The following is a 71222-nucleotide window of genomic DNA, read 5'->3' on the forward strand; positions in this document are numbered from 1 at the left end:
TCTTGACTCTGCTGCCCTGGCCATCTGCCTTCTGAGCCTCAGTTTATTCACCTGAAAAACCATCATATGAACACCAACGTCACAGAGTCACGAGGAGCATTCGAATATAGTAGAGGCTCCATAACTAGCAGTTCTTATGACGGGGATAATTTTGGTATATTTGCATATGGATATAATTAGATAGTGCTTGTAGTGTGTGGATATTTAAGAGGCATGTTAACAATCCTTACTCCGCAAGGTTGAGGGAAGGTTGGCACATTCTCCTGTGCCATAAAACTTTCTGTGGTACCTATTCCAAAGCACACTGGAGAGACCACTCGCTGTGCATATGCAACAGATTATCATGGATAATGAAGAGTAGAGCACTCAACTAGACGTAGGGAGACCTGTGATTTAGTCCCGACTCCATCTTGGAAGAAGCCCTTAGGCCAGTTGCCTCCTCTCTCTAGGCCTCAGTTTCCTAGTTTTAAGATGAGGAAGTTATCTGGAAATCTTCTGGCCCTAAAACTATATTAGGCACTCAGATCTCTGATTTTCTGACTTAGGCAGAGGTTCAAAGGGAAGAAAACCTGTAGAAATGACTAAGATGCTGGGAGAGAGATTGACCATTCAGCTATGTCTGAAAAAGTATGATTGTAACTTGATTTTTACATGTTCTCTTAAAAGCTAAAATTAAAGTAGGTCAGATCAAGTTCCTCTCCCTGTGATGAAGGATGACAGGGAAATGTCGAAAATGTTTCTCTAGTCTTAGCAATAGATGTATCCTATATGCAGTGTACAATTTTGTCTGTTCAGTCCTAACCGAGGCCTTACATATGGGTTGGGGTTTGGGATATAGTCTGTCCTCATGGATCCAGGAAGGTCACCAATCACATATGGCCCCAAATATCTTTGGTAAGTGCATTCTTGCCATGGTGAATCCCTTCCTATAACTGAACAAGTAAATAAATCCAAGTTTATACCATCCTACTTTTCAAGTTAACCAACCATGGAATTGATCACCTTAGGAGTCAGAGAGCTTGCAGCCTGGAGCTATTGAATAAGGAGTTCAATGGACACTTTGTTAGGTGTGTTATGTTAGACTCAGGAATGGAGTGATCTCTAAAGACATGAGCCCCAAACTTTTATGATTCTTCCAGTTCTATTCACTCTTATCAGGCTGATTCTGAGCTGCTTCTTGGCTTTCCCTTTATATCAAAAAAGAGAGAGAAGTGAGTTGTTCAACCCTGTTGAGGAAGAGCAGAAAGCCAACTCTGCACATGGGCTAGCTGAGCCTTTTAACGGTAAAGACACCAGTGTTCCAAGATTCTGAGCGACAGGGTTCTGGGTAATAAAGTTCAACCACATATGGATGGCAGTATTGTGGAAAACAAAGTTCAGCTGAGGTGACCGACATGCCCAAACCTGGACCTGGCAAACAGGAGGGGGCAAGATCACCTTGCCTGTATTTGTTATGGTACCTGACAATTACCTGCCTGCTTACTTCTCACTGGATCCTCTGAGAATTCAGAGACCCAATTTGTACCTACCTCAGTGCCCATGACTCAAAGGATTGTTCTATCACTTAATTTGGTCTTTCTCATTTTTGGCATACTGCCTGCTCCAACTCAGAAGTTAAAAGGTTGCACTTCCTTAAAATGTAGTATTTCCCAACTGAACCTGCATCAATCAACCGGTTAGTATAATTACACATGCACTGCTCAAGGCTAAACACCAGGTAATGATCGCTGGCTTTGTCTTACACCAGGCTGGTCTTTCTTGATCCAGCTGACAACTGACCACTTGAAAGGTGGTACATGGGAAGATCTGAAATGCAACTGGCAGAACACGGTGTCAAGCTGTCATAGTTGTTCGAGGGGCAGCCCTAGCAGTATCTGGACAGATCTGGTAAGTTGAAGAGATTTCGATTTGAACTGCGGGGCGTGCACAGTGACTCAGGATTTAAAGAACGACATAGTAAAGGAGCTACTGAAGAGATTTCCTACCTTTCCTTTCTTGTTGGGCTTTTTAGAAGGCTCTAGGTCCCCTGCCCTCTCACTTCTCTGATTCCCACAACTCACCGGAGGTCTGTGTTGATTTGCTGGCTGGGTTAGTGAGTAGTGCTGTCCAACACTGGTAGGCTAGCAGCTTGGTCTGTGTGGATCCGAAGGGTTCAGAATGTTTTCAGGACTTGTCCTGGCTTCAAGGAGTAGAACCCAAGGCCAGAGAGATAGACCCATCCCTAGAAGGATTGTACCTGAATGCCTGGTCCATGCTTTTGTTATTGCAGGTCAGGATGTTAAGGCCTGACTCATTCCAGCATTCTCTCTAAAGAACCACAAATGGGTGGTAACACCATTCATTGGAAAGCAGGGCTCATGTTTCTTCTCCTGTCTGAGACTGTTGTGACCTTCATTTCTGAAGAAAACTATTGGCTCTACACTAAAACATAAGTCTCATTAACCATGCTCCTTCCAAAGACTACAGTCCTAGCCTTCTCTTTCTGCCCTCTCTCCTCTTCCTTTGCCTCTGTCTTCCTTTTGGTTGTTCAGGTACATGGTACATGTTTAAGCAGGGAATTCAGTGGTCACCAGAGAGGCCCACACATAAGGGTTTTGAATCTGTTAGTGAAAAAAGGGAAGTGATACTGGCCATTGGGTGAGTGGTGACATCAAAGAGAAGTCTGTGCTGGTCCCTACAGTGGGGCTGGGATTTTCACTCCAAGAAGAGGATTAAACAATAGAGCTTTCCAGGAAAAGAGTGACGCTTCTATTTTTGCTTCTTCTACCTTCTTTTCCAAATCCATTCAGAAATATAAGCGTTTGATATCCAGAAACATATATCATTTTATAGAGAGGCCTAATGCCATTGACAGCTAACACTAAAACTACAGTTAATGAAAATAGTGATATCCAAACAGGTTTTAATGTGTGTATTTTTATTTGTTCAGAGCATGCATGTACACAAGGTGGGGACAGGCTGAGAGAGAAAGAAAGAGTCTCAAGCAGGCTCCTTGGTGTCAGCACAGAGCCCAACTTGGAGCTCAATCCCATGAAACCATGAGATCATGGCCTGAGCTGAAATCAAGAGTCAGATGCTTAACTGACAGCCCCCAGGAGCCCCCAAATCCAAACATTTTTATACCTATTATATTGATCTTATTAACAACACAGTAGGGCTCAAGAGGACAAGTATGGACAATATCCCAGTTTTTCATGGAGAAAATCAGGGCCAGAAAGGGAAATGCCTTCCTTGCCCCGGGTCATACACCTGATAGATAGAAGCATTCAAACAGAATCATTTTTCTGACTTTAGGCTCATCATTCTTTTCCCTATACCTTGCTGCCTCTTCCCACACAAGAATCTTTTCAGATTAAGTCCTTAGACTCAAGAGCTGGGTTTATGGAGTTACTCAAAGGACTTTGAAAATAAATTTTGAGAAGATTATAGTCTCATCTTTCTTTCTCTGCACCGTGTCTGAATATCAAGGAAAAGGATTATTTGTTAAGGCTGTTTTGAAAATTTGCTGGCCTGCGATTATTTGACTAATTCCAGTAGTAAAATCCTGTCTATCAAAATCACACTCTCTTTTTGGTGTTTCTTGGCTCAATACTTGTCTTAGCTAAATTACCAGCTATGTATGAGTTGACTGGTAGGAAGGTTTTCTGGGAGCAGTGACGGGCTAGGAGGTTGCTGTTGGGATCCAGGTAGCAACTTTAGGCAAGTACCTATCTGTTATTAGTGAGAAGGTGAGATATAGAGCACACATTAAGCCTATTGGTTCTGCCCATAAGCTTTGTCCAGCAGAGTCTAGACTCATCACCGCCTGGGTCTCCTTTGGAATCCTGGGAGAAGAAATAGTGACTACTGATCAGAGAAGCTGGGTCTACTGCTGAGGGAAGTCCAGGAACTTAAAGAAAACTAACCAATTTATTGTTTTCTAGTTCCTACCAAAAGATTGAGATTTAAGGACCCGCTCCTCCCCTGTGTCCTCCTCTCTCACTCATTATTAGCATCATAAAATCAAATATGGGTGAGATCTTAGCAAGGTCAAGGTATGGCAGAAGACACACTTGGCTGGGATTCTGAAGTCCCTGCTTCTCTCCAGGCTCTGTGTGGTCTCAGAAAAGCGATTTGACCTTGTGGATGTCGGCATCTCCATTTCCAAGCCTAATAGTCTATGATTCTCTCTAGAATATCAGATTCTGGTCCAAACCTTCATAACCAAGAAAGCCGAAGGCCGCCCAAGCTTCTCGTCTTTGATTTGCCTCTCTCTTGCCAGAATGATGTGGGCAGGGGAGCCTCCCCATGGTATTTAGAGGTCTCACTGTGACACCTAACATCCCCCAACCCCAACCCAGTCCTTCTCTCTGCCAATGGCCTTAAGCAATGGCAAATGAAATACACAGACATATTTTAGAAAGGAGAAAAGAGAGACGAGGAGTATAAGACCCAGTCAGTCCCTGAGATGGGCCTAGACTCTAGCCCAGATGCCCCAGTACCCCAGCTGAGTGCCTGTCCCATAGCACTGCCGTGCTGGAGATGTATATATTATAATATATAACATTATATGGTTGTGCTATGGGATAATATAATATATATAAACTCTCACTTGAATAACAACTTTTGTTCATGACTCTCAGAGTCCAGAGTCCAGAAGATTGAGTTTACTAACTTATATCCAGTGATTATCTACACTGTGTTCTTATTCTATATCCATCCTAACTCCATCCATCTTGTTTTTTTTGGGGGGGGGGGAGAGTAAGCTATTAGGTTAAGTAAGAAACTAAGAAAGTAATGAGCAATAGACATTAACAAATAATTTCTGATTTGAATATCAGGGTAGTGTATAAAATCAGAAAGAGAATAAATGAAAGTGAAAATAAAACCTCTCATGATCCCATCATTCAGCAATATCCACAGTGAACATTTTAGAGAGTTTCCTTCCAGCCCTTTTTTGTAAACACACACATGCATATTCACTCTCAATATTTTTTCATTGGTATTTCAAACTTGTTTTAGGACTTACTACTTGACACCTTTGGTCTTTTATCAGTTGTATAAGATCTCATTCCTATAATTCCATATCACTGTGGTGTTTCTCCTTCCGAGTTGAACCCTGATTGATACAGAGTATGTTCCTGAAAATCTTAAGTCATATCAGGTCCGAATTCCGGAATGGGCTTCCCCATCTGGACATACTCCAAAAAAGAATTTTGAAGCATTTGACAGTATGTTCCAAAACAGCTCCAGAGTTTTTTAAAAGTCATCCATTGACTATTACATTTAACATTTATTGAACATCTGCTATGCATGTCATGTATACGTGTACACACATTACATCACTTAATCCTAACTCCCTGGTGATAAGTATACCATTGTTTCCATTTTATAGATGAGGAAACTGGGGCTTAGGGAAGACACGTCGCTCAGAGTTGCAGAGCTAATAAGTGGTAAGTCATGCTTCAAATCCAGGCACCTGGTCCCAGAGTCCACACTGTGGGCTCAAAGTTAAATTACTCACTGACACACCAAGCTGGAAGACCTCACCTGTTGGCAGGGGGTCAGGATCTTGAGGCAGCCACTTGTATTGTACGTAAACATAACCTTGTGAGATGAGCTCTGCTGAGGAAGGCCGCAGATGTGCTGGAGTGAGCACTGGACTCAGAGTCAAACAGACACAGGCTCCAATCCTACTCTTCCAGCATGCCAGCTATGTGACCCTGCGCATGTCACTGTCCTGTCTGAGTCTCAGTGTTCTCCTCTATAAAAGGGAGATCGTAGAATCAGTCTTAAAGGTCGGGGTGAGGATTAAGAATGACAACATCGGGGTGCCTGGGTGGCTCAGTTGGCTGGACGGCCGACTTCGGCTCAGGTCAGGATCTCACAGTTGGTGGGTTCGAGCCCCACATCGGGCTCTGTGCTGAAAGCTCAGAGCCTCGAGCCTGCTTCAGATTCTGTGTTTCCCTCTCTCTCTGCCCCTCCCCTACTCATGCTCTGTTTCTCTCTATCTCAATTAAAAAAACTTTTTTTTAATTTAAAAAAAATGAATGACATGTAAAAGCACCTGGCAGGTTTCCAGGCATACAGAAAATGCTAATAGAATTTGGTAGAATCTGAATCTGAATGGAGAGTTTCAAGTTGAGACCTGACAGTCTCAGAGCAAACACACTTGCTGTGTGATTTTGAGCAAAGATCCTGGGGCCTTTCTAGGCCCAAGTTCCTCATCTAAGAGATGACTGGACTAGATGATTTCTATGACTCTGTCTGGGAGCTGGGCCTTTGGTTGGTGTTTAGAAGAAGGAATGTGGCCTATGGTGTCTTCCCTGCTCATTATCAGTCGGAAGTGAGGCCAAGGTTCTCTGAGTACAATGTGTTTCTCCCTGGTCCCTCTGCCCTGTGGATGTTCATGACCAGAGCCAGGCACTTGGAGCTTTCTGAAATGTCTAGGACCTGATGAAAATCACAAATATTTCTTAGGAAGAAGGGGTGAGGTTGTGACTTCTGGGTGATGTTGCTTTTATTAGCCCTTCTAGGGAAGGAGGGTCACAGCTTTACAATTTTCTCAATGATGAGAAAAAAATAGCTCCTTAACTTGCTCCAAAGAATACAGTTGGGAAATCACAAAGCCAGATGATGCCTTGGGTCTCTTACACTGAATCATTTTATGATTCAGCTGTAAGACAACCACTTGAGTTTTCACTGATGGGCTCCTTGGAGCTAAGCCTGTGAGCAGTGGAGAACTGACAGAGAGTCTCACTCTAAAGATGCTTCTCGTCCTGCCTCCATCAAGGAAACAGAAATCAAGAGCTGAAGAGCATAGACAAGTCTTGTTAGGATCCCACAGAAAGGATAATGAAGGTTTTTTCCCTGTTTCCCTGACCATGCCTCATTTACCTTGGCAGGTGCCTCCCGCTCTCCCAAACCTCTAATTGAGGAGGCTCCCAAAGCTCAGCTATTGGACTTCTTCTTGCTCTGCGCTCACTTCCTGGGGATCTTATTCAGTTCCACAGTTTTAATAAAATCTTACCACTGACAACTCCTGGATTACTACCTCTAGCTTAGATTTCTCTCTGGGACGTCAGACTCAGAAAGCCACCTCCTGCTCAGGCACTCTCTTACGACTGTCTATTTGGCTGCTCTAACTGAACCATCCAAATTAGAGTTCCTGATGTGCCCTGAACCCCTTCAATTCTGCTCCACCTGCGGTCTTTCCCTTTTTGGTAAATAACAATTCCATCTGTTATAGTTGTTCAGAGCAAAGAAAATGAAGCCGGCTTGATTCCTGTGTCTCCACAACCCACAAACAAACTACCAGAAAATTATATAGGGAATGTTATATACAGAATACTCCTCACCATTCCCTAGTCCAAGCCACCATCACCTCCCTCCAAGATTATTATAATAGCTCCCTAAATGGTCTCTGCGCTCCTACCTCGCCCACCTGAAGAGAGAGGCTACAAGGATTCTGGGATGATAAACTTGGGACCCTGCCCAAGCCATCAATGGTTTTCCTTCTCATCTGGAGGAATACAAAGTACTTCCAATGTCCAATGGGGCATATATAACATACTCCCCTTTCCTCTCTGTCCTCTGTCGGTTCTCTGCCCTCCTTCACTCTGCTCTAGTGGCACCTGCAGGACTGCTTGCCTCCAGGTGTACGGACGCCTTGCTGCTCCTCACACGCGTGTGTGCACTGGCTTGTGGCCTTGGTGCCTACAGTTCCATCTGGATGGTACCTCTTAGCCCAGGTATCCAAATAGGTGTCTCTCTTTAACCTCTTGTCAGTCTTCCATGCAAGCTGTCTCGTTGCACCTTCCCCAACACCCCATTTCACACTGCACCTGCCACAACAATAACCTGCCTCTCTCCCCTTTTTTCCACTTTGTAGCATTTATTATCATCACAACCATTGCTTATTTACTATCAAGTATATTGTCTGTTTCTCCCTGCTAGAAGGAAACTCCAAAGGACAGTGGAACACAGTGCCTGGCGTTCAGTAAATATTAGTTGCAGAAGCAGATGGGGTGGTTGGCCAAAGGCTTTATGGAGAAGCCCGAGGTCGAGTGATCCTCTGAATCACAGGAGGATCTGAGTGACCAGAGACTGAGAAAGGAATGCTCAGGGTAGAAGGACACTGGGAAGAGGCCAAGTGGGGCCCCCTGGGGTGGCTAGGGTCAGACTGACTTACTCTTCATCAGCCTTACCTACCTGGTTCTGTTTCTTCCAGAGTACCGAGTGTCTCTCTTTAAGTATGTAGCAAAAATCCCATGGCTGCTTGGTATAATAGAAAGCTCATAGATGGAATTCAGAGTCACAGACCTAAATCTCAAAGTGTGACCTTGGACTAGGTGCTTGACCTCTCTACCCCTCTGCTTGTTCATCTGTCAAAGAAAGAAAACAACATGGACTTGTGTTCTCATGGGGCTGTTGTAAAGATCAAATGAGGTAACGGATGAGAAAGTGCTTTGCACTTTGAAAGCTGGACCATGTAGTGGGGATTAGTGAAATGCATGAGTGTGTCACAGAAATAGTCACTCAGACTCTGATATAGATTATCTACCTCAGTGGCAAGGAAAGGAGGGGAGGGAGTTCCAAACTGGTGACTAATTCAAGATACAGTTCATCTGGGCTTTTGAATATAGGAGGGGCATGGGAGGCAGGGTTGGAAGATGTGCCTTCCTGAGGACATGGCTAGTATCCAAATGAGGTGTTACTTGTTCCCCGTGCATCAAGTTCTGAAGAGTACTTCTCCTTTCATCCTTACATACATTTGTGAGTTGGGTATTATCACCGCCCTCTTTAGACATAAGAAAGCCGAGGCTCAGAGAGGTTAAGTGACTTGCCCAGGGTCACCCAGGTATTTGTGTTAGGGTCCAAAGAAACCAGCTTTGTTGTAGGAGTCTTTGTCCATAAACTGCCTTTGTTTTAAGAGCCTTTCTGTCCATAAACTGCCTTTTCAGAGACCTTGATGCAATGACTTAAGCCACTGGCAGTGCTGCCTGAGTGGCCTGAATTGGGGCAGGTAAATAATAAACGAGTCTAAAAGATTCGGGGGCCCACACAGATTAACAGGCTCGAAGCTACTAAACATAATTCAAAAGGTGAAAAGGAGGGTCCATGTGCCAAGCAAGTGTGAATTCAAACCCTTTTCTAGGCCACTGCCCTGTGCTGTGAGTTGTTTCTCATGGCAGTGCACAGAAACAATTTGGAAGAAACCAGGATTTTGAGCTAAACTTCCAGTAGGAGCATAAGAATAATATAGCTGGGAACAAAGCCTACGGGTCTTCCTAAGCATCGGAATTTATTTTTTTAAGCGGTGGTGGGTGTCTCGGTGGCCCAGCCCCTTAGGCATCCAATTTCTGCTTGGGTCGTGAGCTCTCAGCTCATGAGTTCAAGCCCCCCACATCGGGTTCTGTGCTGACAGCTCAAAGCCTTGAGCCTGATTCTGATTCTGTCTCCATCTCCCTTGGTCCCTCACCCACTTATGCCCTGTCTGTCTGTCTGACTCTCTCTCTCTCTCAAAAAAAGTTACATTAAAAAAATAAAAATAAATTAAACACACACACACACACACACACAACCACAGCAGCATAAGAAATGACACGACTTTTCGGATGATTAGCATTCCAGTCTAGGTTTTATTCATGTGTTGGCTTATTTGTTTGTTAGAGTAGAGCCGACACACAAGGTTATGTTAGTTTCAGGTGTAGGACAGAGTGATTGGACTGGTCTACATGTTATGCTTTGCTCATGACACGTGTAGCTGTCATCTCTCACCAGACAATGTTCTTATAGTACCCCTGTCTATATTCCCTACGCTGCACTTTTCGTCCCCATGACTTCCTTCATAACTGGAAGGCTGTATCTCCACTCCCCTTCACCCACCTTGCCCATCCCCCTACGCCCTCCCATCCGGCAACCATCAGTTTCTTTTCTGTATTTATGGGTCTGTTTCTGCTTTTTGTTTGCTTATTCATTTGCTTTGGATTTAGATTTCACATATAAGTGAAATCATATGGTACTTGATTTTTCTTTCTGACTTAGCATTAATACCCTCTGGATCTATATCCATGTTTTTTTGCAAATAGCAAGATCTCACACTTTTATGGCTGAGTGTTATTCCATTGTGTGTGTGTGTATGTGTGTGTGTGTATATATATATATATACATACATATGTATATGCGACATCTTCTTTACCATTCAGTGGATACTTGGGCTGCTTCTGTATCTTGATTATTGTAAATAATGCTGCAATAAACTTGGGGGTGCTCATATCTTTTCAAATTAGTATTTTCATTTTCTTTGGGTAAATACCCAGTGGTGGAATTACTGTAGCACATTATTTTTTCATTTTTAAACATTCAACATAATTAACATACAGTGTTATATATTAGCTTCAGGTGTATAAAAGAATGATTCAACAATTCTGTACATTACCCAGTGCTCAACATGGTAAGTGTCTTGTTAATCCCCTTCTCCTGTTTTACCCACCCCCCACCCACCTACCCTCTGGTAACCATCAGTTTGTTCCCTAGAGGTGAAAGTCTGTTTTTTTCTTTGTCTTTTTTTTCTTTATTTATTTTTTTAAATTACTTTAATGTTTATTTATTTATGAGAGACAGAGAGAGACAGATCATGAGCAGGGGAGGGGCAGAGAGAGGGGGACACACAGAATCAGAAACAGGCTCCAGGCTCTGAGCTGTCAGCACAGAGTCCGATGCTGGGCTCAAACCCACAAACCATGAGATCATGACCTGGGCCAAAGCCAGACACTCAACTGACTGAGCCACGCAGGCACCCCTCTTTTTTTCTTTGTTTATTTGTTTTGTTTCTTAAATTCCACATGTGAGTGAAATCATATGGTATTTGTCTTTCTCTCACTGACCTATTTCACTTAGCATTATATCCTCTAGATCCACCCATGTTGTTGCAAATGGCAAGATGTCATTATTTTTATGACTGAATAATATCCCATTATCTATGTGTGTATATATATATTATATATATATGTATCTTTATAATTAAGTGTTTGAGGAATGTCCATACTGTTTTCCATAGTGGCTGCACCACTGTGTTCTCACCAATGGTGCATGAGTGTTCCTTTTTTTCCACATCCTCGCCAACACCTATTATTTTTTGTCTTTTTGACTCTAGCCATTCTGACAGATGCAATTTTATTATAGTTTTGATATACATTTCCCTGATTATGAATGATGTTGAGCATCTTTTCATGCATCTGTGGCCACCTGTATGTCTTCTTTGGAAAGTTGTCTATTCAAATCCTCTGCCCACTTTTCAATTGGATTGTTTAGGTTTGGGATTGTTGAATTGCATAGGTTCTTCACATATTTGGGATATTGATCCCATATTAGGTATACAGTTTGCAAATATCTTCTCTCATTCAGGAGTTTGTATTTCTATTTTGTTGATGGTTTCCTTTGCTGTTCAAAAGCTTTTTATTTTACTGTAATCCCAATAGTTTATTTTTGCTTTTGTTCCTCCTGCCTGAGGAGGAGAAACATCTAGAAAACATCTAGAAAAATATTGTTAAAAACAGATGCCAAAGTGATTACTACCTTTTTATTTTCTAGGAGTTTTGCAGGTTCCTTCTCACATAGATCTCTAATCCCTTTTGAGTTTATTTTGGTTATGGTGTAAGAAAGTGGTCTATCTTCAGTTTTTTGCCATGTAGCTGTTCAGTTTTCCCAACACCATTTATTGAAGAGACTCTTCTCCATTGTGTATTCCTGCCTCCTTTGTTGTAGATTAATTGATCAGATAAGCACAGATTGACTTCTCCCAGGCTAGATTCTAACTGATGACAATTTTGCAGCAACTCACCTGTTGTCTGCCACATAATGGGGTTTAATCAATGTTCCCTGAAGATATGCAGGTCTTTCTCTCTCTATATATGTATAACATGTATGGTAACAGGTATGTTTTTGGTAATTATGTATGTAAATTTATTTGGATCAATGCTGATATATAAACGGATGGATTCTGGGCCAATAGGTTGGAGTAATGCAAAAGAAAACAAAGCAGCCTGTAACAGTGTGTAGGATGCTGACAGAATACTAGGTTTAAAAATTTATGTACCAGAAGGGCGCCTGTGTGGCTCAGTCGGTTAAGCATCCATTCTTGGTTTTGACCCAGATCATAGCCTCACAGTTCTTGAGTTCCAGCCCCATGTCAGATTCTGTACCGACAGCCGTGGAGCCTGCTTGAGATTCTTTGTCTCCTTCTCTCTCTTCCCCTCCCCCTCTGTCTGTCTCTCTCTCTCTCTCAAAAATAAATAAATAAACATTAAAAAAAAACCTTATGTACCAGAAAGTTTATTGAGCACCTACTGGGTATTGGTGGAAGGAAATGGGAGGCATACCTCTCTGTATTGGCCTCAGACAGCCATTAGAAAAAGAAAAAAAAAAAAGAAAAATATACAGACTATTTTAAATCAGTGATTTTTGTGGGCAAGAACTACTTGGATTTGGAGGCAAAGAAGAGCCATTTCACCTTGGATAAGAACACCAATTTCGGTTAGGGCCGAAAGGGGCCTAGGTCATCCAGTGCGCTTAGCTGTTTTAGCCTGCAAGATGGAGCTGTACAAAGGAGGCTTCCACAGTGCTTCACAGACCTACTTTAAAAATAATAATAATAAAAGCATCCCTTTCCCTAGCCACCACTGTTCTCTGTAGGTGCTATGGAAACCCTGAAAAGGAGTCTTTGCAAGGAAGCAGAAAACTCGGTGGGATGGTGTAAGGTCAAGAGCATGGGCTTTGGATTTAACTCAACCAGGACTTGCATCCCCTTCATCTACTTATTAGCTCTACCATCTAAGGGAGACTATTTCCATTTGAACCTTTGGCTCTTGACTGAGGAGATGAAGTCATCTGACCATGTCTCCTGTCAGTAGGAAACAAAAGTACGTTGTTGGGGTCCCAGGGGAGTAGCTGGCTCAGAGCGGTTGTCAGAATCTCCCTCGAACTTGGACACCCTTGGGCAAAGGCACTTACTGCCTTCTCCCTTCCTGTCCTCTACCATTCAGTTGTTGGGCCAGATAATCTCTAAGGTTCTGTTAAAGAATAGTAACTGTCTAGTTCTATTTTTTACCGCACAGCTGGGATAGCGGGACAGTGCATCATACAGCCTACTTTCTACCCATTTTATATTAATGAGCCACTCACTGAGCTTTATTGCATTTAATGCCAAAACAACCTGGAGGGAGCGTTTCCCCTACCTTTTTAAAATAAGCAAACCAAGGCAAGAGGCAGAGAGAGAAATCCTACTAAGACTCTGGTAGCAGCTTGCAGAGAAGACTCTTTTGAAAGGCTTGACAAAAGCATTTAAAAAACAAAGCCCTTTATCATAACCCCGGCCTTGAAAATGAAAACTTCCCAATTTTCACTTCATCCATTCTCCTCCTTCTCATACTGAAAGCTTTAGTCATCTTCTCTCTCTTTGCTGTCGCTCTTAAATGTTGCTATTCTAGGCCCTCCTAAAAGCCGTAATCAAATCTGGGAAGGCCGGGGCACCTGGGTGGCTCAGTGGGTTGAGCATGTGGCTTTGGCTCAGGTCATGATCTCACGGTTCGTGGGTTCGAGCCCCACATCGACTCTGTGCTAACAGCTAGCTCACAGCCTGGAGCCTGCTTCGGATTCTGTATCCCCCTCTCTCTCTGACCCTCTCCTGCTCGCACTGTCGCTCTCTGTCTCTTAAAAAAAAAAAAAATCCCAGAAGGCAGCGGGGCTGCACACAGAGTCTTCCATATCTGGCTCTGGAACTGCACATGCACAAACAAAGCTGATGCCTGGGAATCCAGCCTTTGCTGCCCGAGGCTGTGGCGCTGGCTGCGAATTCTTACTGGTTCTCACCTAATTGTCTTTCCTTGGCATTTGACATACTTGTCAATGGATGCCTGGTAAAGCCGGCCTCTTTCTCTAGCCACTGATTCATATTCCCCCCAGAGGGGCTAGATTATGCCCTCTATGGTGGGCACACACTGAGCTGGAGACGGCCAGGCCAGTCCCAGATTATGTGGAGCCTTTCAGTAACTGCACTGGAACGCCGGCCAGCCTGAGGTGTCCGGTCAGCCTTGTTCCCAGCCTTTCCCCTCCTAGACGCACAAAGCCCAGTTTCAACTGATTCTTAATAATGCAATTAAAGTTTTGGAAACCGAAGCTGAGTTTCATATTCAAATGTTGACTTTCAGCACACAGGAAAGGTTGGCCAAATGCAGGAGTGACTGGAAGATTTTGGCAAAGAGATTAATTGGGATTTTCCATTCTCAGCAAAGCTGCATGTGTTAAGGCACAGGTAATGCTCTATCCTAAGGGGTTCCCAGGAACCAAAGAGTAGGCAAAGCATGAAACTGAAAACTAGCATGCCTCACAGGGAATCACTAGTTTCTCAAAAAAAAAAAAAAAGAAAAAAAAGTCAAGTAGAGGCAGCATTGAACTGTTTCCTCTTTTGAAATGTAACAAATATACGTCTCAGGGCTGTTGTGGTAATGAAATTAGAACATATATGAACAGGCTAGCACAGGGCCTTGCTCAGAGTGGGAGCAATGAACGTATTTACTAGCTAATACTTCATCCCCAGAAAAGGCACTTCTCTGAGGTGAAATGACCAGGTTTTGAACCTCAAGCTACAGCTAACTAGCCCAGCTGGTGGCTTCCCATTCTGGGTTCCAATTCACTCATCTCGCTAATTGGAATAATAATCATGGCTTCACAGGGGCGTGAGGAAAAGCACATTAAGGAATGGCTGAAAAAGTTCTTTGCAAACTAGACAGCTTTCTAGAATCTCAACTCTGTTGTGTGTAAGCTGTTTGATCTGAGGTAAGTTACTTAACTTACCTGCTGCAGCGTCCCGTCCATAAAGTGAGATGAAAATACCACTCATTTTATATGGTTGTGGTAAGGATTAAATATGGTCACAAGAGTAAAGTACTTTAAATAGTACATACTAAGTATCATATATATGTTAGTTGTTAGTATTTCAAAGCTATGCTTATTATTGTGATGTTTATCTCAAGAATATGTTCATTCATTTACATTCTTTTATTATTATGTTCAAATTCTACCCCCCCAAGAAATGTTCCTAGATCTCTTGGTTTGAAGCAATTAGGTTCCCATATTCACCCAAAATATATCAGTTGTAGCTCGGTGATAGCCTTTGTCTTTGCATATAGGTTTGTTGATATCTCTCTCCTGCACTGGCCTCAGAGCCCTGAGTGACAAGAGGCTTGCTCTTGTACCTCTGTATGTATGGTCAGTGCACATTAAATATTTACTGAATGGGATGGAAGGAATGCAAATACATACACATAAATGAACCTAAATATACTGGACAATAGCTAATATCAACCTCTGCATAACTGTATTTTTAAATTTTTTTTAAATTTATTTTTGAGTGAGAGAGAGAGAGAGACAGCACGAGCAGGGGAGGGTCAGAGAGAGAGGGAGACACAGAATCTAAAGGAGGCTCCAGGCTCTGAGCTAGCTGTCAGCACAGAGCCCAATGCAGGGCTCGAAGCCACGAACCATGAGATCATGGCATGAGCCGAAGCTGGTCACTTAACCAACTGAGCCACCCAGGTGCCCCTGCATAACTGTATTTTAAAGACCGAACATAACTGCAACCTTTAGCACCATACCTGACACAGAGTATGTGCTCAGTAAATATATTTACTTAGAAGGATAGAAAGGTAATTAAATGTATGTTGAGTGCAATGAAAGCCTTCGGTTTATTGAGTCCCTCTTCTTGAAAACATGTATCAAATGGGTAAGCCACTTATCCTAGGTGCCAGGGCTGACTCAAGATACCAAGGAGAAGAAAAGTAGCTCATGACCTTCAGGTACTCATATTCAAGAGGAGAGACAGTCAGTCCAGTTGCTAAATAATTACAGGGGACATAGGTGCTAAGCTGAATAGGATGGAACTTTATAGGAATGTGCCTTCAGCGCCTCAGCCACTGCTCTGAGGCTTGGACTCCCTCGATACTAAATTGAACAGATATGTTCATTTGGGATGACTATGCCTCATTTCAATAAGTAGAGAATGAGGAGAGAAGGTCGTACCTCGAATAAAGGAAGAGGGGAGCAAACTACTAATGGGGGTGTGGCAGATTACATGCAGAGCTGGTGAGACCCTAAGCTAGGGCAGATGCGCCATGAGCCAGGTCTGTACAGTGAAACAGATTTCCTAGTCTTAACCATTTTTATGTCAAATGTTGACAAAACATTAAGAAAAAAACAACCAACCTGAAGACCTGATCTCTCACCAACTCTCCTTCCACCAACAGCCTCATTTCATGAGCTCCCAGTTTTGCTATCAGTTGAGAAATGAGTTTGGACTGGATTATTTCCAAGGATCATTCTGCCTTTTCTGGGTTTTTTTAATTCTATTTTTTTAATGCCTCGCCTGATAGGAAAACCAATCCTTTCTCCTAGCTTCAAATACTATGTCTATTTTGATGGATCCCAGTTTATATCTCCAAAACAGACACATCTTTTGGGTTCAGGTCTTCCATAGTTAACTCTCTACTTTGACATCAGAGACATCTCAAACACACCATGTGCAAAGCCAAGTTCTTGACTGCCAGCATCTGTCGCCCTCTCCCCTTACAAACTTCTACTTTGCAGTGTTTCTAACTCAACAAGTGAAAACATATCTACCCAATTGCCCAAATCAGAAACTTGGGATTCATTCTTAATACCTTTCTTTCCTTCACCACCCACTCATGCTCAATCCAATCTTGCTTTCAATCTTGTCAATTCTACCATCAAAGCACGCCTCCCCACCTACACGCTTATCTCCCCTTTTCTCTCACCAGGACTCCTGCTATAGCCTCTTAAAGAATCTACTCTTGCCCATTTCTAAGTCATCTTCCTCATGATAGCTGGGGTAAAAATCAGGTCATGTCATCACCCAGCCTAAAATATCCTAAATGATTTCTCAATATACTTAGAACAAAACTCTAAATTCTTGTCCATAATCTACAAAGGCTCCCATCATCTAGCCCCCGATTCTCCCTCCAAATTCATCTTCCACCAGTCTCTACTTGTGCCATGCTGACCTCTTTCAGGTCTCTGACCACACCATGGGTTTACAGGGTTGTCTGGTCTCTAGTCCCTCTGCCCCGTACACTTTACCCCTCACTCTTGGCCTGCCTAACCCATCCTTCTTCACAGCTTAGCTTAAAGCCTACTTGCATGGAGAGGGCTGGGTCTTAATAAATTATGTCTTTCCCCTACTTCACAACTCTACTTATTTTCTGCATCTCAGTTATCATAATTTATAATAAATACTACTCTGTTGATATACTTGTGTAATGTTTGTCTCCTCAACCAGACAATGGGATCCTCCAGGGACAAGTCTGGAATTGTTCTCTGTATATGTAAAGTCTAGCCCAGGGCTTAGCATATAGTAGGTGCTTACTATATAACTTTTGTGGCTGCATCATGATCAGACCTGAAGATATCAACATAGGTTTACCCCATACCAAAAAAGTCCAACCAAATGAGTGATAAAATAATGAAAGACAGTCGACTATGCCCTGTTTCTCCAAACTTTTTAGTTCCTAACCTCTAGAATCTTCCAGAACTCCTCCACTTTCTTACTGAAACTTCCCAGTTTTCAGAATGGGGAAGGGATGTATCTTGGTGTTATGTTCCTTTGCTTTGCTCCCCCTAGACACATTTAGCTTTGTGCAGGAATGTGCCTTCCACAGGTATGGTTGGGTGAGAGGTGTTGGGAACAGGAGGGGTGGAAAGGGGGGGAAAAAGGAACCATATGGGGGAGGTGGCTGCCCTTACACAGCTTGGACATCGTCCCAGCTCACCCACGTTGGAGTTTTTTTTTAATGCCGTATACATCCAGTATTCTCTCCTTCCCACCTCTAGGAATCTAAAAATAAATGAGCTGTTGATCAAGGGCCTGGTGCTGGCAAACCTGGCAAGTATGGGCAGACATCCTTCCAATTCTAGAAGTTTTCTCTTGCCACTACCACCTGCTGTCCCTGGCCCCTGTTAAGAGTGTTGTACCCCCATGTACTAAGTCTACTGAGTATTTTGTTCCATTTAGGTCCCTACTGTTATAGACTGCAGAAAGGAGGATATGGACTCTTGAGTTGCTTTTAACTCTAACAAAGGTTGTTGCTTCATCTGCTGAATTACTGCTTTGTCGTGTTACTAGAGTGAAGGTCTTCTCTCTAGCACCCATGCTCCTATTTTCTCTCTTCCTCCTATCGAGAACAACTTGCTCTCAATCCCTCTTATCTTTACCTCAATATTCATGGGGTCCACTCTGATTTTGTTGCAGAGACACGGGAGATAGATGCAGGAATTCTCTTAAGAGGACAGCATTGGCCCATGGCTCTTCCTGTCACTCAGGTTAGGCCTTTGGTAGAAAGTTATCCAACCTCCTTGTTTTAGTAACTCACCCAGCAACTTAGTTCCTGGAAAAAAATGTAGAAATCCACCCTACTGATCCTAGAAAACAGCCCTGATAAATTTGGACTTCGTTTATACCGTTTGCTAAAGACTGAAGTTAACTCAAAACAAATGATTTTTTTTTTCCCACTTGGGTATAAGGGAGGGGTAGGGAGGGGCTGAGGTGGAAAGAGGAAGAAGGTACCAAAAAGGAGGATCTAATACTGGATTTCAGTTCCCACTACTGGGAAAAGGTTCATTTCCAATTCTGCATTTCAAGAACAAAAAGACTTTCTGATGATCTTTTTTATTCTCTTTGGATCAGTATGAATCCTTAGCAGTGAATTTGTCTTCCTGTATTTAAAAGGTTAAAATATTTTGGGAAGTGAAATTAATATATTTAAGGATGGTTACAAAGTCAAGACAGGGCACTTTAAATCACTGCTCCCCAGATAGAACCTGAGTCACAGAATCTGTTAGGGAATAACCTGAAGGCTTTACTTAAGATGATAGTTCACCCATTAGTTTGTCTGTTCCTTCAGCATTTGACAACTACTTTGAACTGCGTATTATAATATCCAAAGTACTCTCCCCTGTGTTGTCCTTGATTCTCATGAGAACACTGAGAGCTAGTCTTTTAACAGAAATTACCATTTTAGAGAACAAGAAACTGAGACCCACAGAAGTTAGTCAGTTATGGAACTTTAACTGGAACCCAGATCATCAGATTGCATATCAAACTTCCTTTCAGTTCTACCTAACTTTAATTTAACCAACATTTCCTACATGAGCAACATGTCGGACACAAGTCTAAGAAAACAAAAATGCAGTACTCTGTCCTTGAGAAGCACCTGGTCTTCGGAAGGCAGGCAGAAATTGAGGCAGGGGTGTGGGGTGGAGATAAGGGCATGGGTCCTTGGAGTCTGGTGTAGAAAACTGTTGTAAGGAAGTCAAGACTGAAAACTGTTGGAGGGCCTTCCTTCTTTCTCCATTCACCATCACTGCCACCATGCCTTCTTACTACACCTTCCCAAAGTGTGGCTTGGATTAATGTCAGACTTACTCTTTTTCTGTCCCATTTTCTTCTGAGCATGTTGCTGGCATTTTAGTGCCAGTGCCTCTGAAGAATAAGGTTGTTCTTGGAGACCTAATGTTTACATATTGAAAGCTGCTGGACTCAATAATTGTTAAGATTGCTGAAATCTCATCTGGTGGTACCAACCGTGTATCGTTATATCCTGTCCATTCTTGCTTGGCCAGAGAGAGGAAATGGTGACAACTGCTGGCAGACAGGCCCAAGGCAAGGTGGGCTGGCCTTGCTGACTGCCATGCTATGGAAATTGGTCTGGATATAGGACTGGCACCTGGAGATAACATCCACCAGTTTATTACCCAAAGGTCTGGGATGCCCAGAGGGTTGAGGTGAACTGGGGCTTAGTTAAGTAGGCATCACGCTCTATCAGGTGTGCAGTTCCTGCTAGGGATGGTGTTGGGTTTGGACATCCAGACTGCGGATGCTACTGGAAGCTGTGTGCTCTGGAAGAGCATGAGGCTGGGTGATCTGACTGTTCACAGTAGAACCTGTCAGGTACAAGAAGATACAAAAATCAGGTCCAAGCGAGGCCCCAGCCTGCAGACTGAGCTCACCTGGTGACTGTGGTTGTGAAAATAGCCAAGGCTCTACATGTGCCCAGGCTCATGGGGACCTTCCTGCATTGGGTGTTGGGCATTAGTGGATGGTACATTGAGACGGCTCGGTTATATCTTGTTTGAATCAATACTTGATGAAAAATCCAGAGACTGAACCTGCCCAAGGAGAGTGTCAATGCCTCACATGGATGTCAGAGTGGGAGGCAGGACACAGCATTTGAGAAGAAGCCACAGAGTTTTGTTTGGCTCAGAATCAGGACATTTGGGGTCTAGTCCTGACTCGGGGACCATCTTCTGCATGACCTAAAGCAAGTCTTAGCACCTTCCTAGGCCTTTGTTTCCTCAGTTGACTGTGTGCTCCCTGGGATCAGGGTCCCATATTGTATTCATATTTGTTTCCCCATCATCTAGCACCGAGTCTCCTTCACAAAAGACTGTCATTGAACTGTGTGATGTGGGAATGAGTGAGTAGAGTGAGCTGAGTGTGAGAAATTACATTAGTGGTTTCAGGGAAGAGGGGCCTATCAGAACCATGGTTCTCAGCCTCACCACCTAGATTCTGATGTCTACCCTCATGCAGTTTTTCAAAAGTGAGTGATTCAAGTAATAGTATACTCCCAAAGTTCCTAATGGCCCATGATTCTCAGAAGAAGTAAAAAAATTGAAGTTTAATTTTTTTCCTTAGCCAAACATTCACTAGCCAAACATGTTATAAGAATCAAAAATTAATGTCCTATAGTCTCAGAGGAATCCCAAAGGCAATCTACCAGGAAAGCTCCTGGATGGCACTGCAGAGACAGCAAAGTAACAAGGAAACCCTTTGACATTTGGAAATGCCGTAAAATGCCAGCAAACAAGATAAACACACTAGGCCCAAGGGGGGCAGAGATAGATTAAAGATTTACAGATCTACCAAATTTGGGTCAATGTGCTCAGAAAGGGTGATGTTCTGTTGTTGTGAAGACAAGAGTCTCCTGGATGAAAAGTCTTCTCTAAGAGCGAGTGGGCTGCGGTCACTTTTGCTATAAAATCCTAAAGATAAGGGCAGCATTAATTTTTAGCCAAACATTCAGAATTGTGAATGAGGGGACTGATTACATTGAAAAGATTTCACCTACGGCTTTTCAGTATCTTCAGTGTGTGCTGGTGAGATAGATAGATAGATAGATATAAACAGATATCAAATGAATATATAAACATTATATAATTTGGAAGATAAGGAAAAAAATCAAGGAAAGAAAAAAAATCTGTAATCCTACTAAGACAGCCAAAATGTTTTTTGTTTATTATATACTCTTGTTTATATCTAGTCTATTTCCAGAAAGAGTATTTTTAAACATAGTCATTAATATACCTTGCATATATATATACATATATATATATATGTATATTACTTCTTTTTACTTTACCTTTACCATAGGTGTTTTTCAATTCTCCTTTTTAAAAATTAGTCGTATTATACTTAGCCATTCTCCATCCAACACCTCCTCCCTCAACCCAGTCATGATGGGACATCAAAATTTTTGTTGTTAGATGTAACACGTAGACACATATATTCATTCAAAGATTCTTTTGCCCTATATGTTTGAATTTTTTCCCTGTATGTTGTATGCGCCTCAAGGATAGGTTCCTAAAAGTAGAAGTGACTGACTCAAAGGGCATGACTGTGTTTGTGATTCTTGAGATATGTGACTAAATAGATCACTGAGAGTCATGCTAACCAAAGTGTAGTATGACAGGATTCAATTATTTAAATGTCAGCCTCCATAGTGAACATACTTATTGGTTCAAAGATTTTACAGCCACTTGGCAGAGAGGTTGATAGATGTGGGAAAAAATAGAAAAAAGGAGGAGACACTTAAGATTCAAGTACAGCATGGGAACTAGACACCGTTGGTAACTGACAGTTGGTTAGAAATTAACGATTCATGCCTGAAGTAATACACATCAAAGTAATAGCAGCCTTTAGTCCACCAAAGTGAATACTGTAGCAAAGTAAGTGATTCAGGATGGAAGGGTTGATGGGAAGGAACTCTATGACTAATTTTCGGGGTGGTCTTTGCAAACCATTTCCCTCTCTGGACTTTCTCAACTGTAGAACTAATAGGTTGAAAGCCGAGGAGAGTTTAGATGATGGTGTCAAATAGAGAAAATGAAGACAACTTCACAGAATCATGGGGTCCAGTCAGCTATTTGTCTCTAGACACCCAGAGTTACAACTCTGATGAGATCCACAGTTCTATCAGAGTTGTACAATGAAATAGCAGACATTCTAAAAAGCTCTTCGGACTCCCCCAACCTCAATTATGAGTCTTCAAGTTGTGTATGTCCCATATGGACTGATGGCAAAGATTTTTCAGGGCCTTGCTTCCAGAGGGAATCTCCTAAGAGAAATGTTGAATAAGTGGATTGATGAGGTGGCTTGAATCATCTCCCGCTAGAATGACATTTGGCCTTCAGTGACTCCCGAGTGTTCTCCTGACCATTCTCTACCCAAATGATGACATACAGAAATTAGCTAAATTGCTTTCAATGTAGTACACTCAAAGAATAAATGCAGATTCTCTCATTTTCTGGACTCTATTTGGGGGCATTGTTGAGTGAAAGGCAGGACCGCTCAGATTTCAAGAGAAGCCTGGGTCACTTTTTGGAGAATCCCAATATATATATCCATATACATATATATATACACATATATATATATATACACATGTATGTATATATATGGATATATACATACATGTGTATATATATATATGGTTGTGGTTTTTTTAATAGAAAAATTGAAAATATAATATGGAGAGCAACCCTGTATCCAATTATACCCATTATTAACATTTCATCTTAGCATGGTACATTCATAACAATTGATGAAACAATATTCACACAATAGCATTAACTAAAGTCCATCATGTATTCAGATTTGTTTAGATTTACCTTCTCTTTTATTCTGTTAGATACTTATTGACATGAAGTTATCACATCTCCTTAGGCTTCTCCTGGTTGTGGCAACTTGTCAGACTTTGTTTTTTATGACCTTGACAGTTTCAAGGAGTGCTGGTCAAGCATTTGGTAGGATGCCCTTCTACTTGAATGTGTGTGATGTTTTCCTCATAAATAGACTGGGGCGTGGGAGGAAGACCACAGAGGTAAAGAACCATTTTCCCCCCTTATATCACAATACATACAATCAACACAGTTTATCATTGCTGATGCTGACCTTGATGTCCTGGCTGATATAGTGTTTGTCCGCTTTCTCCATGTAAGTGTACCTCCCCCACCCCCTTCCCACACATTCTTTGGAAGGAAGTCACAATGCTCAGCTCACACTTAAGGAGAGGGGAATTCTACTCTGCCTCCTTGAGGGTAGAGTATCTACATAAATTATTTGGAATTCTTCTGCCAGGGAAATTTGTCTCCTCTTTTTCCTTTATTAACTTTCCCCTTAATCTATGTATATCTGTGTGAACTCTGTACATTTATAGTATGGTTTGGGTTATAATCTAATATTACTCTAGCCTGTTGCTCAAATTTTCCAGCTCTGGCCACGGGGGGCTCTTCAGAGGCTCCAGTGTCTCGGAAATATCCCCCATCGATGTAGGGACTTTTTGTTAACTTTGATTTCCCTCCTTCTCCTTCCTCTTGCCCTTGCTCTTCCCCTTCCTCTTCTCCTTTTTGCACACCCTTATTTTATGGTACAATCTGAACACTAGGTTTGATTATTGCTACTGTGGCATTATTGATTCTAGGCCAAATATATTTAACATTTTATAGTTTTAAATACCTGCACGCACCCAATCACAACACAACTGCGCTATCCGTAAGACAATCCGAGATTTAGTAATGACACGAAATCACAGCACTGTGGGAGACTGTTAGGGCTCCTATCTGGCGTCCTGCAGTGCGACCCGCACCCAAAACTTGTGCAGGACCGTCTTCTCTCCATCCTGCCAGTGTGCCCCTGGGACTGAACAGAACGCTGGTGGAGAGCACGTCACCGGTCCAAATCCTCGGTCTTCTCTGAATGTAAGGCCACAGCAAACGGCTGTTTTGCAGGGCTGCCCACTCTATGTTCTCCTTCCAGGAGAAGCTATGGGAAAAAAACAGGGGATTCAGAACCAGGCCATCAAGGTTCAAGATCTGGCTCAGTTAGCAATTCAGTATATATGGAAAAAGCCTTCTGCCTGGGCCTCAGCTTCCAATCCTGTAACATGGGTGGCACGGGATAAATTTGTTGTGAAGGGCTCTTCCAATTCTGGCATATTGGAACCCAGGAGCTTTACACTGAGGCAATGTAACGGGCTCTGTGTCTGCTTGTCCATGGGCAGCGACACTGCAGAAAGTCTAAGCCAGAGGAGAAATGGGGGTAACAGGGAGGTCACTGCTAATAAATAGGAGCTCCTTTTTCACTTCCTGAGGACGCTGAAGTCTGTTAAAGACCCTATTTCGTCTAGACAATCTGGCCTAACCTTAGACCTTTCTTTTTAAAGAATGGAGATCAAAAAAGTATAGGAAATACTGATTGAAAGCATCTCTTTTATTGCCTTCAAGTTTGTTCTGGAAGATCAAGGCTTTTTTTTTTTTTTAGGGCAAACTCCTCATCTGTTATTTCCTCTAACTTCAAATAATTACCTGTAAGGCAATGATGGCTGAGCTACCTCTGTTTACCAGGAATCTCTCTCTAGGTTTTTTCCCCCCTTTCTTCTTGTGGGGTGTGTGTGTGTGTGTGTGTGTGTGTGTGTGTGTGTGAATGCTATGACATATTTTTCACATCCACATGGAGCCCAGTGGTATAAAGACTGCCCAGTTTACAAGTGTCATCTCCTTCCTATCATTGACTGGGACTGTTTCCAAAAACAAACAGAGGGGAAAAAAAATAGAACTCCGGTACTGAAAATACACTTGAGAACTGTCACAGCTGATTATGAATGCTGGAGATCAAAGGTACAAGGTCTTGGAACCTGTCTCCTCCAACTCAAGATTTAAAAATCTTCAATTGGTTTTTGGACCCACTCAGCATAACCCCAGACTTTGGTCTATAATTGGTTAAAAATTGATAGAGGTGAGGATTCTAGGACTGCCTTCTTTACTTAGAAGTTTAAATTTTAACCCCTTCCCCCATGCCAGGTACACATATGGATACAGCTCCTTTTCTGTACCCCCATATTAAAGTCATGTAAATATGTGTCTGGATATAAAGGTATAGAATTTAGAACAGATCAAGATCATGCAAATCATCCAGGTAATTTCTTCATGCGGCTGAGGAAACTGAGTCCTGACAAGTGTTTTTTTCCAGGTTCTAGAAGGGAGTTCCGGGCAGAACTGTAATTAGAAACCAAGGTTCTTTTGGCAACAAATCCAGGTTGTTGTCTTTTTGTCTTCCTGCCTCACACCGTGCCCCTGAGGAGGTATGTGTTTGTGTGTGTGTGTCTGTATGTACATATGTTACACAGTCACAGACATGTAGGAAACATGCACGGAGCATCTGTAGTCTGACCTCAGGGAACAGTTTAATGACTCGAATTTCAGGCAGCTGAAAGGTTTCTGCGGGTGGAGGTTGAAATAAACAAGAAAAGCCACTGTGGAGATGTGAATGGAAAAGTACCGAAGCACTCCCTCCCTCTGCACATTCTTCCGCTCTCCAGCTCTCCCTGCCATCAAGCCAGGCTTCAGATAGGCTTCTGCAGGCCAGGTGTACAGAGGGCAGTGTGGACAAGAAGGAAAAAAAAAAAATCCAGGCACACAACACGCAAATCAAGTTTTTCCACTTCTAGCCTTAGGTAGTAAAGACAGCTCAGCCACAGGCAGGGTGGGCCAGCTACCCAGAGTTTACAAACACTCAAGTGCTTTCCTCTCTTTATCCCTTCCTGGTCCAGCTGCGGCTTTCCTTCATGCTAAAGTTTCATAGGAAGTGAAAACCTTGCTATTCAAAACAGTGATCCAGTGCAATAAACAAATGATTAGCGCCCCCCCCCACCCGTCACTTCTCTGTTTTAAGCTCCCGATATTTATTTCCATTTTAAATAAGTGAGAAAAGTGTGGAAAATCAGTGTTTGGGGGGAAAACTCTGAGCTAGGCTGAAAAGGTTTCTAAAGTAAAAAAAAAAGTCTCAGAATAAAACAGGCTGAAAGCAGGCAGCATATGGATCAAAATTAAACGTTGACACTTCTTTTTCAGAAGGTAGTAGCTGGAAATCATCTTCCTTTTTTTTTCTTTATGTCTCAAAACTTTCTGTTCAATTTCTCTAAAATGTACCAAGAAAACTCCTTTCTTTCTCCAAGGATAATCTAGGGAGCTCATTTACAATAGGTCAAAATGAAGAGTTTGAAAGAAATGGAATAGGTAAAATTTTATACGTCGGGCGGACAGTATCTTCCAAACCCTCCAGAAGTCACGCAGAATAGCACAGCGCCCGTGATACACAAAACTGAACCCAAATGTCCATCCAAACGCAGTATCGTTGGGACTTGGAGTTCGTTCCAAGAAACAATTTACAGTTCACAAGGAGCCCAAAGCTGTCTTGCTTTCCTCAGTTCTGCCGGAAAACAGGATACTCTCTTCCAAAGCCAGGTAGTCAGATCACCCTCATTCTCCTGAAATGACGCAGGACCATCGAAGGAAAACCCATTTTTAGTTCTGTCCTGGTGTCACGCATGCCTCTGGTGAGGGCCAGCCTGTGCTCCTGAAAGAGGGAAGCCTGGGGGGAGTTGGGTGAGTGATCCGCAAGGTTCCTTCCAGTTCTAAAGTCTGTAACTCTGAGATATGAAACCTTAAAGATCTACCACGGGATCAGAAGTTCCTGACAGGTGAAACCAACTTCCTGTTTGGAGCCTCCTTAAAAAGAGGACAAGAAGGTGTTTATTCCAAGGATAGCTTCCTTTTCGGCTATGACTGGATTGTGGGGAACTAGCTGCAAAATCGGTTCCTTTCCTTAAATAAATGTAATATTAGGACCAGGCTATTTTATTTGTAACAAAGCTTATATTTACCAAGCAGCTGAGTTTAGGAACCTATTACTATGCCCATCCACTGGACAAAGGGGCTGGCCAGGTCTCCTGAGTATTAATAGCCAGTGAACATTAAATGATAGCACTGGGTGACACATATTCCCTCCAGCTCTACAGGAATCACTGAGGAGCCCCAGACATGGATCTCTCCTTAGAGCTTCTTAAGGGTGACTTAAAAGAATCTGAATACATTCAAGACAATCCTTTTTTAATCGTATATCATAGCACTGCTGGCGTGAGGGAGCCCACACAGTGATGCCAAGTGGCTACTGATGGGGAGAGATCAAGAATGAGGGAAAGAAGGACATTCTAGAAGAAATTCAACTGTATAAAATTTGACAAGTACGCTCCTAGGAACTGAAAACAGACTGAGAGGTGGGTACACAATTTTCTTCGTTGTTCACTTCGTAGAGAGAAAGGGATCTACTTAAAGTGGTCTCTATTTTTAGAATATTTTCAATATAATTGTTTCTTTTAACGGTATCCTTCTGATCAATTTCTTTCAGTGTAAACATTGATATGGCAAAAACAAAACAAAACAACACAAAAACAGTCGTAGAAATGTGGGATTCTGGCACTTGGTCCCAGAAATAATGTGCTGAAAAGATTTGAGGTCTCTTGGGGTGGGGTTAACCATCTATAAACCAGGCCTGGCGAGTTTTCCCTCTAAGAGCTCCCTGCAAAGAATTAAAAAGGGCTAAGGTACAAGAAGGGTGAATTCCTTCCCAGCCCCCATTCTGGCTGGTTCTACCGCCAGTGGGAGCAGATTTCCCTCTGCTCTGCAGCGCCCCCATGGGGCTAAGATTGGAGTGGCAAAGAGAACGCAGGAGGAACAAACTGTGTTTAAGGTTCGAGTTGGGCAGGGGCAGTGGCACCGGATCAGTGAGGCAGGATGGCAACTTTGATCAGAAAAGCAACCAAAAAACATACAAGTAATGTCCATCATAGGATCAATAATAGGGCAGAGCCATACATTTCATATTCCAAACCATACAGATACACCCGAGAAATCTCGAGGCTCTTGATGCTCAGAAGGATAGAAAAAAAAATAACATGTATAAAAGCACAGAGAAAATACTTCAGCAAAATTGGGGTATTATTTTGAATCCAGAGGAATTCATTTAAAACTGAAAAGGAAGGGAAAGGAGACAATAAAAAAGCAGATAGTCCGCCTTCTGGCAGAATGAATCTGCACTTGACAGGATCATGTGTCTTTGGGGGTAAAATGTTCATTTCAACAACAGTGACAGGATTAGGCCTATGTATATTTTTTCAAAAATCCTCTACAAGACAGGCTTTTCTGCAGAGGCTGCAGTAATCCATCTGTCAATAATATTAAAATATTCAGATTTCATAGAAACAGACAGTTATGCATATTTCCTAAGCTCCAGACCTTGTGGAAAATAATCAACCCCTTTGGACCTCTCCTGGTTCTAAAATTCCCAACAGAGCCTTTTAAAGGTGGTGGGGCGGGGGTGTGCATTGACAACAGAATTTTCAGCAACAGATCTGAACTTCTTGTGGACTTTTTCTGGGAACAGGAGCCCAAATATCCCAGGAAACAGCCCGCCATCTTTTGTAGCCTGCATTATAAACTCAAATTTGAGGTTGGGAGAGGTAGATTATTTTGGGACATATATTTTTTGGAAATTAAAATGTGCAGAAATTTTGTGGCACCTTTAAGAACTCATCTGTAATTTAATGAGTCGCCTGAAGGACTCTCCTAGCCAAGGCTCAGAACAGCCTGACCTTTGAAAGCTGCTTCTGGTCCAAACATTTTGGGTTAATTCTTGAGGAATCTGAAATATTATTTTCCCCTCACACCCTTCTTTTAAGAGAGACATAAAAGAAACAAGAGTCTCCCTCATTCGGGGGATGAGTAGGAGGGGAAAAAACCCCAACCAACATTTAAATAGGGAAACAGGCAGTTCTGAATAAACAAACCAAGGCCCACAGTGAAATGATTCTGCACTGCATTTGCCTTTAAAAAGAAAGGAAAAAAGAAAGAAAGAAAGAAAGATTTCCCCCTTCTCCTCCTCCTCCCAACTAGGCTCGAAAGCTAAGACTGTGCTGCGTGCAGAGCGCTGTAGTTGTAGCACAGTCTGTTCTAAATACACGCAGTATCTGTGATACTGGCGCGGCAGGCCTTTAGAATTCCCTCAGGCTGATCTCTTAAACACCGACAGAAGAGATTTTTTACAACGACCTTGAAGGGGGGGGGGTAGTGCAGGAGGCTCAAGACCTTAAGTAAAAGGAAAACACAAACCTGTATTTGGTTCACATAATTTTGTAGAACACATGCATACACATACCCAAATACACACACGTTTCTTCCAACAAGAAATTTCCTAACAGTCAACAATAACAGAAAGAGTAAACCCCACCACTTGCTGTCCTGGAAAGAAACAAACCAAACCAAAACAAATCCTCTAAACATGTCCCTTAAGCGCAGGAGAGCCTCCTCACAGTAGAAGTCCAAGGGAAAGAAGAAAATTGCAGCCTACACCCCCCGACCCCCCCAAAATGGGGGTTGGGTCTGTTACAGGCGATCAAACATTTAAGCTGCTTTCAATAGTATCAATATAAAATAACACATCTTCTTTAAAACGCTTGACAGATTAGATGGGGAGAAAAAACCACACACACGCTCAAATACACACACGCACACACACCAAAATCCAACCGATGCGGGATCCTACTATTTACGTAACACCACAAACTTGCAAAAGGCAAAAATCAGAAGCAAAAAAAAAAATCCGAAAATCATTAAAATACAACCACCAAAAATTCCCAAGCCACCACACCCCCAAGGAATAAAACCAAAATCAAACCAAAAAATCCGACCCAAATAAAAGAAAGCAAATGAACCCACCGAAAATTGCTTGGCAAATATTTTTCTCGTGGTGCCTAATATTCTAGCTGGAAAGAGCTGTGGTGTTTATTGTTTTTTTTTTTTTTTTCTCTTACTCGCCTCTAAAGCTACTATACAGAACAGACTTTTTCCAACGGGTCGAACCTCTCGCTCCCTTTTGTGTTATTTAGCTCGAGGAGCCGAGTTTAACGGTAAGAGACGAGGAATTAGCCCTAGACCCCGGGAAAGCAAAGCGCACTCCCCCTCTTATGTCACCGAATAGCAAATTAGTTCTCAGAATTCCAGAGGCCGAGCTTTGCTACAGCGAAGACGCCGACGTCACAGAGGGGGCGCCCACGTGATGCTGGCGGAGCAGGCTGTACCATCGCGCCGGGCCCGGGGAGGGAGGGACGCCGTCTGGCCCCTCCAGTCTCCAACCGGAACCTCCAAACCCGGGCCGTCCAGCCGCTGAAGACTTCGAAATCTTCCTGGAACTGGAAAAATACTGTGGCTTTGAGGGCTTTCTATGGGCCAGGAGAGGCAAAAGTCCCGGAGAGCTGACACCGAGTCCTCCCCTGCCACGTAGCAGTGGTAAAGTCCGCAGCTCAAATTCCGAGAATTGAGCTCTGTTGATTCTTAGAACTGGGGTTCTTAGAAGTGGTGATGCAAGAAGTTTCTAGGAAAGGCCGGACACCAGGTGATTATTGCTGTTGCTGCTGCCGCTGCCGCTGCTGCCGCCGCCGCCGCTGGTGCCGCTGGTGCCGCTGCCGCCGCCGCTGCTCATGATCATTATTTTACCTTTTAATTCTTTTTTTTTCCGCTCTTGCCAAATGCTTTGGCTCCAAGTTTCCTATGTGTATCTATTGATATAAATGTATATATTTATTTATTCTAGCTGTCAGGTGTTAAAATAAATGCCGAAGATTAGTCCCACGTCTCTCCCACTCTAGGATATAGATTTTTATATATTTATTATTTTATTCTTGTTGTCTTTGAGTGAATTGGCCGGTTTGGGGAGGCTTTTGCCACCCTCCCTGGTGTTGTTTTGGTTTTGGAAAAAGAGGTGGAGGAGAGGAAGGAGGGAATTAGGGGGCGGCCGGAGCCGAGAGGACGAGACAGTGTTTTGGGGGGTGCTCGGGGCAAGTCTGGGGGCTGTCTGGCCCCAGACGACGGAGAGGACGCGCGCTCGCGCTCTCGCTCTTTCTTCTGCTGCTTGCGTACGGCTTGTGATCTCGCTGGATTCGGGCGGCTCTGTTTTTTCCCTCTTTTCTCGCTTGCAAACTGCTTTCCTCGCTCCCTCGCTCCTGCCTCCCCTTCCCTCCCTCCCTCCCTCCTCCTCTCCCTCGCCTCTCCTTCCTTCTCTGCTCCCGTCCTTCTGGGTGACTCCGGGAGACGAGGAGGGAGGCTGCCCGCTCGCTCGCCCCGCTGGCTCCCTTCCATCGGCCTCGCTCCTTTAGATTCCCTGCCTCCGAGCCGAGATTTGGGAGGAAAAATGCAAGCGAACTCCTCGGGTTTTGTTTTTCTCATCCCCCCCCCCCCATAAACCCAGTTGAAGTATCGTTTCTACTATTTCCTTTTAGAGCTGCGATCTTCCTAACGAGATCCGAGTGTTTTGGTGTCCCCTTACCCTGTGTTTTGGGGGAGGTTTAGCTTGCCTGGGGGCGGGGGTGTTGAATACTTTGAAAATTATTCTTTCATGTTGCAGTCGAGGGAGTCAGGAACCCCCGCGCACTCCCTCTCCCCATCCTAAGGAGAGAGGCTGGTGGCGGGACAGGGATTTGAGGGGTGGATGGCAAAGGGGGTGAGCGTTTGCACCTGCGGTGCCGTTTAGCGTGCGGGGACTCCGGGAACCTTCACAGGACGGCCCAGACGAGCGGGAAGGTGGCGGGATTTCTGGCGGTCGTGGTGTTTGTGTTTTGGGCGCTGCGTGACTCGGTGTTAGCTCCCAATGGCTGTTCCCCGCCTCTCCTAAATTTTGTTTTATTTTCTCCCATCGTGCGAGCTTTGTAAAAAAAAAAAAAAAAAAAAAAGACAACTGCCAGCCGGAGAGTAGCCGACAGCGGGCTTTAGATTCCCGAGGTCCTTGCACTGGGCGACGGGAGAAACAAACCGCCTCAGCCCGCGTTCCTACGTGCAGAGACCCGGGAGGAGAGAAGGGCACACTGTGGCCCTGGGCGGGGGACCTGGCGCGGGAAAAGGGGGCGCGGGCGCGAAAGGGAGATCTTTGTGAGTGATTTTGCAAAAACGGATTGCGAGGTTGGTTGGATTTGCAACCTGTGGCTCTCCTCGAGGGAGCAGGAATGGGGGACGGCGGCGGCGGCGGCGGCGGCCCGGGGCGGGAGCGAGTGGGGAGTTGGAAATTGGCTGCACTCTTGGGCCGCGGGAGCTAGGGGCCACCCCGCCGCGGGATGTAGTGACCGCGGTCTAGGTCTAGAGAACTGTGGATTGCGTTGCCTTTATGATGCAGTGTTATTGGAACTCTGGCGAAAAATGGAACTAGTGTTACAATAATGAGTTTTAAAGCTCCCCATGAAAAACAAAACACAACCCAATAGATCTTTTAAGACCTGTAAAGGTCCTGTTATGGGGCGCCTCTTTTTGCAATGGTTAGGACTTGGCGGTGGGGGTCCAGACCGCTGAACTGGGAGAAAGACCCCCAAACAGGATACCGAAAGTCCAGAACTGTTACTGGGTCCCTGACGCAACAGAAAGCTGGTCATCCCCATTACCACCACCACCAGCTACAGGAAACTAATTTAATTTTTTTATGGATTTTGTTTCCATTCAGTTTATAGTTTCCAGGAGGGAAATCTTGTCACTCTTTACTTTTTTTTTTAAGTGTCAATACATGCATTTTTTTTTCTGTCAAAAAAAAAAAAGTGGGGCAGGACAGAGGGAACCAGGGAAAGGGCTGTTTAGAAATACAGTTTGTGGCTCTGAGCGATGCCACTGGCTTCCTCTACAGAGACTGTCAGTTTCCCTTTTTCTTTGCAAGGTGTGTGTGGTTTTAATAAATAACTTAAAAAAATAGAGGGGGGCGGCAAGATCTGTCAGGAGACAGGTATCTATTTTGCTCACTATTTACTACCAAGAGCCTTTGGCACTGGAACAGAACCTCATAAATCTGCAGCCCAAGTTGAAGTTCATCTGGCCCTAGTCCACACGCTATTCCTGGAGGTAGCAAACATGAGCTCAAAGGAATGAGGTGAAATCACATTCTTGCTTTAAAATATATACTTTTTTTTTTTTGAGAAAGGATATTGTCTCTGGGGGAGGAGGAAAAGGAAAGAGAGTGACAGAAGATGGGCATTCCTTTGCTAAAATGACTGCAGTTGAGTCCTCAGTCTGAAATAGAAACCTGTATATGGGAAATATTTCCCCCTCCCCCCACTTATAAATAGAAGTTTCCAATATCCTATTTGGAAGACTTTCCAATACTGCAGGCCCAAGCATTGGCTTGTTTTGAGGGTCTGTTGATAGTGACAGTAAGGCCAAAAGCTGTTGGTAAACGGAGTAGCTTGAAGGAGAAGGGAGCCAGAAGAGGGAATTCTCCAATTGGCCTTTTCGTCTATGCTGTTTCGAAGGGTTTTACCCCATGCTTTCTTGAAAAGACTCTCCGGTTTATTCTGGGTTTGGTGGACAGGGATGGGACTCTAAACTCTTAAGCTCTCGTTTGCTGAGCCCTGAAGAGTTCCAGTTATTGGTTGAGTAAATGTGTAAGCCAGGACTAGATGTCAAAATCCTTCCTTCCCTCTCTCCCCTGCCTGGTAGCCACACTCACAACCCACTTTATTGTGAAAAACTTGAGATTCCGAGGTGGTGGTGCGGCAGCGCCACCCCTTGGTGAGTGAAACTCTCTATTTGCAAAAGTCAAATATTTGAAAAACATTGTGAAATGACCTTATGAGGGATTTCTTTTCTTTAGAAAGAGGAGATAAAACTAACTTAAAAAAAAAGGACTTTGTAGTTGATTTCTCAAATGAGGAGGAAAAGAGTTGCTTTCCAGCTAGGATAGTGTCATAATAGGCAAAAAAGTTCCGAGTGTGTGTGTGTGTGTGTGTGTGTGTGTGTGTGTATACGCGCGCGCGCGCACGGAAGGCTGTCTAGTTGGTTTTGAGTTCTCCAGACAGAGGTAGCCTCCTTCCCCCTTGAACTTGATTTCTCAGAGCACCTGAATTCTGTTGTCAGCCTGACATTGAGATAAGGAGGAATGTCTCCGTGTAAAAACAAACCGGTGATTGGAAGTCCTGTAGTTTTGCTGGTGGTGATGATGGTGTCCGTGGGGGCCGGGGTGGGGACGGAGGTTTGTGGATGGCGTGGGGCAATGGTAGGCCGGTCTAGCTGGGTTTGGAGCTCTCTGGGCGTTGAAGCAGTGTGGCGCGTGCCGGTTTCCTGCACTGCGCAACAAGTGGGAATGCCGCCGCGGTGATCCGGGCGAGGGTGCTGTGTTGTGGTGAAGCTGGCCCCTTTCTTCCCACTAGAAGCCAGGAATGGATCTTCCCATTCCAGCCTGCCTCCCAGCCTATGACCAGCAGCCCCACCAAAAGACCATCATTCGGCCGGGTCTTTTGCCGAGCGCTGTAAGCCTGGGTGGAACCCGGTCCTTGGCCTCCAGGGCCCCCTTTGCTCCATGGGGATCGGGGATTTATTCCCGATTTTCTTTGCGGGTCGACCAGTATTTGGCAAGAAGCTTTGCTAATCCCGTCGAGTTCCATTCTGCTTTTTGAAGACAAGCGCTCCCTTTCCTCCTTTCTAATACGTTCAGCCCTTCCGGCTGGAAAAATCACCGTATAATTTGTGAACGCAGCTCCAGATACCGCGTTGTGGTTGCTAGAGGAGTGAGCATCAGGAAGAACGGAATTACATCCAGTAAATTAAATGTTTTGCAGAGTTGCTTATAGAGGCAACCTCCTCTCCCTAACAGACCCAAAAGAGAGAAAAAAAAGGAGGCGGGGGGGGGGGTGCCGGGGGCAGTCGGTAGTGGAAGGCTGTGGCGGCGTGGTAATTTTCGAACGGACTGAGTCTGCCACCTAGTGGTAGATCGTAGCCGACTTCCCCGCCTGGGACGGTGGGCCGACCCTGTCACTTTCGGGTCTCCCAAGTATCCCAATCAGGTGCTAAGACTGACAAAGAGGAGGGAACCATCCAATGAGGATAACTTCCGACCTCCAAAGTTCGGGTAAGATGGATGAAAATTAGGGAGCCTTCAGATGCTTGTTCTGTCCATGGTCCCCCAGCGAGGGGCATCAGCCTCTCTCCACTAAAAGAACCTTGACAAGGTAACCCGCTTTGAACACACTATCTCTCTGTCTCTGTGGCCTCTCCCTGGGTGAAGTGGGTGGTGGCAGGATGCCATGGGGTCTCTAGGACATAAAACTCCTTACAGTTGAGGAGACGAGTCTCATGAGGAGGGTCTGTTACTGTTGACTTCATACCCTAACTGGGACAGATTTTTACCTTCTGAATTGCAGGTCAGTGACTTAAAGAAAGTCAATGGCGAGTTTATCGCCACTTCTTTGAAGTGTCTAAGAGAAAGGAGCATCAGTAAGAGAGACCCATTGTTTTAATAACTCAGGTCAGCATAGCTGAAAACAGTTTCCCCCAGTGTCTTGGAGGAATTTTAGAAAGTATAGCATAAGATTTTCAGTTACAGATGTGGACAACCTAATGTAGTAATGAGGGTGAAGGTCTCAGATCTTGAGGAGTGCCTGTGTTGGTGGGTGATTAAGTCCAGTCCCTAGACTTGCAGAGATGCACCTATCTCCCCGCAAGGCTTACATTTGGATACTGAAACAATACTCTTCCCCTTCCTTCCACACTGCTTAGTGACTTCACGAGACACCAGTTATGGAAGGGAGTAAGGAAGATGAGAAGGGTGTCCTTTGGACAAGCAGCGTGTGATCTCTGTAGAATTTGGGCCACAATAGCTTCTTATTAAGCAAAATTTTATTTTCTTGGAGCTGAAAACTTAAGATGGCAAAACGCGCACACGGGTGACGGCGACCCCTAGCGACGGCCGCCGGCCCGTGCACCCGCGGAAGATGCAGCCGTCTCCGCCTCCCTGGTCCTAGGGAATCGAGTTCAGCCTCTCCCACTGCGGGAACTGTCGGAGGCCGCGTCGGAGAAACGCGCCTCTGTTCGGGTTGGAAACGAATCTGGGGATGTGTTTGAAGAGCGGTCAAGTTTGACTCATCGCTTTCCAAGGACAGTTAGTGCCTTCCATCTTCATTAACGTGAATAAAGACCTTGGCTGACTTCTGTCCAGATCGGATTTTTAAAGGCATTGTTTGCTTGGGGACATCATGCCGCTCCCCTCCCCCGGCAGCCTTTTTGCAAAGGCAGAGTCCAGTCCAGCCTGGATGGCCGAGATCTTTTCTTAGGGACGTAGTTTGCTGGCATTGTCTGCCGGCTCTTTCTGGAAGGCTGTCGCGGGCAGGGCGCATGGGGAGCGTCCCTTCTGCAGCTCCTCTTCAGATCTTGATGATAAAACACATCCCTCTATTTTATTGCATTTCCTAGAAGCTTGCAGGCTTCAAAGAGCGCTGCTGGCAGGAAACGTGATAGAAATAAAGTCAGGACATAATGTCCCCGAACACCTTGGTCACCCAAAGCGCCTGCCGAGGCTACCGCGTTATCAAATTCGCTTTCATTTATTGCCTACTCCACCCTCCCGTCAAGAGAGCGAACAGTGTTTCTCCCTTAAAACAAAAACAACCGCGCGGCTTAACCCCACCCCCTACAGCTGGACCACTGTGGCTAAACTAGAGCAGCCAGTTAACTGAGACGCTGCGCAGAAAGGGAGCGCTTGGGCAAGAGCCCTGATTCTGGTTTCACTACTGCAGCTCCAACTTTAATTAAAATTCCTCGTTCCTACTCCTAAGCAGTGCTTTGCACTTCCAGATTCTCCTTGGGATTTCTCAGCGAGTTATTGGTGTTATTAGATTACCAATAATCCAACAGCCAGCCGGGATAGAGAAAGGTGGGGGTGAGGGTGGGGATGCGAAAGGCATTCTCCAAATCTGGAGCCTGTGTCCAAAGTAGGTCAATGGGAAGGAGAGGCGGGGCTACATGAGTATTGTCGGTTTCTAGCCTTGATGGAGGGCTCTCTCTAGTGTTAGGCAGCGGTAAAACATGATTAGGTTTGAGCTCCCGGAACCACGGGACTCCTAATTTCCAATAAGCGCAAGTACGTAATTTTAACTTCCCTTCCTAGATACTCACCCCATTCCATATTAAATTTCAACCTTCGCTTTCACCTTTATTCCACTGGGCGAAGGAATGAGAAAGCCACAAAGTAGGACTTTATGAGGCCGACGAGGCCCAGTCTTTACCAACCGCCCAGACCCCGCCTCCGCCGCTGATGGGATGGGCTGCTCAGTGAGAGGCCACCCGCTGGTTTTGGGACCGGACTGTGGCCTCAGGGGCTACGTTTTTTGCGCCCCCACCCCCCCGCGCCGGAAAATTCCTCTCGGAGCCCACCACTAGGACCAGTTAGGAGAGGGCGCCCAGGGTTTATAATTCCAAGGAAGGCCAAGAGAAAGCGAGGCAACCCTGGTGCGCGCCAATGCGCGCGCTGAGGTGGGCGCCCCGGTACCTGCGCAATCCTAACCGTGTGTCTACAGTTTCGGAGAAATCGGATTCCGAAATCCCGAAACCTGGCCAGTTTTGGCCTGGCAGCTCCTATTCTAAAGACTTTGGGCGGAAACCGAGCTAAGCAGGGTTCCCCTACTTGCCAACGTAGGCGGAAGGGGCTTTCGGTTTGGTTTTCCTCCAGGTCGGCTCGTGCACACTGGCTGGAGACCCTCAGCCCTAGAGACTCCTATCTTTCTACCCTGACACCTGGCCTAACCAACGCTTTAAGGGGAGGGGGGGGGAGCGGTGGAGTAAGCAAAAAGAGGGGAAGAAAAGAAAAGAGAGAGAAAAATACATAAATGACGCACCAGGCAAACAAACGCCAGAATTAGGCAATTTGAAGTCGTGAAATGAGCCTCAGATTGGACCCGAATTGCTGGGTTCTAGACCGGCTCTGCCACTAACTTGCGCGACTTTCCCCATTTATAAAATTATTGTGGGGGAAGGGTTGGAGCGGGTGAACTCAGAATCCTGGATCGGGCGCCGGCAAGGGATTTAGGGGAAAGTGTGCCTATTCCCCGCGAGCCTCCCTGGGCGCCCCCCTCCCTCCCCGGGTGAATCCCCGGCGGCCCTCGCGCCGCAGGCAGCGATCCTGGCGGCCGTCGGGGACAGGCAGCTTCCTGGAAAGTTACTTCTCGTTGGAGCCGGCGATAGGCAGAAAGTGTTCTGTGAAATCCGCTGAGCTGAGATCGACTACGTTCCGGGAATGAGAGGGCTGTGCCATTCCCCTCACTGCCCACTGTCTTGACGGCGTAACAGGAAAAAAAAAAAAAAAAAAAAAAAAAAGGCACACACAATGTTAGCTACCGACGTGCACGAAACGTTTTATTTGAATGTAACCAAATTAAAGGTTGCCACGATCTCACCACGGGGCCTCCGACGCGCCTGTGGGGGCTTCCAGGCAGATGGGCCGCGGTGCCCACGGAACGCCCGGGGGTGGGCGGTCCCTGGCGGGCAGGTACGGTAAGGTCGGGGTGGGCGACTCTGCCCGGGCTTGCTGAGGCGCGCAGGGCTCCAGTTTGTGCCCGTGTGAGCGCGCGAGAGGAAGCGCAGTGCCCGAGGAGCAGAGGAGACAGGGAAGGGGTGGACAGGGGCTTTCGTGGTGGGTCACTCTCTCTCTTAACCTGGCTCTCGCTCTTTGCTCCCCTCTTTTCTCTCGCCTTCCCCTTCTGCTGTCTTCCTGCCTTCTCTTCCCTCTCTGCCTTTTTTAGAGGAGGGGGGAGGGTCCCTATTTTTTCTTCTCCAGCACCTTTAAAAAGACCTGCCTTCTCCTCAAGGTGCCAAACTGAAAATCCAGAGGGAAAAGGCAGAGGAGAGAAAGTGTGTGGGTGGAAAGACAATATTTAGGTCTCACTTCGTGGTTACTGCGGCTGGGGCGGGGTTTGGATGGGGGGAGCCCACGTCTGAACCCTTGCAGTTGTCAGTTTCTCCTTGACAGCCCTGTTCTTTTGGCAGAGTGTGTCTGTGTAATGAGCATTGTGTGTGGCGTCGATGGGATTCCAGCCGAAGCTAGTAAGACAGAATTTGTCCAGGACTTTGCTGGAGATGAGCTTTCGGTCTTGGGCAAGGCTTATCCTGTGGAGCCTCAGTGACCTCCCCAGTAAATCAGGGCTGTTACAAGGATCACATAGGATAATGGATGGGAAAGACCTGAGTGGTCTGTGAGAAACAGAGCAGCTGCCAGGGGTCCTTCCACACTTGCAGCAAATAGAGGGAGGCATGGCTCCCCACATCCACCATAACGTGCACTCCCTAGCCCTGGGGTACCCTAAGATAGAGCTAGCAGGAGAAGAGGTGGGCTTAATAGGGCTGTGGGCCTCAGTTGTATGTGCATTTGTTTTTGACCAAGCTGGGCAGAAGTTTAGGATGAGAAGTGTCCAGCCTCAGGGCCTGGCTGACTGTAGACTCCCCCCATCCCCCCCCCACACCCCAGGGGGCAGGAGATGGGAATATTTTGTTTGTTTGTTTCTCGATCTGCATATGGAGTGAGTCACTGCCACTTGTCAAGGTGAAATGGCAAATCTGGGCTTCCTGTGGTTCCAAAAATCTGTGACTGGAAATCCACAAGCAGCCTGGTGGCTGAAGCTGATTAAAGGAGAGCCTTAGGGATTCCAGAAGCGTTCAGGGATGTTTTTCATGGGGGGAGGAGAAGATGGTTTGTAAATGAACCTCTCATGTGTGTCTTCAGTGTTCTTTCTCAATGGAGACAGTCACTGAACTTTGGTTAGGACAGTGTAGTGTTTTGCTCTTTGCCCATCTTGAGTTAGGATGGGGAGAGGAGGAAATTGGTCCTTTTGTCTCTCTCTGTTCCTCTCCCTTCCCCCATTCCCTTCCCTCATCCTCACTCACATGCACACAGTAACCTTGAAGCCGATGGGATTGAGTGACTGGCACTTGGGACCACAGAGAAATGTCAGAGTGTTTGGTTACAGACTCAAGGAAACCTCTCATTTTAGAGTGCTCATTTGGTAAGATTCAGCAGCCTGGAATGGGGGCAAAGTGTTTGTGTGGGGGAAGGAACTTAAGAATGAGATTCACCCACATTAGGGTGCTGTATTGCATGTTCTACAGCACGTAGGCTGATCTGGAAAAGGGACAGGAACTTGAGCCAGAAGACCTAGGGCCGGGCCACTAACCATCTACGTGGCCCAACATGACCTCCCTGGCCTCGGGCCCCTTTACCCGGAAAATAGCTCTAAAGGGCTATGATTTAAAAGGGGTGGGGAGAGAAGCTGAAGAGGATTCAGATACTGTTTTATCGTGCAGCCCACATGTGATCCTAAATGGGAGCCCTACACCTGTGCTTTAAAATTACTTTGTTTTAGAGAAACTAATTTGGAGCAGGTACTTATTGCCCAGGCCCTCCCCTGACCAGTTCTCAACTAAAGCACACAATTAAATCTTTCACCAGCAGAGGGAGCACAAGCTTGGAAGTTTGTAGTACTATGTCTGGTCTTAGACCCGGAGGCAAAGAAGAGGAAACTTTGAGAAAGACAAAGATTCTGAAGGAAAGCATAGCTAAGCCATCACAGGGTGTATTCTGCAGATCCTATAGTTAGTCCTAAGTGTTTAGGGCAGTCAGGAGCTGCTGCTGGGCTTTTTTTCCTAAGCAGGCCACTTGAACACCTGGGTCTCCGATTTGTCACCAGTGAAATAGAGAGAACGGTATTGACCCAGTAGAGGCTGAGAAATCATTTTAAGACTTGAAAGATAATATTTTAGCAGGTTTTGAAACTTATCCAGAGTTTTTAGGCCCCTGATGGGTCATTCTCATTGATATTGAAAGAACCACTTTTCCTGTATATTTCTTTCTGCAAACTGGGGGGAGAGGGGGCTTTGGTTGGTATACATTTGTTACTTTGAGGCAGGAACTGCATGTGTATATGTACATGTGATTAATGTGTGCAGTTGCCTTCCCAGTACTCAGGGTAAAAAGGTTATTCTTGCCTAGCTTTGGGTGCCTGTTGTTTTCATAAGAGCAGACCTGAGCAGACCTGGAAAAATGTTTGCTGGCTTGTGGCACAACCACTCCCTGGCAGGCCACAGCTATCAAAGTACAACCAAATACGTGTATCCTAAAATAAGACTATAGTGGACAATCTAACATTCATGAAATCACTTTCTCTTTGCTTTTTTTTCTCTTCCCTGCAGATTTTAAGCAACGTTTTGGACTGTGAATCAAGGCATCGGGTAAGTAAATCTAATTATATGCTTCAAAACTTTGTGGACAAAATGTTTCTTCTGAATTTGCCAACGCATGTGTTGCTGTGAACTTGGCCACTTTTCATTAGGGGAGCTAAAGCGTAGCCAGTTCCCCTTCTCCAGCATTCCCAGCCCTCACCCACTCACCCCTGCGTTAGACCGTCTACACTGTGGTATGGTCATTCATCCCCTCACTCATTTCTTGGTTTGGCTTCAATGCAGCCACCTACTATGCGCCAGCCGGGTGCTGGATGCTTAAAGTACCTTCAGACAATTCTGAAGCCTAAAAGAGGAGAGAACAGATGGCGGCTGGGATAAGGAAATGAGATCTGGACCAGAATAACTGTGATTTTTGAGAACCTACTATAGACCAGGCACATATCTCTAAATTTTACAAACACATAGGTCTTACTCCCCCCATTTTGGGGAAACCAAAGCCCAGAAACAGTCAACAGTCTGCCCCAAGTCAGACAGCTAGCCAGAGGTAAAGCTGGCATCTAACCTTCCAAGTGTGACTTCTCTCCCGTGTAACACACTTACTGCCTTTCAGTGCCTGGCAGAGTATTTGGTATGTGGGAAAAGTGCTATATGGATATTCATCCACCTCTGCTTTCCCTGAAAGGCTTTTGTTAGATAAACATGATTTTTCCCATCTTGCAGATACCCGGAGATGGGCCACAATTAGGCCAAAGACCAAACCCGCGGGACCCCGGTTTACATTCCATATGTTAGTGGGCTGAGCCACCTCTCCCCATACTCCTGGCAAGCAGGAGTCAGGTTCTAGAGAACTAACAAGCTCTTGCCCCTTTGCTGTGCAGGTGAAGACAAAATGGCCTCGCCGGCTGACAGCTGTATCCAGTTCACTCGCCATGCCAGTGACGTTCTCCTCAACCTTAATCGCCTGCGGAGCCGTGACATATTGACTGATGTTGTCATCGTGGTGAGCCGTGAGCAGTTCAGAGCCCATAAGACGGTCCTGATGGCCTGCAGGTGAGGGGTCTGGGTGGGGAGATGGATGTGTCAAGGGGAGCAATGGGGTGGGCAGGCAGCAAGACAGAACAGGCAGGCCCGTTGCTATGTTCGGAATTGCATGGCATTTGTCTCCAGACCTCAGTGCATGGCCCGGCCCGGTAGTTCCCAGAGAGCGAATGAATGAACGCACTTTTGGGGAAGAAAAAGTTTCTGCTCTGTGGGCATAGAGCAAGAAGAAATTTTATACTGTCCCAAGAAAGGGTGTGATTGGAGAATGACGTGGAGAATAACTTCAGTTAACCAGTGAAAAAAGGAGAAGTCAAAGGAGGTTTTACAATATTTTAAGCAAGTGAATTTGAAATCTTTTGCCCTTTTCTTCTGTAACTGTGTATATTTAATCCTGTGGTTGTATTTCCATGAGTGTTTCAGGGCATAACTGTGTATGTTAGGGAGAGGGAGCCAGCTGATTCTTCATATTTGGCAGGTATTTCAAGGATGCAGAGCTATTTTTTCAACTTATTTATTTTGAGAAAGAGGGAGTGGGGGAGGGCCAGAGAGAGAGGGGGAGAGAGAATCCCAAGCAGGTTCCGCCTACGCTGTCAGCACAGAGCTTGACACACTGCTTGAACTTACAAACCGTGAGATCATGACCTGAGCTGAAATCAAGAATCAGGTGCTTAACTGACTGAGTCCCCCAGTCGCCCCTCTGAGCTATTTTATATTACACCTTCTCCCTGGATCTTTGCAGTGGCCTCTGTAGTATGGAGGCATAATCGTCTCCATTTTATAGACAATAAAACAAAGACACAGGTGAATTGATGTAAAGTCGGGGGATCTCTATCGCTAGCAGAGAGCTCACTCAACATCTACAACAAACACCTGGGTTTTTTTTAATGTTTATTTTTTTTGAGAGAGAGAGAGACAGAGAAGGAAACAGAGGATCTGAAGCAGGCTCTGTGCAGAGAGCCCGATGGAGGGCTCAAACCCACGAACCATGAGATCCTGACCCAAGCCAAAGGCAGACACTTAACCAACTGAGCCACCCAGGGGTCCCAAGCACCTGTTTTTTAATAGTGGCAAAAACAGAGGTTTTTAGAGAAGTAAAAGTAATAGAAAATACAACCAAGTGCTTACTGTGGGCCAGGCATCCTTCCATACCCTTTACATGTTCATCCTTGCCACAACCCTGTCAAGTAGATGCTATGGTTCCGGCTCTGCAGATAAGGAAACCAGGGTTCAGAGAAGTTAAGTATCTTACCCAAGGTTGCACACCAACTTACTCATAAAAGTCCAGCTCACTTCCAGCAACCCATTAAGAAAGAGCAGAATCCAGATGACAGCCCAGAATCCTGACTTGTACTCTTTCCTCTGTCAGACAGCATGGTATCTGGAGGCGTGGCTTGAGGTTCCATTTGTATCTTCTAGGAATACTGACCTTATTATGCAAGTCTCTGGACTTTCAGCAAATCAGTAGACTGTACCTGTAGGCATCATTTTATTGATTTATCATCAACACCCAAATTGTCTATGAAAACCTACAAGGGCCTTTTAAAACTAAGGATCATAGGAAGAGAATGTTTATCTCAAAGTTAGACTAAAAATGGTAACTGCAAATCAGGGCTGCATTTCGCTCTGGTGATCTGTGCATTTAAGACCATAAGGAAAAGGGCGTCTGTGACTTCGAGAAAACCGTTTAACTTCTGATCTCTGTCCCCCCATTTGGAAAGGGGAAAATGATAATATCTACCTTGCAAGGTTGTGAGGAACACCGGATAATGCATGTAAAGTGCTTAATGAGTGTCTGGCATTTATTAAGTGCTCCGTAAGTGGCAGTTCTCATTAATTGCCACGGAAATTCTAGAGCATGGCCCGGGGGAGCTGAGTCGAGCCCTGACACTCACTGTCACAGATTGCGGTTCCTGTCTGTGATAGTGAGGCCCCTGTTGTTTGTTTTGCAGTGGCCTGTTCTACAGCATCTTCACAGACCAGCTGAAATGTAACCTTAGCGTCATCAACCTGGATCCCGAGATCAACCCGGAGGGGTTCTGCATCCTCCTGGACTTCATGTACACCTCTCGGCTCAATCTGCGGGAGGGCAACATCATGGCCGTGATGGCTACAGCCATGTACCTACAGATGGAGCACGTCGTGGACACTTGCCGGAAGTTTATCAAGGCCAGGTGAGCTGCCATGGAGAGGGAGGCCGTCAGAGAGCCTTGCTAGCACTTGCAGACAGGATCCTCTGTGACAGGCCACCACCTACATATCCACGATTTTTTTGCACACTTCCACCCTCTTAATTCTTGGGCACCGGGTGGGCGGTGCTCTCCAGATCTCCCTTGTGCTTTTTCCTCTCGCTTACTTCTATCCATATGATGTGCCCTCTCCTGCTGCCTCTCCTGTCAGGCCAGGCTTGGATGCCAGCCCCTCCATGGATGTTTTTGCCATGGCCACTCTTTCTCCCCCTGCTCTTCTCAGTGTTCCTGAGTCCCTGGCCTGTCCTTTAGACCTTCCTTCCATTTTAACTATTTGCATATCGAGTTCTCCTTTAGACTTCCATTACGGTGATTTACATATGTGCCTTAGTTCCCCTTAGCAGACTGGGGGTGGCTTTACTCATCTTTTATGTTTTGGGGCTCCTACTAGAGAAGACCATTTACTGAATCACAGTTGAGTTCACTAGGTCTAGTCCCCCGCCTGAGGGTTGGTCAGACATGATGATCATTTAAAGGTGAGGCACCACTTTGCTAAGTGGAGCAGAGGCTCAGGGCTTGACTGTTTTAGAACCATTTGATTCAGCTGTTCGAGGGTGACTGCACCTCTTATCAAACAGAAGCGTTTCTAGCCTCTGTTTGAACACCTCCAGGAGCTGGGAACCCAGTGTTCCCAGCGCCACACTGTCTCCCTTGGCCGGTTAGAAAGCTCCTCTTTATGGTGAGCCAGAACGTGGTTCCCTTAACCTTCCCTCGTCTGTTCAAGCTCTGTTAACTATTGAGCTGGCCTATTTTTCGCCCACATAATGTCCCTTCAAGTGTGGGCAGTCAGAACTCATTGTCTCCTGTGGGTAATCATGGTGGCAAGAGCGTCATTGCTGTCATTTGCCAGTACTTTCTCTGGGTCAGGCCTTCGTTCCGAGTGGTTAAGTAACCTGCTCCGGGTCGCAGAGCCTGCCGAGTGGCGCAGCGCAACTGGAAAGCAGGTCTGGCTGCTTCAGAGCCACGACTTTCTGGACTGGCATACACTGCCTGTCCTCCAAAGTAAACTCGCCCAGGACCCCAGCCAGCGTGGAGGCTGTGTTCTTTGTTCAGCAGGGCACCCGCGTGTCCATGATCCTTGGAACATGTGGCGCCAGCATCATACGAGCCTCATTTCCATGTGTGTAAGACGGAGACAATACTACCCTTCTCCCTTTGCAGGATTTTGCATGGATGGAATGAGATGGGGGCTCAGAGAGCTTTCTGTTCTAGGATATCTGAAGAATTCCGGGTGCGCACACATGTACACCTGTGTGACTAGACACGTGATACCCTGTCTGCGCAGGCACAGAGAGGGTGGCTAACTCGCTGCCCTTCTCTGGGTCTGGTCTCCCCCACTGTGGGCTAGATTGCTAGGTTCCTGGCAAAAACAAAAAAAAAGCCTGGTAACTGCAAGTATTTCTCTCCTCCTGAGCCACATCCCTGACGTCTAGCTGAGCAAGCACAGATGTGGTTACAGAGGCCAGGGTCTCTTGCAGAGTCCTCTGTCCGACAGCTCTGATCTGGAGGCCCATGTCTCCGCTCTGTTTTCTCCTGCAGTGAAGCTGAGATGGTTCCAGCCATCAAGCCCCCCCGTGAAGAGTTTCTGAGTAGTCGGATGCTGATGCCCCAAGACATCATGGCCTATCGGGGCCGTGAGGTGGTGGAGAATAGCCTGCCGCTGAGGAGCGCACCTGGGTGTGAGAGCAGAGCCTTCGCCCCCAGCCTGTACAGCGGCCTGTCCACACCGCCCGCCTCGTACCCCGTGTACAGCCACCTCCCAGTCAGCAGCTTCCTCTTCTCCGATGAGGAGCTGCGGGATGCCCGGATGCCTGTGGCCAACCCCTTCCCCAAGGAGCGGGCCCTGCCCTGCGATAGCACCAGGCCAGTGCCCGGCGAGTACAGCCGGCCGGCCATGGAAATGCCCCCCAGCGTGTGCCACGGTGGCCTCTACTCACCCAAGGAGGGCACCCCGGAAGAGGCACACAGTGACATGCACTACGGTGTGGCCGAGGGCCCCAAGCCGGCCGCCCCCTCGGCCCGGAACACCCCGTACTTCCCCTGTGACAAGGCCGGCAAGGAGGAAGAGAGACCCTCCTCAGAGGATGAGATTGCCCTGCATTTCGAGCCCCCCAGTGCGCCCCTGAACCGGAAGGGCCTGGTGAGTCCACAGAGCCCGCAGAAGTCTGACTGCCAGCCCAACTCACCCACGGAGTCCTGCAGCAGCAAGAATGCCTGCATTCTCCAGACCTCTGGCTCACCTCCAGCCAAGAGCCCGACCGACCCCAAAGCCTGCAACTGGAAGAAATACAAGTTCATCGTGCTCAACAGCCTCAACCAGAATGCCAAACCAGAGGGGCCCGAGCAGGCCGAGCTGGGCCGCCTTTCACCTCGAGCCTACACAGCCCCACCGGCCTGCCAGCCGCCAATGGAGCCTGAGAGCCTTGACCTCCAGTCCCCAACCAAGCTTAGCACCAGCGGGGAGGATTCCAACATCCCACAGGCCAGCCGGCTCAATAACATCGTCAACAGGTGCTGTCACGGACGGTCTGGGCCTGGGATCGGGGCTGCCCACACAGTCACTTCTTCTGATGCATGCGGGGGCTGTGTTCTTTTTCTTGCCTGAATACTGAGGATGTTAGAGGTGTGGAACAAGCACCTGTTGATTGAATTCGCCTAAGTAAGGAAGCGTATTGTATTCAGCTTCGATGTATTTTGTCATAGCATGAGAAGGAGATGCGCTCTGTGGTAGACGAGCATCTCACGAATCCCCAGGGCAGCTACGATGGTCTAGGCATGACAGGGCGCTCCCATACCCGCTTTGGACTGAGCAAGCCTGTGGGCTGGAACTGGCCTGGGTTGGGGATGTTGGTCCAGTTTGACCCTGTTCATGATCTCAGGGCAGATGTTGTTTGGAGGTAGGCGTGAGGGTAACTCTGTGACCCCACATCCAGAGTGAGGCAGCCCAGCTCACCTGAGTATCAGAAGCGGGGGAAGCATCCATCCAGGCCAGGTGGGGTGCTTTACGCTGCCCAGCCACTGAGGCTCTCCTTCCTCCTGCCCACAGGTCTCTTACAAACTCCCCCCGCAGCAGCAGCGAGAGCCACTCGCCTCTCTACTTGCACCCCCCCAAGTGCACGTCCTGCGGCTCTCAGTCCCCGCAGCACGCAGAGATGTGCCTCCACACCGCTGGCCCCACGTTCCCTGAGGAGATGGGCGAGACGCAGTCGGAGTACTCAGATTCCAGCTGTGGTGAGTCCTTTTCCCTGTTTCCGTTGCCCTGTGGGGAGAGGGAAGGCCCCCTCCTCTGCCCCGTGGGGTTCGCGTTTCCATTTCATGGATGCTGTTGGCACTGATTGGAAGAAGTCCCTGACTGGAAGGTCATTGGTGCTTAAGCATCACCAGTCCTTCACCCCGCTCTTGGCCTCTTGAACCAGGCAGATAGGAGCAACAGATGAGGGGCTGGAGTTAATCTAGGCCTATAAGAGAATGACCCAACAGCTTTTTTCAGCTGCATCCTGGCAAAGGTAGCCTGTGGGCTGGCTAGAATTCCTGAGCTTTCCTGGCTCCTGGGGACCCCGTTGCCCTGACCGACCTGTGTAAGTTCCCACTGCTAAGCCATGCATTCTGTAAGGATAAGCAGCTGACCTTATCCATTCCTGCGGCTCCCATGGGACCTGGCGGGTGTCTAGCATGGAGTAGGTACTCGGCTAATGTTAGCTGAATTTGAGAAGTTGAGCCGAATGATTACATTGAAGTATTGGATACCTCGGGATTAGCATCTTCAGTTTTTAACAGATAAAAAAGTCTTATCTTTTCTCTTAAGCTCTGGCTGCAGGAAAATAGCTCAGTAATACCTAATCAGGGGTTGAGCCACCATGACCTGTGCTCTTCAAAGTATTATAACAAAAGGGAAGAAAAATCGGTTACTCACACTAAGAGACTTGGCACAGCATCACCGACATGTCATTGGGAGAGCAGGGACTGTCCCCATCTGTCCCCTTGGCCACTTGCCTTTTCTCTGTATCTAGTCACTTCTCTCTGGGCTACTGTTTCTACTTCCTTTCCTCAATGGCCCTCCCAGTCTCTCAGAAGTGTTTGGGGGACATGAAATCCAGAGAGGTACAGGGCGACCCTGTTCACCATTACGTCTTCCTTTAATGACTTCCAAGTATCATTGAAATTTTATATCCTACATTCCGAGAATGCTTTGTGTGATACCATGTGTCCTGTGAGCTAGGCCAGGAGTGTCGCTATCCTGATTTTGGAGATAGAGACACAGTCAGGCTCAGAGAGGGGAAGGGTCTTGCTCGATGGCTCCTGTGTATGAATGTAAAGAAGACTATGAACTGATAAGAATGTCAGTCCTCAGAGCTGGCTCAGGCCCTATGGACAGATGTTGGTTTGTTTTTCTCCTGTACCTTAAAACTCAAATCTGTCTCCTTTCTCTTCCACAACTGAGACTCTAAATGCTAAGAAAAAGAAAACGCCACAGGCCCCTTGCTCTGGGCTCTTGGGAATGTCGGATGGGTAGAGGTTGGGGGGGGCGCGGTCAATGTGGTACTGAGTGCAGCTGCAGAGGAAAGATGTGGCCTTGGAGCCCGGCCTTCCTTCCCCGTTCTCACTTTGGTGTCCCGCTCCCCACCTCCGACAGAGAACGGGGCCTTCTTCTGTAACGAGTGTGACTGCCGCTTCTCTGAGGAGGCCTCGCTCAAGAGACACACGCTGCAGACACACAGCGACAAGCCCTACAAGTGTGACCGCTGCCAGGCCTCTTTCCGCTACAAGGGCAACCTCGCCAGCCACAAGACCGTCCATACGGGTATGGCCCTGCCCCCTCACACTTTGGCTGTCCAGGGTCCCTGCCCCCTTCCCACCCCTCAGCTGGCCAGGTTCCCTGCCCCAACACCTCTACTGGCCAGGGTCCCTGCCTCCCCAACACCTCGGCTGGCCAGGGTCCCTGCCCCTCCCCACCCCTCAGCTGGCCAGGGTCCCTGCCCCAACACCTCTACTGGCCAGGGTTATTGGGGCAGGATGGGGAGAGAACCACAGAGAAAGCAGAGTGGGGCTCTGGTCCCTGGTGGGCTGAGGCAGGGAGCAGGCCCCATCCTGGTCCGAACGTAGGCCTAGACCTGTCCTGTCTTTACCTAATGACTCATTCCACTCCCTGTATCCTTTGTCTTTTCTCTGAGATGCTCTGCCCTGTGTCTCTCCCTTTGCTGGCGTCAGAAATGTTAATCCCAGTGTACAAGCAAAGAAACTAAGGGTGAGAGAGGTTTCTAAAGCCAGGGAAAAACTTAAAAGATCCTCTTGATTTCCCCTAAGGGCTTGTTCCTGATCAACTTACATTCCTTTACCAGGTAGCTTCCAATAACCTGATTGTCATCCAAAGTTGACTCCCTTCAGGATTTTAAATGTGTCCATTACCCCAGAAACTTCCCATGAAGGGAGACTCACCCTTCTATTGGCTCCTTCCACCTGAGCATCTACTCTGACTCAGGCCCCAGGCCTCTTGCAGACAGAATCCAGCTGGAGTTGCTGTCCGTGGGAAGGCATGTTTTTTCTCAAAGAGAAACTAGAGCAGTCTGATGGTATCTTCCTGGTGAATGGGTCAGTCCTGTATCAGCCTTAGCCAAGGGGAAAGCCAGAGGAGCCTAAATTCACCCCTCAGGTTCCAGAGAGGGAAACTTAGGTCGAGAGAAGGAGAGTGACTTGTCTGAGTCAGCAGTCAGATAATCCTAATGTCATAGCTGGTTCCAAGGCCTCCTGGGAGGACTCTCCCTGGCCCACCCCCCAGTACTGTTTCTGCTCTGGCCCAGCCTGCAGCCTGTGCTGGTGTGTGTGTGTGTGTGTGTGTGTGTGTGTTGGAGGTTGTGGGGGGAGGCCAGGAGGCAATCCCTTGGATCCTCTCTCAGACATCTTTCCAAGCGAGAGAAAGCCCGAGGTGGCCCCAGGAAGGGCAGTTTGCTTTGAGATCCAGGGACCCAGAACCATGGAATCCTCTGTCAAACATGGCGTTCCTTATTTCTTTTGGTAATAGGTGAGAAACCCTATCGCTGTAACATCTGTGGAGCCCAGTTCAACCGGCCAGCCAACCTGAAAACCCACACTCGGATTCACTCTGGAGAGAAGCCCTACAAATGCGAAACCTGTGGAGCCAGATTTGTACAAGTGAGCAGGGCCGTGGGGAAAGGACCCCTCTGAGACCCAATGAGGAGGGGCTCCTGGGGGCAGGGGCTGCAGCACCCCCCGCCCCCCCCCGCCGCCGTGCAGAGCCTCTTATGCTTCATTCTTCCCTTCAGGTGGCCCACCTCCGCGCCCACGTGCTCATCCACACTGGAGAGAAACCCTACCCCTGTGAAATCTGTGGCACCCGTTTCAGGCACCTTCAGACTCTGAAGAGCCACTTGCGAATCCACACAGGAGAGAAACCGTACCATGTATGTGAGCCTCTTGTCACCACTGGCTGGCCTGGGAGGGGCTGGGGGTGGAGGGGCAGCCAGCGCCCCTGTTTGCTTCAGTCTCAAGCACATGGTGGGATGACCACTAAACTCGAGGTCATAAGGCCTGGTTTGGGCCTCCTTGTCAAAAACACCTGCTTGACATGGCCGTGTGTGCTGGCTCATCTTTAAAGTGAGGGTATTGGGCTAGGTGATCTGGCCCTTAGGAAAGAGGTCCAGACTATAGAGTCACCGATTTGGGAGTCATTCATTCATTCCACACCAAGTGGCTTCTTACAGTTTGCCTCTATGGTGGGCTACAGGTCTGCCTAAGAGGACCTAAGTTGTTTGAGAAAGAGAAGCCATGGGATTGGGAAGAGGGCCAGCTAGGAGTGATGATGGGGCGCCTGGGTGGCTCAGTCAGTTAAGAATCTGACTCTTGATTTCTGCTCCAGTCATGATCTGACGTTTGTGGGCTCGAACCCTGCTTCAGGCTCTGTGCTGTGCGGAGCCTGCTTAGGATTCTCTCTCTCCTTCTCTCTCTGCCCCTCCTCCATTTACACTGTCTCTCTCAAAATAAACAAATAGACTTAAAACAAATGTTAGCGGTAGAAGAAAAAAAAAAGAGGAAAGGCCACTTTAAGAAAGAGCAGGTGGCCAGCTATACAATGTGATGGCGTGAATGGGCCCCTGGAATTGTAGTGTTCTGGAACACAGTTTTAGCCAGGCTAATCGCTGAACATTCATGAGCTCAAAATGCTTTTAATATTGTTAAACGGCTAAAAAATTTTAAGAAATAGTATGTTGTGTCCTGTGCGAATTATATAAAATTTAATTTTCAATGTCCATAAAGAAAGTTCTATGGGGACGCAGCCATGCTCCTCTGTTCACATACTGTCCATGGGTGCTTTCCTTTTCTAGGGGCAGAGTTGTCATGGTGATATATTTACTATCTGGCTCTTTACCAGTTAGAAATTATTTGCCAACCTCTGCCAACCAGGGGAAAGATACTGGCCGGGCAGCCGGATATCTGGTTCTTATTCTCACTTTGACACCAACCTTCTTATGGCAATAGGCACATCCAGACCCTCGCTGTGGACCACAGTTTTCTTTCTCTGTAAAATGAGAAGGATACCGTAGATGAGCAGTTTTCAAATCATGCTCTTATAATCACTGAGGTTCTTTAATCCTGCTGCCTCTTTTACCCTTCAAGTTTCTATTTAATTTGAAAAAAGAGTCCCATGGCTTCCAAGTGTGGAAACCACCCTGACAGGTGGTGCTGACTTCGGTGAATGGATGGCATCCCTGTAGGGAGTGCTGGGCACAAGAACAAGCCAATGAGTGCTTAACCCAGATCACAAATGTGAGCCAGCAAAATGTAGTTCTTTTTACCCACTGTTTATCAGTCCCTGAGGGAATATCTTCTTACCTGCCTCGTGTTCTTGGGTAAATTAGTTCTCCTCTCGGTACCTCTATTTCCTCATCTGTAGAATGAGCCCAATAATAGTACCTACCTCCTGGGGTGGTTGTGTTCAGTTGCCAAATTCGCTCGAGAATCCGAATCGTTTTGGGCACATGGGAAGAACACAATAAATACGTGCTTCAAGTTGAGATGCACAGATGTCGAGGTAACAGTGACCTTCAGAGGGTACGGACTCAGTCCTTTACAGACAGGAAAACCAAGGAACACGGAAGAAATGACATGCTTGGGTGGGGAAAAGCATGAGCACTTGAACACATTAGGAGACAGAAGGGAATGTTTGCACAAAGTGTACTTGTCCCTTAGCTGGAGCCAGCATTCTCAACTTGGCCTTGGCGAGGGAAGAACTGCCCAGATCCCTCACGGGGAGAATCTCCTTCTCTGGATCTTTGAGCAATGGCATGTTCCTTGGGCTGATGACAGCTAACCTTTTGCCTCTGGTTTTCCCTCAGTGCGAGAAGTGTAACCTGCATTTTCGTCACAAAAGCCAGCTGCGTCTTCACTTGCGTCAGAAGCACGGGGCCATCACCAACACCAAGGTGCAATACCGTGTGTCCGCCACTGACCTGCCCCCCGAGCTCCCCAAAGCCTGCTGAAGCATGGAGTGTTGATGCTTTCCATTCGAGTCCCTTCTCAGAAATCTACCCAAAGGATACTGTAACACTTTACAATGCTCATCCCATGATGTAGTGCCTCTTTCATCCACTAGTGCAAATCGTAGCTGGGCTGGGGTGGGGGGAGGGGCGTGGGGGACCGGGAGCCAAGGCAGCTCCCCTTCCCTTGAGGCCATAAAACATTAAGAAAATAATATTGCTTCTTCTCCTATGTGTAAGGCGAACCATGTCAGCAAAAGGCAAAATCACTTTAGATATCAAAGCGGGGGAGTATGCAAAAGTTCTGACTTGACTTGGTCTGCAAAATGAGGAATGTATATGTTTTGTGGGAACAGATGTTTCTTTTGTATGTAAATGTGCATTCTTTTAAAAGAAGAGACTTCGGTATGTTATCAAAGAGAGGGCTTTAATTTTTTTAACCAAAGGTGAAGGAATCTATGGCAGAGTTGTAAATATATAAATATATATATATATAAAATAAATATATATAAACCTAAAAAAGATATATTAAAAATATAAAACTGTGTTAAAGGCTCGATTTTGTATCTGCAGGCAGACACGGATCTGAGAATCTTTATTGAGAAAGAGCACTTAAGAGAATATTTTAAGTATTGCATCTGTATAAGTAAGAAAATATTTTGTCTAAAATGCCTCAGTGTATTTGTATTTTTTTGCAAGTGAAGGTTTACAATTTACAAAGTGTGTATTAAAAAAAAAAACAAAAAGAACAAAAAAAAAGCTACCGAAGGAAAAAAATGTGTAGTTTTGTTCTAGTTTTCAGTTTGTATATACCCGTACAACGTGTCCTACGGTGCCTTTTTTCATGGAAGTTTTCAGTGACGGGCGAGTGCGCCATCCCTTCTGAAGTGTAGGCAGACACAGGGACTTGAAGTTGCCGCTCACTAAAGCTCTCTTTGGGAATGTTTGTCTCATCACATTCTGCGTCATGCTTATGTTAGAACTACTCCAGAGACAGGGTTTGGCTGTGTCTAAACTGCATTACCGCGTTGTAAAATATAGCTGTACAAATACGAGAATAAAACGTTGAAAAGTCAAGTGGGCTCCGTCCCGGAGGTCTTTCCTTGTGTTGGAATCAGGACTCAGGACTCGAACCGGTGTGGTTTCCTCAGCTTATAACCTAGCGGGAGATGCTCAAGGACAGGAGTGACTGCTGGCCGCCCCGATGGGCCGAGGCTGGGGCTGGTGCCTGGAAGCCAGGCACGGAGCCAGAGCCGTTGTTGGCCCCCAGACCAGGACGGACTGAGGACCGCAGGCTCCAGACCTGGGTATTGAGGAGCTCAGGAAGGGGAGGTGAGATGGGTCTCTCTCCTCTCTTTCTGGTTGGTTCTCTCTTCTGTCTGTTTTTTCACTGAGCCCTCTAGGCTGAGCTTTAATGACTCCAGTTCTAGCCCTTCTGACACAAAGGCATGGGCGTCCTATCCTCCTCTGTGTCTTGGAGAATTTGCCCATCCTGTGATGCCCATCCTCATCTTGCCTCTTGGCTTTGTAAGCATTTCTCTCTGCCGGGGTCCAGGGGACAGGATGAAGGCAGGTCTGGCCCTGTCATAAATCTCTCAGCCTTGGTGCCTTAGAGCCTTTCTGACACCTGCTGGGTGATTGATGGGTATCTACAAACTCAAAAACTTCATGAATGGCTGCCGGCCAAGCAAACCTCCGACCCTGGAGAAGTGCTCTTTTTCCAGAGAACTCCAGTGGAAGGCCGCCATTTCCTCCTGTGTGACCCGGGACCACCATTTCCCCTCTGGCTCCCTTTCCCAACTTGTCCACGAGAGGATTAGGTTAACTAGATCGTTTATGATTCCATGATTCAGACATAAGTTCACTCTAGCTTGCTTTGGCACCCAGTTTTATTTCACCTCAAAAAACCCCAAGGGTCACGTCTAAGAACAGTGAGGACAAGTGCGGGCCTGGCCCCTGGCCCAGAGGAGAAAGTCCACACTTGCCCCCTTTCGGGTCCTGGGTGGCCCGTGGGGCCCCTCCCTGGGCCCTCGGGCGAGAGGATGGACAGAGGTGGCCCCATGCAGGGCCTTACAGCAGGCCCTGGGCACGTGCTGAGAGGCGTGTGGGGGCTGGCCACCCAAAGCCCCAGAGAGAGCCTCACAAAGTCACACCACCCTCTGCCAGCCACATGGCCTTTTGGTTCAGGTTTCCTTTGAAAATGACTTTAGAGGACTTGCCAGCTCGAGGCCTCAGCTCACCCGGCTCTTTGAAAAGGGAGAAAATGATCCCTCTGCTCCCATAGAAACTTGGCAAAAGAACTTACAAAACAGACGGCTTCAGAAATGAGAATTCACAGGCCTGAGGGAGGCTGGCCCAGGGCCCCTCTGCTCCCCGAGGGCCTCTGAGTTTGTTTATGTGTCATTACTGTTTAATAGAGAGACTATGGGCTGAGGGCAGACAGTGTGGGTGGCGTTCAAGTTCAAACAAAATGGAAGATCAAAGAGTAACTGGAGCCAATTGACAATCAATAATGAGTAAAAAGCAAACATCTCTAAACGGATAAGCCAGGGCAAAGGGAATACAGAATTTTTATTACAAAAACAAGTGTGACATGAATGCCAATTTTTATAAACATATAACTTCTAAAATGGGGGGCTCATGATGTCCTTTTCTATATTGTTGGAACTTTAGAGGAAATGTTTCTGGGGACCAGGTTGGTGGTCATGGTTGGGGGCAGTAAATCTGGATAGACAGGGAACTTAGAATCAGGAACTACTGAGGAACTGGAAGGGATGAGACGGCGAGGATCACCCAGCTTAAGTCTGTCACGGACTCATGAAGGGACTGAAGCAGGAGAGATGTGCAAAGTTGCCTCCTGTCCCTTCTCTTTGTGCCAACAATGATTTTCAAAGCACCTTTGTATCAATGATCATATCCAGTTCTCACAACCATTTCCTCAGAGTTGAGTTTACAGGGAGATGGAAACCACACTTCCCATCTCAGAAACCCCCTCAGTGACCATGTCCCCCCAGAGCTATAGCTGAATCAGAGGTCCACAGTAACACATCAGGCTGCACCTGCCCACAGAATTTTCCCAATTTATCCTCAGCCCCTGCTGAAGAGCCAGAACTTGGGCAGCCATAGCCCACATCATGCAATCCTACCTCCCTGACCACTGATTTGTCCAAGGATGGGCACTGGATCCAAGGGCAGCCAGCCCAGGAGGGCCTGTGGCCTATTACAAAGTATTATGTAAATAGGGGGTGCTAATGAGTTGAGTCACTCAAGTGCTGTATCCTGGGAATTTATAGTGAAATGTGGAGACAGGCAGCCAGTCCAGTTCAGTTGTTTATGGTCCACCTCCATGATTTTGCTATAGCATCATGCCCTGATTATTTATGTACTCTTTTTCTTTAATGCTTATTTATTTTTCAGAGAAAGAAAGACAGCACGAGCAATGGAGGAAGTGCAGAGAGAGAGGGAGACACAGAATCCGAAGCAGGCTCTAGGCTCCGAGCTGTCAGCACAGAGCCCAATGCGGGACTCAAACTCACCAACCGTGAGATCATGACTTGAACCGAAGTCGGTCGCTTAACTGACTGAGCCACACAGATACCCTTGTACTATTTTTCTTTAAATTAATATGCTTCTTCGATATGCATTTTCCCCAAGTATAAATTAAAATAAATTAGTACTAAGTGCATTCAAAGTAGTGTATGTAGTCTTCACTTCTATCGCCTTGAGTTCTAGCAGAAGCATGCTTCAGAGAACACGAAGAGGGTTGGAATAGGGAAGAGAAGCAGAGAGACGCTGTCAGAAGTGGATCTGGGAGAGTCATGGAGTCGTATTAATGGCAGAGCCCTGGAGTGAGGTCCCCAGAGGAAGCTTGGAAGCAAAATAACGTAGTAGCTGGTTCTGTGAAGCTTGCCATTGAGTAAACGTTTCTGGTCTTAGATTTCTAAAAGATTCCATCCCTCTTCTAACCATTTTTAAATAAGGTCCCTGACTCTACTGCTACACCACCCACCATTCCTTGGCCTGGTCTGTGTGAGTCCCCTGTTTCACAGAACCCAAAGAGCACAATTTACCCGGGTTCCCAGGCCTCTGGGGTATCCGCCATTGGGGAGATCCTTAAATACTCTTAGATTGGGTCCAGGCTTCTCACAAGTGGAGGCTGAGACAGGCTGTGATCCCTCTCAGAAAGAAGTCAAATTACTGTAACCACTTGGAATGACAGTGTCGTTCCTCCAAGCCCCCAAAGCAGCTACAGGTGACTTCTATTAGGCACCTTGGAGCCCAGCCCCGCTGTAGGCATGGTGTCCAGCACATATAATATAGCACCATTGAAAGAGGAGGAAGCATCAGCAATCACTAAGAGAGAGGCCTTATAGACAGATGGGTTTCGAAGCAGGAGGCCCTGGGGTCTAGGAAGGGGACCCAGTGAGGCTGGGAGCTCCTGCACTGCAATATTGGCTCCCCAAGCCCTTGGGGTCTGGCCTTCTTATTAAATAAGTCTGACGCATTTAACCCCCAAATGCTGGGCTTCTCGGCACATCTCAAGAAGAGTTTGCTGAGCCTCCCTTACTTCTGCATCCCAACCAAGCAGGTTGGTTAAGTAACTAGGATGGTTACTTAGAGTTAGAATCACAGAATATTGTGACTAGACGGAGCCTTAGAGATTGTGTTCCTATTCGACAGGTGAGGAGGCTAGGTGTAGATGGGAAAGGGACAGCCCTAAGGTCACACCAAGAATTGTTATCAAAGAGGGCTCCTGACTCCCACTTGGGTTTATAATCTCAGCTAGCCTTCAAGGAGCATGCGGTGGAGTCGGGGAAAAGAAAACATGGAGAAATATGGAGGTAAGATCACAAAGAAACGCAAAGAGATAGAACATGAGGGCTAATGAGTGACAGTCCTGTCACTCGGGCTTAAGCAGATTATGTTCGGAATACAAGTTGCTCCTTCAGGGCAATCGGAGGTAGACAGCTTGCTGAGCAGGAGGCCAAGCAGGAGGAAACTCCTCTGGGCTTCCTCCCTCCTTCCTGTAGGACTGCAGTGCCTCCTGTCTGGAAAGAGCTATCCTCCTTGATGCCACCAAGAGGAGCCCTTTCTGGAGATGGCCTGGTTTCTTAAAGCTGCTGTGACAAAGCACCACAAACCGAATGGCCCAGACACCAGGTGGGGGTTGTCTCACAGACCTGGAGGATGGAAGTCTGAGATCAAGATGGTTAGGGTGGGTGTCTTCTGAGGGCTGGGGTGGGGGGATCTTACTCCAGTGTTCAGTCCTAGGTCCTGACATTTGCTGACAATCCTTGACACTCCTCTGCTGGTGGACACACCACCTTCCCATGACATTCTCCCTGCGTGCATGTCCCTGTGTCTCACTTCCCCATTTTTGTATGGACATCAGTCAAATTGCTGTAAGATGCCCCCTAATGTAAGATGACCTCATCTTAACTAATTATATGTGCAATGGCCCTATTTCCAACTCAGGCCACATTCTGAGGTTCCGGGGGTTAGAATGTCAACATATGGATTTTGAGGGGACACAATTGAACCCACAGCAGGGACTGTTTGTAGGAGAGGGGATGGTCAGCTGCTCTCAGAAGTGGCACCATCCTCACCTGCCCTTTGCCCCTTTCTCCCTGCCCAAAGGAAAAGAGAACTGAGAGTTGGAGGAGGTTCTCCATGCTGGGCACTGGGCTTTGTGCTCACGGTCTCAGTGACCTTCACCACAGCCCCCTGAAAGGGCTCCAGTGACCTCTTATTAGAGAGGACGCGGAGCTGCAGAGAGACAAGGTCACTTGGCTGAGCTCAGAGCATGCTTCTCCTCTTTCTCCTCCACCCAGCATGTCCTTCATGTCATTGGTGGGTCTCCCCTCAGGAGAGCACTAGGGGACAAAGTAAACACATTTCAGTGAAGCAGAAAGGAGAAGAATCTAGGTCCACCCAGGTCCCTGTGAATAGGGACCACCAGACCATTACAGGTTTGATAGAAGCCTCTTCTCAAGAGGCTGAGACGACTCTAGTGAGTGGTATTTTGAAGAGTCATGGAGTTTTGGAGCTGCCCCAGAGGTACTCTAATCCCACAGCTCTTGCCATGCGGGACATTCAGATGTACTACTGACTGCTCCTCAGGTAACACTCGCATGCAGCCAGGGGTGGGAATCCCAAATCCGATCGGATCCTTCCATCACACATAAAAGAAAGCCACATGATCTTAAGTGCAGACATTCTATGTATAGTAGGATCCAGCTCCCCAAACACCTAAGCCGGTGTTCTTTCCGCTGAAATCACTGCCTTAGGTTGCCATGATTTTCTATTTCCAGAAACCCTAGTGCAGTCCCTAAATGACTGCCTTCTTCAAATATCTTCATATTGCTAACCACTTCCTTGGTATGACCCTAGGGGAGCAAAAATTGGACCCCTGAGCAGAAATTATAAAAAGACAGAAGTCCACTGGACAAAATAAAAGATTTCTGAACAGATGTCTAAGGATGAATGGGCTCCGGGTGGGCTTCTGAGGTCATTGCTGAGTGATTAAGCATAAAATGCAGGACAAGTTTACGGTGACATCGAGGTGGGAAAGGGTTGGGCTAAATGACTCCCTAAGGTCCCCTTTCAAGCTTGAGATTCTCTCAGGTCCTATCCCATTTAGAAACTGGCTTGAGGGTGTCTGGGTGGCTCAGTAGGTTGAACATCAGACTTTGGCTCAGGCCATGCTCTTGCAGTTTGTGGGTTCGAGGCCCCCGTCAGGCTTGCTGCTCTCAGTGTTTAGACTGCTGCAGATCTTGTCTTTCTCTCTCTCTGTCCCTCCCCCACCTGCACTCTCTCTCTCAAAAATAAATAAAACTTTAAAAATATTAAATTAAATTAAATTAAATTAAAAAAAGAAACTGGTTTTGATCACGGGAAGACATCAGGGCTCCAGGTCTGCTAGGAGTCTCAGGAAAGCAGGGCATGATCATACAAGTCTGGGGCCACTTTGTGTAGGGTGGGACAGCCCTTGTACCCCAGAACGGAGCTGCATTCCACGCTGGCCTGTGGACACTCCGGCTTGGGGCTGCACACACATCATTTCCTGAAAGTGGAACTATGCCTCATCTCTCACTATTTCTGCCTGGTGCTCCCTCGCTTTCAGTCACATGGAGAAATGTACCACTTCCCAGATATAGCAGGCTTCGGTTTTTGTACACGCCATGCCCTTGATTCAGCATGTCGTTTTTCTAACGTCTGTTCTCCCCACCCCCGCGCCCCACCCAGGAAGCTCCTTTAGGACCAGTCGCCCATGAGCTCCCTCAGCCTAAAAAAGTCATGTGCACATGCACAGGTTTGTTGAGTGATGGAACGAGAGAGTGATGTATGATTAAGGGTTCCGGCTGGCATTAGAGCTCTTCCGGGGCCTGCATTTTTGAGACAGTCTAGCAAACGGCCACCAGGTGGCAGGGCACATCAAGCAGTGCCACTCCTCTCTGGCTCTAGAGACGTGGGAAGGTGTAAATGGTGTTAGTGCTGTATTTTCTAGTTGGCTTCCTGTGCCTTGGAACCTGCTCTCTTCCTACAAGCCTCTTCTTCACCTCTGCGAAACCATCCAATGGAATTGGCTTGTGGCCTATGGGCTGTGACTGGGAGGTCCTCCGGTCCCTAAATCTCTCTTTCAGAGACCTACTTGGGTGTGTGAATTTCCACTTGAAGAGCCATTCCTTTGTCTCAGGTTTGCAGCTCTCCTTGGACAGAAAGAGGTCATGTCTCAGTCCTCAGGCAAAAGCAGACAACCTTTAACAGAACCTTGGAGGGAGGCAGGGGCTCATGCGATGACACTGACAACAAATATAACTGAATTTGCAGGTCACCAGGGGCTTTCATTCCCAAGCGCTCACTCAAGGGGCAAGGTTGGGGATGGAACATGTACCTTCTGACTTGCAGTTAGGACCTCAGCCAGCCCGGATGGGACCTTTGTGTGTCGGCTGTCGAATTAACAGAAAGGTGCCGCTTTCTTCGTGCACTCTGGTGCATGGCTTTTCCAACTGCACAACATAGCCTAAAGAGACAGTTTAGATGCTCAGAACTGGAATATCTTTGGGTCGAAATCCCAACTTCTGAATGTTACAGAGGAGGCCACAGGGTATGTAATGCAACTCAATATTTGTGTCACAGTGTTGTCCCTGTTCTGAGCTCTGGATGCCTAGTACCGATGCAGATTGGCTGTACCCTGAGCACCTTGCCACTGCCCTTCAATGCCAAGGGCTGAACGTTGCCCCTTCAGCTTTCCTCTCCCCGTGATACTCCGTGATCCTTTGTACATAAGAGGGGAGGGGCATGGTCCAGTCCCCCCTGGCGTGGGCGCCCTGCAGTGAGATCCAAAGCAAGTCAATCACTTGCTTAGTCAGCCAGCTCTTTTTCCCTGGCCCTCGGTTCCTGATGATAAATGAAAACACTGCTGGGGATAGTCTCCAAGGCCCCTTCTGGAAACCATGACCCTGACTTTTCCAGCCGAAGGTCCTGGGAGACGGAGATTGCTCTTGTGGGTGTGTCCTGGGAATAGAATCACTCATGAACTCTAGAAACACAGAGTTCTAGTTGCCGGGGGCCAGCCCTTTCTCCTCTCTAGTTTCCAGTGCTTCTGCATTGACTAGACCAACATTCACAGGCCCAGGATTTGGGGCTTCCTTATATGTGTCTCCTGACACTTTCACAATTCGAAAGGGGCTTTTGAAGGACACAGTTGTGATAAACTCCAACCTACTTAACAGTTCACAAGCAGCTCAAAGTTCCTATATGTTTAGCAATTTATCCTTTGGCTGAGGCAAACATTTTTTTCTTTTTAAAAAGAGCATTATTTAATTTCAAAATTAATGTATGTTAAATGCATAAAAACTTGAAAAACTGCTGTGAAAAAATTAATAACACTAAATAACATTTATTTTCTTTTTGACATTTTTTTACATTTATTTATTTTTGCGAGTCAGAGTGAGACAGAGAGTGAGCAGGGGACGGGCAGAGAGAGAAGGAGACACAGAATCTGAAGCAGGCTCCAAGCTCCAAGCTGTCAGCACAGAACCCAATGCGGGGCTCGAACCCAAGGATTGTGAGATCATGACCTGAGCCGAAGTCAGACGCTCAACTGACTGAACCACCCAGGCGCCTCAAAATAGCATTTCGTGAATATCACCAATGTTCCAGAATATTTTTAAAACAAAATTTTTATTTTTAAATAATTATTAATTCACAGGAAGTTACAAAAATAGTACAGCAGAGTCCTGTGGACCCTTCTCCCAGTTTCCTCCAGTGTAACATCTTACATAGCCACAACACGGTATCATAACCAAGAAGCTGACACAGTGGCTACAATTTACATATCTTAGATTTCACCAGTTTTACAAGGATTCACACGTATGTGAGTGTGTGTATGTGTGGTTCTATGTGATTTTATCTCATGTGTAGATTCATGGATTTGTGCTACACCTTCACATCCATTCTCCTCCCTACATCCCTAACCCTTGGCATTGAAGGTGCTTCATCTGTATAATTTTGTCATTTAAGAATGTTCTGGGGCATCTGGGTGGCTCAGTCAGTTAAGCATTGGACTTCGGCTCAGGTCATAATCTTGCAATTTGTGAGTTCGAGCCCCATGTCAGGCTCTGTGCTGACAGCTCAGAGCCTGGAGCCTGTTTCATTTTGTGTCTCCCTCTCTTTCTGTTCCTCCTCTGCTCACACTCTCTCTCTTTCTCAAAAATAAATAAAGATGAAAAAAATTTACAAAGAAAGTTGTATTCGTGTCATATAGTTAATAGCAATATAATATAGTGGCACAATAAAAACAACATGTATTGAGCATTCAGTATGTGCTGGGAATTGTTTTTTGTTCTGCACAATTGGGGGCTTATTGATTCCCCTCAAAAACCCATTGCAATGATCTCTATGATTACCCCTGCTTCACAGATGTGGAGACTGAAATAATTGCCTAATTTTATTAGGTGGCAGAGCTGAGATTAAAATCCATATCATGCTCGTGAGTCTGAACCTTTATTTATAATATTATGCTATTTTTCTAAATATTCAATATAATTTTTTCAAAACCAAAGACAAAACCATCATTCAACAGTAGCTTTAGAAAATGTCCAGTGAGTCCAACCATATACACGACATCCTCTCAAGACAATGCAATTAAAGAAAAAATTAATAGAAAGGAGCTGGGAAATTTCATGTTTCGGTAAATTAAAAAAAAACAAGTTCACTTTGGAAGGCTTGTGGGTCAGAGAAGAGGACAGGAGTTTATGCGAGCAAGGGAGCAAGGGTTCACCTTCAGGGTGTCAGGAGACGCAGGGACGGCTGTGTCAAGGATGTAACAAAGGGGAGACTGTGCTGCCCGGGACTAAGTCCAGAAGGGCAGGGACCGGGTTCCAGTCATCCCAATAGCCTCAGAGCCTCATCAGACACTCTGCACTAACAGACCAATACCTGCTTACTAATGGACTAAAAGATAGACCCTCTAGTGGATACTCAGGTGGATACCATTTTCCTGGATCCGCATCAAAAACTCAGAAATATTTACAAAGGCTTTCTGGTTTTTACTGGAGTCACGTGGAGGATCATGATGAATTGCCAAGCTGTGGCCTCCTGTCACACATTAACCGTTTTTCCAATTTTTAACAGTTTCCTCCTTCTCTTGATGAAGGATCACTTTCACACAGAGGCGGTCTGGTGGTGGCATCACCAGCCACTGTCTCGCGGGAGCGCAGGCGAGCCCCGATGGGAGGCGGCTGCCCTGGTGTGGCGCTGGCCTCAGCCCTGTGTCCGGCACTCACGCAGGCTCACAGCAAGGCCGGGGGCGGGGGGGGGGGGGTCGCCACGTGCTGAACTGGGAAGACATCAATGCTTATGTATTATTTAAAACTATACACACCAAAACGTTATGATCCATTCTTTTTTTTTTAATTTTTTTAATGTTTTATTTTATTTTTGATACAGAGAGAGACAGAGTATGAGAGGGGGAGGGTCAGAGAGAGAGGGAGACACAGAACTGGAAGCAGGCTCCAGGCTCTGAGCTAACTGTCAGCACAGAGCCTGACGCGGGGCTCGAACCCACGAACGTGAGATCTGACCTGAGCCGAAGCCGGAGGCTTAACCGACTGAGCCACCCAGGTGCCCCTGATCCATTCTTAATCAAATAGGTTGTGTAATCAAATAAATTCTAAATTTTTATCCATAGTAACTTGACACAAAAATGAAAGGCAGGGGGAAGTGGGGAAAAGAGAATGTGGAACTTTTGTTTGTTGATATATTTCTTTAATTTTTTTTAGTGTTTATTCAATGTTGAGAGACAGAGAGACAGAGCATGAGCTGGGGAGGGGCAGAGAGAGAGAGGGAAACACATATTCTGAATCAGGCTGCAAGTTCTGAGCTGTCAGCATAGAGCCCAATGCAGGGCTTGAACTCGAGCTGTGAGATCATGACCTGAGCCAAAGTTGGAGGCTCAACCGACTGTGCCACCCAGGCACCCCTGTTTAGTAATGTTTATTTATTTTTGAGAAAGAGACGGAGTGTGAGTGGGGGGCGGGTCAGAGAGAGAGGAAGACAAAGAATCTGAAGCAGGTTTTAGGCTCTGAGCTGTCAGCACCAAGCAGACACAGGGCTCGAAACCACAAACCATGAGATCATGACCTGAGCTGAAGTTGAAACAGACTGAGCCACCCAGGTGCCCCTGAGTTTATTACTTTTAAAACTGAATATAGGGGAAAGGTTAATGGATACATGCATGTGGTCAGTGAGCCACATTGCTTGGGTCCAAATCCTGGAACTGTCACTTAGTAACTATGTGACCACCAGTAAAATACTTAGTCTTTCGGTCTGTTTCAGTTTCCTATGTAGGGATAGTAATTACAGTATCGACCTCATAGAGTTTTTGGGTGCTTTTTAAAAAATTTTTTATGTTTATTTATTTTTGAGAGAGAGAGAGAGAGAGAGAGAGAGAGAGAGAGAGAGAGAGAGAGAGAGAGACAATGAGTGGGGGAGGGGCAGAGAGAGAGGGAGACACAGAATCTCAAGCAGGCTTAATTTTTAAGATGAGGAAGTAATCTGCTGTTTCTTTGCCCAGTCTCTGGGGCCCCAAGAAGTGGGTTGCAGCTTCTGCTATTTCTTGCATCATATTGCCTCTTGGAAGAATGACCTGGACTCTCACGTGGAAACTGTAGCTACTGGTGAGCTTGGTGTTGGACTCTGACCCGTTTCCTGCCTGAATCCAGCTCCAGCAGGCCCAGGAGTCCCTGAAGGATGGATGGTGTAGGTGAAAGGGAGCGAGAGAGCCTCGGCTTCTTTCTGCTCATCAGACAGGCATCTCTGCCCCAACCGGAGAGTCAGCTTTATTTATTGAAAAAATGTAAGGGGTACAAAACAGAAGTGGCAATTGCCTTAGACAATAATTTCTGATAACAAATTCTTTGGTATGTAAAACTTTCCCAGAACATAGATTGATGGAAGACTCATGCATAATCTTTACCAATAGAGATTGAAGCAGGTGACTAGATGCTTATCACATGGGGAAGGAAAGGATCTGTAGCATTCAAATACAAGGCAAAGTTTTTAGCATAGCAAAGGCAAGAGTTAAGTCAATAGCCTGTTTTCTGAGGGGAAGAAAATAGGTTTTCTCAGGAAATGTAACATTTGCTCCTATAATCATAAAAGAAGAAACTCCTATAACAAGTTTTTTCACAAGGTACAATTCACATATTTTTCACATAAAAAGGCAAGTCACTCCTGATATCAGTCAGTCAGGCGCCTTGGGGGTCAGTGCTCAAGCAGAAATTGAGTGGGGGTTGAGTGGGTGTAGACACCCTGGTTGCCATCTGATGGTGGGAGGCCTTGCAAATCTGCCTTACTTCTGAAATGGCTCCTGGCAGTTTCCATCAGTCAGTCTCCTTGGATGCTGGAACCATTCTGGACTGAATCTTAGAGTTCCATTGCCCTCTTGGATTTTGCTTCATCGCCTTTGCAAAGAGTGACACAATTAAGTAACTGTTATGTCTCTTGCAACTGCATTTTTTACTTTTTCATAGAATGTACTCTTTAGCAAATCATTTACTAAGTTCTTTTTAAACTTCCTCTTTCTCTCATCTACTGGCATCAATTCACATGAAGATTTTCCTGTCCCTCTGTATCATCTTTTCAAAACTAGGTAGGAGATTTAAAACAACTGGATGGTAATAGCCGGAGGGTGTCTGTGTCCATTTGACAAATGCAGACTTGAAAGTATCTGTGTATTCGTCACTTGTTCATATGAACTTCACTGGGGCAAAATGGTCCAGAGAAGCTTTAATGATAATATAAACTCACTAAAATCATTTAATATTCAAATTCTTGGGGCACCTGAGTGGCTCAGTTGGTTAAGCGGCTGACTTCAGCTCAGGTCATGATCGCATGGTTCATGGGTTCAAGCCCCATGTCGGGCTCTGTGCTGACAGCTCAGAGCCTGGAGCCTGTTTCTAATTTTGTGTCTCCCTCTCTCTCTGACCCTCCTCTGCTCACACTCTGTGCCCCTCTCTCTCTCTCAAAAATAAATAAACATTAAAAATTTTTAAAAATAACTTATCTTTTAAAAAACAGTTTAATATTCAAATTCTGAGTATTATTTACTTTCTAATGTAAGCACTATAAACTAATTATTTCTCCATTTGATTAACACTTAATCCCGTAGGTCTCAATTGGTTGTACACGACAGAATTCTCTATGGAGTTGTTTTGTGTGATAGAAGTAAGGTTATTCCCACCCTCCTGCAGAGGGGTCTGGATTTGCAAGAAGCTAAGTAGATCAGAACCCACCCACAGCTAGAATGTTAAGAGAACAGCATTGGAAACACTAGCCAATTTATGAGAAAAAGGTAGAGAGAGCATTGGCTTTAAATGGCCCATTACCAATATGCAAATTTGAACACATACCTCAGTCTTAAAACAATTTCAGTGATTCCATGTCTCCTCTAAGACAAAATCTTTTTTTTTAAACTTTTTAAATGTTTATTTATTTTTGAGAGAGAGAAAACTGTGAAGGGGCAGAGAGAGAGGAGGACACTGATTCCAAAACAGGCTCCAGGCTCTGAGCTGTCAATACAGAGCCCGATGCAAGGCTTAACCGAAGTCCACCGCTTAACCGACTGAGCCACCCCTCTCAAAGACAAAATCTTAACTCTTGAATGGTGTTTAAGGATCTTTCAGGGGGGGCGCCTGGGTGTCTCAGTCGGTTAAGCATCCAGCTTCAGCTCAGTTCATGATCTCACAGTTCATAGGTTTGAGTGGAGAGCTCAGAGCCTGGAGCCTGCTTCCGATTCTGTGTCTCCCTCTCTCTCTGACCCTCTCTGCTCACGCCTTCTCTCTCTGTCTCTCAAAATTAAATTAAAAACATAAAAAAAAAAAAAGGATCTTTCAGAGACGCTAACTGGAAAGGATACCTGCATCCCAGTGTTTATAGCAACATTATTTACAATAGCTAAGACACGGAAAAAACCGTGTTTATCAATGGATGAATGGATAAAGAAGTTGTGATATCTGTATATATGAAGAAATTGTCCCATTTGCAACAACATGGATGGACCTTGAGAGAATTATGCTTAGTGAGGTAAGTCAACAGAGAAAGACAAATATAGTATGATCTCACTTATCCTAAAAAAATAAAATAAAAAATGCCCCAACAAATACAGCAAATACAGAAAAACAAAGTCATATAAAAAGGGATCAGATTTGTGGCTCCCAGAGGCAGGGGGTTGGGGGAGGGGGAACAAGGAGAAAAGTGGTCAACAGGTGCAAATTCACAGTGAGAAGATAAATAACCGCTAGGGATGGAATGTAGAACATGATGACTTCTCCTGAGTGACATGTAAGAAAGTTCTTAGGAGTCAATCCTAAGAGTTCTCATCACAAGGAAAATGCTGGGAGCCGCGCCGGCCTTGCTGGATGACACGGTCATAATAAGGAAATGGCAGACGTAGCAGGGCTCCTGCAACAGGGGCGGAAGCTGGCATCTCCTTCTGTTAACTCATTGCTCATGTAAAATTAAGCCTGTTGCTATTGATTAGGCCCCACAATGTTCCAAATCAGACCGATATTCCCCAGAAACCTCATGGGAGGAAGCATATTCCCACCTCTATGAAGAGGAAGTTAAACAAAGCACTGCAGATGTTTGTCGGGAAGGCTCTTCTATTGAGCTTCACAAAGTTAAGACATGGAAATAAAGAGGGTTAGAGAACACAAAGATAATGTTTACCCTAGCCTGGAGAGAAAGCCTAATTTAGGAAATAGAAACAAACCAGAGCCAGGCATAAGCTACTACGCATACATATGCTAATTTGGTGCCCATTGTGAGGATAGGTAAGAGTAGTTACAACTTAAACTCATATGCAAAAGCCTGCTAGTCTAGGCGCGCCTATGGCGCTTACACCTTCAATGTCAAAGAACAAGGTTGCCAAAAGGTTTACTTACTAACCATCACGAATGTATTCTTCCTCTTGTGAGCCAAATAGATGCCTCCTAGTCCTATGACTGAATTTTAGCATCATTGTTATAAAACGTGTTTGCTATCTGCTTCTCACTGAAAACATCCTGCTATCTTCTTAGTTGTAAGATTTACTACTGGTTCAAACAAATGTGTATGTTATCTGCTTTTCACTGTGAATATCCTGTTATCCTATGATGTGTAAGTTACCTCATTGTAATTAGAATAGTTCTGAAGAAATGCCTCTGTAAAACCTGTTTCTGCACCCTTTTCAAAGCATCTTTATCACTGAGAATTATTTGTAAAAATTCCACCTTTTGATGTCATAAGTCTATAAATAAAGGCCCAAGACCTAGAGAGACAGGAGATACAGGAGATAATAAGGAGACACAGGAGATAGAAAGAAGAAATAGAGAGGCTAAGAATGTCAGGCTGGACCAATTAAGAAACTGCGCTGCAGGAGTGTCTCTTCATAGCTCTCGTCCGCCGCTCCCCCTTCAGGGAGCCCTGGACCAGCCGGAGCAGGCCTCCAGCAGAAAACATTTTTCTTTTTTTTTTTTTTCACTTTTTTTTTTAATTGTGTCTACATAAGATGATGGGTGCTCAGTATGATTACAACAGTAATCATTCCACGATGTGTGTTAGTCACACTGTCATAACCCACACCTGAACCTACACAGTGATGTGTATCAAATATACCTGAGGAAAAAGAAATAAAAATTTAAAAAGTTTTTCTAAAAATCCTTCATAACCCGGGTCCCACGTATCTCTGAGGCCTCAACCTTTATCACTCCTCTCTGTGATGCAGACACACTAAATGATACAGTTTCCAAAATGCTGCTAGATTCTTTTGTCCTTGAAATCTTTGCTGATCATTCCCCCTGCTTAGAATGTATTTATCCCTCTTATTTGTTTAGCTGTCAATTGCTGATTCATCAAGGGTTTATTCATGTATCACCCCTTCTGGAAGCCTCTTTTAAATGTCTCTGTAAAACCTGTTTCTGCACCCTTTTCAAAGCATCTTTATCACTGAGAATTATTTGTAAAAACTCCACTTTTTGATGTCATGTTGACACTTAAATCTATAAATAAAGGCACAAAACCTGGCAAGATAGAGATGCCAGACAGGTGACCAAGAAAGAAAGAAACACAGGGCTCTCTCATCTCCTTTTTCGCTGATGCTCTCTCTCCTTCAGGGGACCCTGGACCAGCTGGAGCTGGACTCCGGCACATGATTTTTTGGTTTGTGGGTTTGAACCCCACATTGGGCTCTGAACTGACAGCATGGAACCTGCTGGAATTCTCTCTCCCTCAAAAAAAAAAATATATATATAGAATCTGTCCATATCATCAGAGTCTGACCCCATTTCTCTGTCACCCTGCAGTGACACAATCGTCTCTTGTAGGCAAAGCATCCTGATTTCTCCCACTGCATCTTTACTGGTCTCCCACTGTGCACTCCTAATTGAAATGCAGGTGATCCTATTTGAATTTAAGTTGCAGCATGATGCTCTGCTACTCAAAGCCCTCTTACCAACTCATGTGAATGGCCGAGCAGGCCATGTGCAGTCTGGCTCTCGCCTGGCCTGCGATGTTCCGTCTCCTTCAGGCCTTCTCTGGCTTGGGAGAAGCCACTCTGCCACCCTGGCTGGCTCACTATTCCCTGGACACGCAGGGGCCTCCCACTGAAGGGCTGCGCTGGGCTGAATCATGGCCCCCAAAGATAGTCACATCCTATCCCTGGAACCTGGGAATGTTACCATACCTAGCAAAAAGGGCTTTGCAGGTGTGATTAAGTTAAAAGCCTTGAGATGGGGAGATTTTCCTGGATTATCTGGGTAAGGCCTAAATACAATCATATATATAAGAGGAAGGAAAAAGAAATTCTACTACACACAGAGAAGACAAGGGGAAGACAGACTAGAGGGAGACTCCAGGATGCTGGCCTTGAAGATTGAAGTGATGAGGTCACAGGTCAATGATTGATTCTTGTCTAGGGCTTCCGGAGGGAGGGTGGGCCTGCACCTTGGTTTTGGCCCAGTGATACTGATTTTAGACTTTTGACCTCCAGAACTGTGTGAGAATAAATTTGTTATTTTAATATGCTCCAGTGGCCTCAGGAAGTGAGCACAGGGTCTTTACACTTGCTGTTCGCCCCACCTGTAATGCTGGTGGTCCGATTGGCAGGACTCCCCTCTTCTCTTTCATGCTTTTCTTAAAATATAACTTTTATTTGAGAACTTTGCTGCCCACACTGTCTAAACTCTAACCTTCCCTAACCCTTTCCATCCATCCATTCTCTATCTCCCTCTCCTGTTGAATTTTTATAAAAACCTACATCCTATTAGCATCTACCATAGCATTATTTTATTCTCTCTCAGTAGAATGTAACACCAAAAAAAAAAGGGATTTTTAACTTATTTGCACTATGTTATTCCAAGTACCTAGAAAAGAACTAGACATAACAAGTGTTCAATAAATGTTTATTGAGTGTTGAATGAATAAATAAGACTAAAACATATAATATGTCATATAGGTGATTAAGTCATCAAGGCGTCAGTAATTTGTTACTCCTCACTTGAAATAAAGTGATTTGAGGGTACACAGTGGGACATACAAAAGTTAATGATTTAATCTAATTATTAATTGTCTAGTGCTTTAACAGCCAGTGTTGATAGTAGGGTTATCATTTTGAACTTCTGAATGATGGACAGAATAATTATATTAGTTTAATTAATTTATAACATCATTTTGTAAGAAGAAAGGCTGAAATTATTGGAGTCAAAAT

The 71222-nt window shown here is 45.9% G+C and overlaps 1 protein-coding gene and 1 long non-coding RNA gene across 5 annotated transcripts; one reads left to right on the plus strand and one right to left on the minus strand.

Moving 5' to 3' along the window:
- Nucleotides 1-22824: 22824 nt before the first annotated feature.
- On the minus strand, nt 22825-30283 carry LOC115291903. Its single transcript, XR_003908722.1, has 3 exons — nt 29941-30283; nt 23856-24151; nt 22825-23183 (listed from the first exon to the last, which is right to left on the minus strand). It is a non-coding gene; the product is annotated as an uncharacterized LOC115291903 (long non-coding RNA).
- Nucleotides 30284-30546: 263 nt separating this feature from the next.
- BCL6 (BCL6 transcription repressor) lies at nt 30547-54049 on the plus strand. Of its 4 annotated transcripts, none has more exons than XM_029939650.1 (10): nt 30547-30616; nt 41203-41241; nt 42072-42243; nt 44184-44405; nt 46020-46991; nt 47527-47711; nt 49114-49281; nt 50500-50630; nt 50762-50899; nt 52832-54049. In XM_029939650.1, exons 3-10 carry the CDS (start codon nt 42083-42085, stop codon nt 52973-52975), a joined length of 2121 nt encoding a protein of 706 aa, XP_029795510.1. In that variant the 5' UTR covers nt 30547-30616; nt 41203-41241; nt 42072-42082; the 3' UTR covers nt 52976-54049. The 4 variants fall into 4 exon arrangements, with proteins under 4 accessions (XP_029795510.1, XP_029795508.1, XP_029795509.1 ...); XM_029939648.1 differs by lacking the exon at nt 30547-30616 and adding an exon at nt 30661-40019; XM_029939649.1 differs by lacking the exon at nt 30547-30616 and adding an exon at nt 30661-38509.
- Nucleotides 54050-71222: the final 17173 nt, after the last annotated feature.

The sequence above is a fragment of the Suricata suricatta genome, chromosome 5 (assembly GCF_006229205.1).
Source record: "Suricata suricatta isolate VVHF042 chromosome 5, meerkat_22Aug2017_6uvM2_HiC, whole genome shotgun sequence".
Lineage (NCBI taxonomy): Eukaryota > Metazoa > Chordata > Mammalia > Carnivora > Herpestidae > Suricata > Suricata suricatta.

Bases quoted from the DNA above. Each gene is read 5' to 3' on its own strand.
- BCL6 (XM_029939650.1), top strand. From the start codon at position 42,083: ATGGCCTCGCCGGCTGACAGCTGTATCCAGTTCACTCGCCATGCCAGT. The intron at 44,406-46,019 runs GTGAGCTGCCAT...TTTCTCCTGCAG, and splicing joins CGGAAGTTTATCAAGGCCAG to TGAAGCTGAGATGGTTCCAG. The intron at 46,992-47,526 runs GTGCTGTCACGG...TCCTGCCCACAG, and splicing joins CTCAATAACATCGTCAACAG to GTCTCTTACAAACTCCCCCC.